The 71,454-nt window shown below is 45.9% G+C and overlaps 1 protein-coding gene and 1 pseudogene across 2 annotated transcripts; one reads left to right on the top strand and one right to left on the bottom strand.

Annotated features, from left to right (window-relative positions):
• The first annotated feature begins 28,404 nt into the window (after positions 1–28,404).
• Positions 28,405–28,753, top strand: LOC110223526 (small ribosomal subunit protein eS26 pseudogene; annotated as a pseudogene).
• Positions 28,754–35,154: 6,401 nt separating this feature from the next.
• Positions 35,155–69,727, bottom strand: MKNK2 (MAPK interacting serine/threonine kinase 2). 2 transcript variants are annotated; one of them, XM_021009130.2, is made up of 15 exons: positions 69,618–69,727; positions 68,724–68,788; positions 68,526–68,624; positions 60,492–60,579; positions 59,709–59,810; positions 59,381–59,478; positions 53,230–53,309; positions 52,780–52,853; positions 50,654–50,758; positions 50,283–50,338; positions 48,892–48,987; positions 44,297–44,491; positions 43,521–43,685; positions 39,579–39,622; positions 35,155–38,995 (listed from the first exon to the last, which is right to left on the bottom strand). In XM_021009130.2, the coding sequence occupies exons 2-15, from the start codon at positions 68,772–68,774 to the stop codon at positions 38,737–38,739; spliced, it is 1,512 nt and encodes a 503-aa protein (XP_020864789.1). In that variant the 5' UTR covers positions 68,775–68,788; positions 69,618–69,727; the 3' UTR covers positions 35,155–38,736. The 2 variants fall into 2 exon arrangements, with proteins under 2 accessions (XP_020864789.1, XP_020864790.1); XM_021009131.2 differs by lacking the exon at positions 68,526–68,624.
• Between the last annotated feature and the right edge of the window lie 1,727 nt (positions 69,728–71,454).

Genomic DNA, 71,454 nt, shown 5'->3' with positions numbered 1-71,454 from the left:
CTTCATCTCAGTATCACTCTCCCTCCTCTAGACAGCCATATAGTTTGTCTACCTCTCTCTCTCTCTCTCTTCTCTCTCTCTCTCTCTCTCTCTCTCTCTCTCTCTCTTTCTCCTCCAGTAAAAAAGTGCTTGGAGGAAAGAACTCTTTTACATTTGTTTTTCTATTCACTGGACCCAGTGTGGTGCTTTGTACATAATAAGCACTTAGTATTTCTCAATAATCCTTAATAAGTTAATAATATTTAATAAGTATTTCTGTGAGGCAGCTAGGTAGCTCAGTGGATAGAGTGCTGATCTAGTAGTCAGAAAAACGTGAGTTCAAACCCAGGCTTGAATTCACATTTAACCCCAGATATTTACAAGCTGTGTGACTCAGAGCAAGTCACTTAACCCCTGTTTCCTCAACTGTAAAATGGGGACAATACAGGCACCTCCCTCTCAGGATTTCTTTGAGGATCCAATGAGATATTTGTAAAGTACTTAGTACAGTGCCTGACACACAGTAGATGCTACGTCAATGCTTATTCCTTCCCTCTGTCTTTACTATACCATCTTAGCAAATAACTTTGCTTGAAAGCTAATGAAGTCTACTGGCTGATTGTTAATTGAAAGCACATTGGTTGGGGCTCAAGAGCTACAGTACTAAAGTACTACAACACCAGAAAAACAGCAGCTCAAAACTACTCCAAGGACCCTAAGGGGAGTAGCAAGCCAGTCTCTGAAGAGTAAGTGTAGGTTGGGGGAGTTGTCCTAGAAAGGATAATATATATTTCTTCGCATACATATATGTATATAAATATTGCTACATATGCATATATATAAACATATGAACATATATGTGGGGGTGTGCATGCGAGTGTGCACACGCACACACACACACACACACACACACACACATACACACATCTTACTAATTCAATAGCCCACCCATCCAACTTCATGTTAGGGAAGCAACAAGCCTGAGGACTTGGGCTCAAATCCAGCCTCTCATCCTAGCAGGATAACCTTCAGCAAGTCACATAACTTCTTACACCTCAGTTTCCTCACTTGTAAGATGAAGGGGCTGGCCAGAATGTCCTCTAAGGTCCCTTCCATCCCCAAATCTATCATCTTATGTGATTGTACGGGCCCTATGCAGTCGTCTTTTTACTCTTGGCTGTGTGTTAATTGTTAGGCCAGAGTCGAATCAGACTGTTGGCAGTTGTAAAATGTATTCAGAAAATCTCAGTTGTTTGGGAACCGTAGTGGGAGGCTGGCTGCTATAGTGGAGAGATTGCAGGCCTTAGAGCTGAAAGAGTGAGGTTTCTGATAATTACCAAATGTCTGACTATGAATAGTCACTTTCCCTTTCTGGGCCTCAGTTTCTCCATTTGTAAAATGAGGATAATAACTTTTGTACTATTTTCACAGGTTATTAGGAGGAAGGCATTTGCTAAATCTCAAAAGCACAGAGAGAGGCTTTCTTTTATAGCATTTTATGATTACATGGCTTCTCATGTATTCTCTCATTTGATTCTCACAACAAAGAAGGGACAGTAGGAACCACTGTGACTCCATTTTTTAATTTCTTTGATCTGCAAACTAGAATTTTAAAAATTATTTTAAAAAACATTTTTACTGATATCTTATTTTAACAAAATAAAAGTTGCTCAACTTTTACAAAATTATAACACCTTTCTCTGCACTCAGAGAACCATCCAAAATAACAACAATAAAAAAAATGTTTTTTGTTTTTATTTTTTTTTTAGGCAGTTGGGGGTTAGGTGACTTGCCCAGGGTCACACAGCTAGTAAGTGTCATGTAGTTTGGTCTGAGGTGAGATTTGAACTCAGGTCTTCCTGACTCCAGGGCTGGTGCTCTATCTACCGCGCCACCTAGCTGCCTTAAAAAAAATGTTAAAAAGAAAAATGAGAAGAGGGGGGAAATCAATAAAACTGATCAATATGTTGAAAAAAATTTGATGATATGTCCACACCCACATTTTGCTGAGTGTGAGGTGAAACTTCTGGTTTGCTTTGACTTGTATTTCTCTTATCAGTAGTGATTTGGAGCACATATATTCTACACCCGTGGCTCCCCTCACTTCTCACCATCTCTGAAAATAGTAAGAATAGGTGCCTTCTGTAATGTTTAAAAAGTTTGAGTGATATAGTTTCTGATAATTTGATCATTTTATTAATAATGCTAGCGTTGTAATGAAAGAGGGCAGGGGCACTCTGTAATGCCAAAGACCCCTCCCGGCAGCCAGCTTACAGTTCAGGCGTTTTGGTTTTTTTGAGGGTGGCAATCAATTCTGATTGGTTAACAATTAATGAATGTTACAATGAGAAGTGGGATCACCCAAATAAGGGGCTCAGAGTAATCCCGTCACTCTTTGACAGAGGTTATCTTTACACCCAGACCCCACCCTCCCCCCTTAAGCAGTCTAATCAAAGAATTTATCCCCACCCAAACCTGAGTAGAACATCATGGGCTTCCCCACCTTAGGTTAAATTCCAGATTAGGTTGGGTGGAGTCTGATCGAGATTGAGGAGAGTTCATTCAATCTCATAATCAGTAATGTCCTTTAGGAGACTGAACTTTGAAATGAGGACTATAGAAAAAGGGAGAACTTTGAGTCTCCTCAAATCATTGGTTATTAATAACCATTTCTCTTACTTCTCATATCTCTTTTTTGTAATTTTACAACATTCACTTTTTATTGTTTTGTGATTGGTTGTTGCAATTTTTATTTACATTGCTATTATTTTAAATCATTTCATGTAAGTTTTTCCATTTTTTTTGCATTCACCATATATGTTGTTCCTTATAGTACAGTAATAGAATGTTACATTCATGTATCACTTTTTTTTTAAACATTCCCCAACTGATGGGCATCTACTTTGTTTCCAGTTCTTTGATACAATAAAAAGTGATGTTACAAATATTTTGGTGTTTATGGAGACTTTCTTCTTATCAATGACTTCCTTAGGGTATATGCCTAGTAGTGGAATCCCTAAGTCAGTGGGTATAGACATTTTAGTCATTTTATCTGCATCATTTCAAATTGCTTTCCAAAACTGTTGTATTCATTCATAGCACCACAACAATGTACTACTACTATGACTATCTTCCAACAACCGCTCAGATATTGATTACTTTCACCTTTTGCCATCTTTACCATTTTGCTGACTGTGAGGTGAAACTTCTGGTTTGCTTTGACTTATATTTCTCTTATCAGTCGTGATTTGGAGCACTTTTCATGTGTTAAAAATTTGCAATTTTCATTTTGAGACCTGTTTGTTCTTACTCTTTGATCACTTATCTATTGGGGAATGGCTTTTGGTCTTACATATTTCTCTTAGTTCTCTATACATGTTGAATACCAAACCCTTCTCTAAGAAATCAGATACAAAGTGGTTTCCCCCATTCTACTGCTTCCCTTCTTATCCTAGCTGAATTAATTTGTTTGTGCAGAAGTTTTTCAATTTCATGTTACAAAAATAATCTATTTTATCTTTGTAATTGCCTCTAACGCTCTGATTAAGAATACATCTCCTACCCAAGGCTACGAAAGTAATATGATCTTTTTCTCTTCTTTTTTAAAAAATTTTATTAATTTATTTTGATTTATCAACAATTACTTCCATATGCTTTTGAGTTGAAAATTTTTCTCTCCCTTACTCCCCCCCACCCTCCCCAAGATGGTGCACAACTTGATATAGGCTTTACATTTACATTCCTATTAAACATATTTTCACATTAGTGAAGTTGTAAGTAAAAATTAAAACCAATAGGAGGAACCATCAGAAAGAGGAAACAAAACTCAACAGAAGGTAAAAATAAGTGGTAGTGATTCGACTTCCATAGTTCTTTCTTTGGATGTGGACAGCATTTTCCATCCCGAGGCCTCTGGAGATGTCTTAGATCCTTATAATGCTGAGAAGGGTTCAGTTTAACAATATTAGTCATTGTATAACATGGCTGTTATTGTGTACAAAGTCCTCTTGGTTCTGCTCATTTCACTCAGCATCAGACCATATAAGTCTTTCCAGGTTTTTCTGAAGTCAGCCTGTTCATTTCTTATAGCACCATAGTATTCCATTCCATTCATATACCACAACTTGTTCAGCCATTCTGCAATGGATGGGCATCCTCTCAATTTCCAATTCTTTGCCACCACAGAAAGGGCTGCTATGAATATTTTTGTACATGTGGGTTCTTTTCCCATTTGTTTGATCTCTTTGGGTGTTTCTCCTCTTTTTATGACATCATTAAGGTCATATATCTATTGAGTTTATTATGGAATGTTGGGTAAGATGTTGGTCTAAGTTTAATTTCTTCCAGATAGCTTTCCAGTTTTTCAGCAGTTCTTATTAGGTAGGGGTTTCTTTCTTACATAATTTATGTTTTGGGGTTTATCAAACATTCGGTTATTGAGTTCCATTATTTCTTATTTTTCCTTGTCTAGTCTATCCCACTGAATTTATTTATTTTTTTAATTTAAATTTTTTTACTTTTTCCATATGCTTTTGAGTTGAAAATTTTTCTACCTTTTCCTCCCCCCCCTCCTCCCCAAGACGGTGCACAATCTGATATAGGCTTTACATTTACATACCCATTAAACATATTTTTACATTAGTGAAATTGTAAGTAAAAATTAAAACCAATACGAGGAATCATCAGAAAGAGGAAAAAAAACTCAACAGAAGGTAAAAATAAGTGATAGCAATTCGACTTCCATAGCTCTTTCTTTGGATGTGAACAGCATTTTCCATCCCGAGGCCTCTGAAGATGTCTTAGATCCTCGTAATGCTGAGAAGGGTTCAGTTTAACAATCTTAGTCATTGCATAACATGGCTGTTATTGTGTACAAAGTCCTCTTGGTTCTGCTCACTTCACTCAGCATCAGACCATATAAGTCTTTCCAGGCTTTTCTGAAGTCTGCCTATTCATCATTTCTTATAGCACAATAGTATTCCATTCCATTCATATACCACAACTTGCTCAGCCATTTCCCAGTTGATGGGCATCCTCTCAATTTCCAATTCTTTGCCACCACAAAAAGAGCTGCTATGAATATTTTTGTACATGTGGGTTCTTTTCCCATTTGTTTGATCTCTTTGGGATATAGCCCTAGAAGTGCTATTGCTGGATCAAAGGGTATGCACATTTTTGTAGCCCTTTGGGCATAGTTCCAAATTGTTCTCCAAAATGGTTGGATCATTTCACAACTCCACCAACAATGTATTAGCGTTCCAATTTTCCCACATCCTCTCCAACATTTATCATTTTCCTGTTTTGTCATGTTGGCCAATCTGATGGGTGTGATGTGGTACCTCAGAGTTGTTTTGATTTGCGTTTCTCTGATCAATAACGATTTAGAGCATTTTTTCATATGACTATAGATGGCTTTAATTTCTTCATCTGAGAACTGTCTGTTCATATCCTTTGACCATTTATCAATTGGGGAATGGCTTGTGTTCTTACAAATTTGTCTTAATTCTCTACATATTTTAGAAATGAGGCCTTTATCAGAGAGACTGCTTGTAAAAATTCTTTCCCAATTTTCTACCTTTCTTCTAATCTTAGTTGCATTGGCTTTCTTTGTGCAAAAACTTTTCGATTTAATATAATCAAAATGATCCATTTTGCTTTTCATAATGTTCTCTATCTCCTGTTTGGTCATGAATTCTTCTGTTCTCCATAGATCTGATAGGTAAACTATTCCTTGTTCTCCCAGTTTACTATCCTGCTAAAAGGCACCATAGACAATGAAGTAATATCATTACTAAATATATATGCACCAAATGGTATAGCATCCAAATTCTTACAGGAGAAGTTCAGGGAGTTACAGGAAGAAATAGACAGCAAAAATATACTAGTGGGGGACCTGAATCTCCCCCTCTCAGCACTAGATAAGTCGAACCACAAAATAAACAAGAAAGAAGTTAAGGAGGTGAATAGAACATTTAGGTACGATAGACCTCTGGAGAAAACTGAATGGAGATAGAAAGGAACATACTTTTTTCTCGTCAGTACGTGGCACATACACAAAAATTGACCATGTACTAGGGCATAAAATCCTCACAATCCAATGCAGAAAGGCAGAAATATTAAATGCATCCTTTTCAGATCGTGATGCAAGAAAAATTATATGTAATAAAGGGCCATGGAAAGATAGACTAAAAAATAATTGGAAACTAAATAATCTAATCCTAAAAAATGATTGGGTCAAACAACAAATCATAGAAACAATCAATAATTTCATTCAAGAGAATGACAATAATGAGACAACATACCAAAACCTGTGGGATGCAGCGAAAGCAGTTCTTAGGGGAAGTTTTATATCTCTAAATGCTTACATAAATAAAATAGAAAAAGAGGAGATTAATGAATTGGGCATACAACTAAAAAAACTAGAAAAAGAACAAATTGAATTTATTTTTAAATGGTTGCTTTGTTTTACAGATACATAGGCATTACTTCTGGGAAACAGGCATCTTGTCAGGTAAAAGCATCATTTCCAGAGATTCCTCTCACTACAATTCAGTACAGATTCCTCAGTTGGTTTTTCCAGATGATAAAATTGAGGACCAAAGAAGGGAACTGATTAAGATAAGGATACTAACTAAAGTTTAGAACCCTGTGAAGTAACAAGTGAGAATATTATTTTCCCATCTTACAGATAAGATAATTTACCCTAATTTAATCTAACAAGGAAGGGAAGAGAATAAGCATTTATTATAATAATAAGCACCTACTATGTGCCATTGTGCTATGTGCTTTTACAAATATTATTTCATTTGATCCTCACAACAACCCTGGGAGGTGGGTGCTATTATTATTCCAATTTAACAGTTAACAAAATTGAGGCAAACTAAGATTAAGTGACTTGCCCAAGGTCACACAGTAAATGTCTGGGACCAAATTTTAATTCAAAATTTCCTGACTCCAGGCCTATCACTCTATCCACTGTGTCTCCTAGTGGTACAAAATATTCTCCCCAAAAGACTGGGGCACACTCTTCCATGTATACTCAGATCCATGGGAAGAGTGGGATTAAACTGAGTACCATGGTAATAAGGCCACACGTGTAGGATAAATCTGTGACAAAGGAGTAACTCACAACTTCTGGCACCTAGAAGTGACCTGGAAGCCTTTTCTTGAGTCAGTGGCTGGCATTCTTCTCTGGTGCAGAGTCATGCTTCTTGACGCTGCCTCCCTCCTTGGGTGATTATCTGTCCACATCTGTTTGTCCTTGATGTGGCCTTGTGCTACCAGCCAGATATGCTGTCTCCTGTCTCTGGATGCACTGTCTGTTACAGGTCCATTTGCTCTGATGACACGATCAGATAAAGAGAAAGACTCCCACCAGGAGTGATTTCCCCTTAAGAGTTGGGCTCCAATTCTCCACCTGGAACTCTTCTACCACCAGAAGACTGATTCAACAACTCAACTTACAGTTTTCATTCATGGGACTTAGTCTTCTCAACCAATTATGAGAGGTTTCCTATATGGCATCATCTGCCTTTCATCCAGTGGCCCAAATCCTCTATTCCCTTTGAAGGGATTAAGGAGACTATTAAAATTGTCTAAGCCTTTTATTATTACATTAACTGAGGCGAGGGTGGAGCTCTACCCTTACATATGTGTATGTAAATTAACAAGAATTTATTAAGTACCTACTATGAGCCAGATACGATGCTAGGCCCTGGAGATACAAAACCAAGAGCAAAATGGCCTCACGGTCACATGCACATGTGTATATGGAGACAATGCGGAGAACAGACACAAAATAAGTTGGAGGGAAGGTGCTAGCAGGTCATAGGCTATAGGGACCATGGCTGAGATATCTATCTCTCTATCTATCTGTCTATCCATCTATCTATCTTCCTTTCTATATTTCTTTATTCCTTCTTTCCTAAAGGATTCTTTTTCTTTTCTCCCTCTTTCCCTCCCTTTCTTCCTTCCTCCTTTTCTTTCTTCCTTCCTTTCTTTCTCTCTCCTTTCTTCCCTCCTTCTCTCCCTCCCTTACTTCCTTCCTTTCTTTCTTCCTTTCTCCCCTTTCTATCATTTTAGCCGCCTACCTACCTTTCTTGCTCTCATTTGATCTACCTTTCTTTCTTTCTTTCTTTCTTTCTTTCTTTCTTTCTTTCTTTCTTTCTTTCTTTCTTTCTTTCTTCCTTCCTTCCTTCCTTCCTTCCTTCCTTCCTTCCTTTCTTTCTTTCTTTCTCCCTTATTTCCTCCTTCCCTCTCTTTTTTTCTATCATTCTATCTATTCATCTATCTGTCCATCCTGTCTTAGACTTACCATGCAACTGGACAACTAGTAGAAAAGGAGGGGAGCAGGTTATGTTGCATTTGGAAAATTGCGTATCCCTTTCAACTATTCCAAACTGCTTCCTGACATAAAGCCCTATCTTTTGAATACCAATATCTTTCCAGTAGTATTAGATAGTGGTAAAGAATAAGACTTTGAAGACTGAAGATGGTAGGCAGCCCAAAGAGCTGACAGACCCAGGAGGGCGGTAGTGTGAGTAGATTGTATCTTATTTCCACACGCGACTCAAGAGGTTGTGTAAAAGATATCATCAAAGAAGTGCATGCTTGGGGAAAGAGGGAAGGGAACGGGCATTTATTAAATGTCTGCTGTATGCCAGGGGCCCAGTGCTCCAGCCACTGCTCCTCCTAGCTGCCAGGATTGTGAAGTGCCGTATGGAATCTATTAGAAACTTAAAAAAAATGCTATGAACTGGAGGTTCACAGTTTCCTCTTTTTTCTGTTTTGCTGTTTACACGGAAATTAACCCCTTTTTTTGGTGTTTAAGTTCAAAATTTAAAAAAAAAAGGGAGCTGGGGTAGTCATATAGCAAAAGGAATCATCATTCTTATCACCCAGGTTCTCACAACCTTGGGGTTATCTTTGACTCCTTATTTTCCCTCAACCCCCATAGCCAATCAGCTGCTAAATCTCACTGGTCCTATCCGTCTCATCTTTATTCACACAAGTACAATACAAGTTCAGGCTCCCTTCACCTCTCACCTAGACTCCTGCAAAAGCCTCCTGATTGGTTTCCCTGCTTTAAGTCTCCTTCCCCAGTCCATCCTCTACAGAGCTACCAAAATGATTTCCTGACTCACAGATCTGACCACATCACTTCTCTGCTCAACAGACTTCAATGGCTCCCTATCACCTCCAGGATCAAACACTTATTTGATCTCTTATTCTCTTTGATGTTGATTTTTCATGAAAATTTGATAATATATACAATTATTAGTATGGCAGTACATTTATATAATTTATAGATAAATATGCACATATTGGAGGTGCATGTTCAAAAGGAAAGAGGAAAGGAAGGGGATAAGCATTTATAGAGTACCTATTATGTGCCAAGCACTTTTAAAAATATTATTCCATTTAATCAAAAACATTTTACTAATAGGAATAAACAATAAAAAATTTTAGAGGCCATTGGTCCAGCCTGCCTTGGTCTTTTTGTATCCTGACTCTGTCATCCAGTGTTAGTTATCTCTACCTGCTTGTTTCATCTGCAAATTTGATAAATTTGTGCTCTCTCTCTCCCTCCCTCCCTTATATATATGTATTATGTCCATGTATGTGTACATATATATACATACATGTGTATATATACATATACATATATACACACATATATAATATATACACACATATATATCCAAGTCATTGATAAAAATGTTAAACATTATTGAGCTAAGCATAGATCCTTGGGGCACTCCACTGGAGACTTCCTAACCACATCGACACTGAATCATTAACAACCACTCTTTATAGTTAACATTAACAACGATAGCCATCCAACTAGTTCTGAATCCTTCTATCTCTCTGTCTTTTCCTTAAGAAGAGAGTATGAGAGATTTTTTCAAACATTTGCTAAGATCTAGGTAAACTTACCTACAGTTTTCCCTTGATCTACCAATCTAGTGATCCTGTTGAAAAAGAAAAAAAAATTAACCAAAATTAATTTGACATAACCTGTCCTTGATGAAGCCATGTTAGCTTCTCATGATCCTCACTTCTTTTTCTACATTTCCAATAACCATTCCTTTAATAAAAAGGTTTTGGGGCAGCTAGGTGGCGCAGTGGATAGAGCACCGGCCCTGAAGTCAGGAGGACCTGAGTTCAAATCTAGTCTCAGACCAAATACTTGACACTTATTAGCTGTGTGACCCTGGGCGAGTCATTTAACCCTAATTGCCTTTAAAAAAAAAATTCTTGAATTTCTTCAAGTATCAAAGTCAAGCACACTGACCCAAGGTCAATTTTTGTAAAGTTTTTATGCGTAGTTGAGAAATAGGCATATTCCTTTCTACTCCATTAAATAATAATTAGAGATCTATCATATCTAACTTTTCTAAAATTCAATTCAGGTCCTTAACTTCTTTCTTATTTTTTTTAGACCTTTATGTTTTCAAAAGGGGTACATTTTGGTCTCCCACTATTATAATTTTACTGTCTATTCCTTCTTATAACTTGTTTAGCTTTTCCTTTAAGTATTTAGATGCTACACCACTTTGGTTCATGTATGTTAAACACAGATATTAATTCATTGTCTATGGCACTTTTCAGCATAATGTAGTTTCCCTTTTTATCTTTTAACGGAATCCATTTCTACTGTTGTCTTGTATGAGATCATGACTGCTACTCCTGCTTTTTTTTAAAAATTCAGCTGAAAATCATAATAGGATTTTGCTTTAACCCTGTGTGAATCTTTTATGTTTCGAGTGTGTTAACTTGTAAACAACATATTGCTAGATTTTGTTTTCTAGTCTGTCCTGCTATCCTTTTCTGTTTTATGGTGAGTTTATCACATTCACAGTTATGCTTGTTAATTATGCACTTTCTTCCATCCTGTTCTCTTATACTTTTTCCTCCCTTTGCTTCTCACCCTCTCTTTTTAAAGGAGTGCGCTCAGCACCCAAGCCCTATACTTGAGTTGTCTGCTTCTGCTCCCATACCCTTCTTCTCTTTCTCTCTCTTGAGTCCAGAGCCCAGTCACAGGTTCTTACCTTCTCAGCCTCTCTTCATGACCCACACTCTGTGATTAGAGTTTGTTTTGCTTATGACTGATCCCTCCCTGAGTTTACTTTCCCACTTATCTCCCTCATTCCCACCTCCTCATTCCCTTTGTTTAGTGAAAATATATCTATTGAATCAAATATATCTCTGCACCTAGCATGTATATGTGTGTGTGTGTGTGCATTCTGCCCTCTTTCGAATGGTTCAGATAAACATGAGGTCTCAGTGTCACCTTTTCCCCCCATACCTTCCTCCTTTTTTTGGTAGTCTTCTACCTGTGTACCCCAATTATGTGGAAATAATGTCCCACATGCTACTTCTCCCTTTTTCCCTACTGTATGATTTTCCCCTCCCTTTCCTTTCTTCTTTTAAGATCTTCAAAACACAACAAAACCATTTCCAAACCTAGTCCCTCTATGACCCCTTGCATCACTTCTCTCTTAGACCCATCACTTCTTCTCTTGACTCCTGTGTTTGTATTTCAAAGTCTCTACTTAATGGTGATCTTTTTTTTTTAATTTTTATTTTTTAGCCTCATAGTATAAATTTATTTATTTTTAGTTTTCAACGTTTACTTCCATAAGATTTTGACTTCCAAATTTTCACCCCATCTCACCCCTCCCCCCCCAAGATGCATGCATTCTGAATACCTCCTTCCTGTCTAGTCGCCTCCCTTCTAATTCTCCCCCCACTTCTCTTTATCCCCTTCCCCTTCTATTTTCCTGTAGGGCAGGATAGATTTCTGTACCTCATTTCCTGTATTTCTTATTTCCCAGTTGCATGTGAAAACATTTTTTTTAAATATGTGTTTTTAAAACTTTGGGTTCCAAATTTTCTCCCTTTCTCCCACCCCACCCACTCTCATTGAAAAGGCAAGCAACTCAATACAGGCCATACTTGTGCAGTTATGCAAAACACTTCCTTAGTAGACATGTTGTGAAAAACTAACTCTATTTCCCTTAATCCTATCCTGCCCCCCTATTTATTCTATTCTTTCTTTTGACCCTGTCCCTCCTCAGAAGTACTTCCTTCTGATTACCCCTTTCCCAATCTGCCCTTCTCTCTATCATCCCCCTGCTCTCTTGTCCCTTCCTCCCCTATTTTCCTGTAGGGTAAGACAGATTTCCATACCCAATTGAGTGTGTATGTTATTCCCTCCTTAAGCCAAATCCTATGAGAATAAGATTCCCTCATTTCCTCTCACCTTCCCCTGTTTCCCCTCCACTGTAAGAACCTTTTCTTGTCTGTTTTATGTGAGATAATGTACCCCATTCTACCTCTTCCTTTCTCCTTCTCCTAGTATAATCCTCTCTCACCCCTGAATTGTATTCTCCAGATATCACCCCTTCATCTTCAACTCACCCTGTGCCATCTATCTATCTATCTATCTATCTATCTATCTATCTATCTATCTATCTATCTATCCATACATATAATTTTTCCCCTCCCACTACCCTAATACTGACAAAGGTCATGAGTTATAAATATCATCTTTCCATGCAGGAATGTAAACAGTTCAGCCTTAATAAGTCTCTTATGATTTCTCTTTCCTGTTTACCTCTTCATGTTCCACTTGAGTCTTGTATTTGAAAGTCAAATTTTCTATTCAGCTCTGGTCTTTTCATCAAGAATGCTTGAAAGTCCTCTATTTCACTGAATAGCCAATTTTTCCCTTGAAGGATTATACTCAGTTTTGCTGGGTAGGTGATCCTATCTCCTTTGCCCTCTGGAATATTATATCCCTTAATGTAGAAGCTTCTAAATCTTGTGTTATCCTGATTGTGTTTCCACAATACTTGAATTGTTTCTTTCTGGCTGCTTGCAATATTTTCTCCTTGACCTGGGAACTCTGGAATTTGGCTACAATATTCCTAGGAGTTTTCCTTTGGGGATCTCTTTCAGGAGGAGATCTGTGGATTCTTTCAATTTCTATTTTGCCCTCTGGTTCTAATATATCAGGGCAGTTTTCCTTGATAATTTCTTAAAAGATGATGTCTAGGCTCTTTTTTTGATCATGGCTTTCAGATAGTCCAATAATTTTAGAATTCTCTCTCCGGGATCTATTTTCCAGGTCAGTTGTTTTTCCAATGAGATATTTCACATTGTCTTCTATTTTTTCATTCTTTTGGATTTGTTTTACAGTGTCTTGATTTCTCATAACATCATTAGCTTCCAATTGTTCTATTCTAATTTTTAAGGAAGTATTTTCTTCAGTAATCTTTTGGACTTCCTTTTCCATTTGGCCAATTTTGGTTTTTTAGGGCATTCTTCTCCTCATTGGCTTTTTGGACCTCTTTTGCCACTTGGGTTAGGCTATTTTTTTCTTTTTGTTTTAGGCAATTGGGGTTAAGTGACCTGCCCATGGCCACACAGCTAGTAAGTGTCAAGTGTTTGGTCTGAGGCCAGATTTGAACTCAGGTCCTCCTGACTTCAGGGCTGGTGCTCTGTCCGCTGCGCCACCTAGCTGCCCCCTAGGCTATTTTTTAAGGTGTTATTTTCTTCAGTATTTTTTTTGGGGTCTCCTTTAGCAAGCTGTTGACTTGTTTTTCATGATTTCCTTGCATCACTTTCATTTCTCTTCCCAGTTTTTCCTCTACTTCTCTAACTTGATTCTCAAAATCCCTTTTGAGCTCTTCCAAGGCCTGGAACTGATTCATATTTTTCTTGGAGGCTTTGGATGTGGGAGCTTTGACTTTGTTGTCTTCTTCTGGTTGTGTGTTTTGATCTTCTTTTTCACCAGAGTAAGATTCTATGGTCTGACTCTTTTTGCAAGGTTTGCTCATGATCCCAGCCAACTACTTGAGTTTTAAACTCTTTGTTAAGGTAAGAGTCTGCTTCCAATGTGAAGAATGCACTGTCCCAAGCTTCGGGGGTTTGTATGGCTGTTTTCAGAGATACTTGTAGGGACTTGTAAATTTTCAGTTCTTCTGGGGTGGTATGATAAGGGGCTAGGTGTTTACTCTTTTCCTGGCCTGTGCTCTGGTCTATGAGTGACTGGCCACAAGCAGTCTTTTCTGTCTTGGAACTGTGAGGAGGGTTTTCTCTGCACTGCCACTACAAGCTCTAAATGGTGATCTTTTTAAAAATAAGTTTTTATTAATTTTTTTTATATCATCATAGTTATCCCAAGTATCCTTCTCCCTCCCAGAGAACTATCCCTTGTGATGAATAGTATTTTTCTAGATAGGAAAGAAAAATTAGCAGAACTGATTGATACAATGAAAGAGTTGGAAAACACATGGAGAGTGTACTGCCTGTGGCCTTCCTACCTCTTTGAAGGGGTAGGTTGGGAGGGGTGGTCCTCTGATATCTCTTCATTTGAGTTCTACTTGATCTTTATAATTTTGCTACATTTAACATTTTTGGTGTGTAGTTGTTATTTCCCTTTACATTGTTGTGGTTATTTCATTCTGCATCAGTTCATATAGATCTTTCCAGGCTTCTCTAGATTTATCACACACATTATTTCTTATAGCATAACAATATTCCATTATATTCATGTACCACAATTTGTTTAGCCATTCCCCAATTGATGAGCAACTACTTTGTTCCATTTCTTAGCTATCATGAAAAGTTCTGCTATAAATACTTGGAGTATATGAAGACTTCTTTTTTTTCTCTCTTTTTTAAAATTAATTTATTTTGATTTATCAACAATCACTTCCATATGCTTTTGAGTTGAAAATTTTTCTCCCCATTCCTCCCCCCCCCTCCTCCCCAAGACGGTGCACAATCTGATATAGGCTTTACATTTACATACCCATTAAACATATTTTTACATTAGTGAAATTGTAAGTAAAAATTAAAACCAATACGAGGAATCATCAGAAAGAGGAAAAAAAACTCAACAGAAGGTAAAAATAAGTGATAGCAATTCGACTTCCATAGCTCTTTCTTTGGATGTGAACAGCATTTTCCATCCCGAGGCCTCTGAAGATGTCTTAGATCCTCGTAATGCTGAGAAGGGTTCAGTTTAACAATCTTAGTCATTGCATAACATGGCTGTTATTGTGTACAAAGTCCTCTTGGTTCTGCTCACTTCACTCAGCATCAGACCATATAAGTCTTTCCAGGCTTTTCTGAAGTCTGCCTATTCATCATTTCTTATAGCACAATAGTATTCCATTCCATTCATATACCACAACTTGCTCAGCCATTTCCCAGTTGATGGGCATCCTCTCAATTTCCAATTCTTTGCCACCACAAAAAGAGCTGCTATGAATATTTTTGTACATGTGGGTTCTTTTCCCATTTGTTTGATCTCTTTGGGATATAGCCCTAGAAGTGCTATTGCTGGATCAAAGGGTATGCACATTTTTGTAGCCCTTTGGGCATAGTTCCAAATTGTTCTCCAAAATGGTTGGATCATTTCACAACTCCACCAACAATGTATTAGCGTTCCAATTTTCCCACATCCTCTCCAACATTTATCATTTTCCTGTTTTGTCATGTTGGCCAATCTGATGGGTGTGATGTGGTACCTCAGAGTTGTTTTGATTTGCGTTTCTCTGATCAATAACGATTTAGAGCATTTTTTCATATGACTATAGATGGCTTTAATTTCTTCATCTGAGAACTGTCTGTTCATATCCTTTGACCATTTATCAATTGGGGAATGGCTTGTGTTCTTATAAATTTATCTTAATTCTCTACATATTTTAGAAATGAGGCCTTTATCAGAGAGACTGCTTGTAAAAATTCTTTCCCAATTTTCTACCTTTCTTCTAATCTTAGTTGCATTGGCTTTCTTTGTGTAAAAACCTTTCAATTTAATATAATCAAAATGATCCATTTTGCTTTTCATAATGTTCTCTATCTCCTATTTGTTCATGAATTCTTCTGTTCTTCATAGATCTGATAGGTAAACTATTCCTTGTTCTCCCAGTTAACTTATGGTATCAGCCTTTATATCTAAGTCATGAACCCATTTTCACTTTATTTTGGTATATGGTGTGAGATTTGGGTCTGTGCCTAGTTTCTGCCATACTCTTTTCCAGTTTTCCCAGCAATTTTTTTCAAAGAGTGGGTTCTTATCCCCAGAAGCTGGGGTCTTTGGGTTTATCAAATAATAGATTACTATAGTCATTGACTACTGTGTCTTGCATATTTAACCTATTCCACTGATCCACCTCCCTATTTCTTAGCCAGTACCAAGCAATTTTGATGATTGCTGCTTTATAATACAATTTAAGATCTGGAATTGCTAGGCTACTTTCCCCTGCATTTCTTTTCATTAGTTCCTTTGATATTCTGGACCTTTTGTTTTTCCAAATGAATCTTGTTATTATTTTTTCTAACTCTATAAAATAATTTTTTGGTAGTTTGATTGGTATGGCACTGAATAAGTAAATTAGCTTAGGTAGGATTGTCATTTTTATTATATTAGCTCAGCCTACCCATGAGCAACTGATGTTTTTCCAATTATTTAGATCTTATTTTATTTGTGTGAAAAGTGTTTTGTAATTGTGTTCATAGAGTTCCTGGGTTTGTTTCGGGAGGTTGAAGACTTTCTTCTTATTGGTGGCTTCCTTGGGGCATAAGCCCAATAATGAAGTCTCTGGTTCAAAGGGTATAGACATTTTAGTCACTTCATTTGCATAATTACAAATGGTTTTTCAAAATGGTTGCATTACTTCACCAACAAAGTACTGGTGTGATTATCCTTCCACAATTACTCCAACTTTGACTTTTGCTATTTTTTCTCACATTTTCAGTTCTGGTCTTTTTGTAGTTTTTTGTTTTGTTTTTGCCTTTTTTTTCCCCTGGGTGTTGTTTTGTTTTGTTTTTTGTTTTTGGCTAGGCAGTAGGGTTAAGTGATTTGCCCAAGGTCACACAACTAGTAAGTATTATGTGTCTGAGGTCAGATTTGAACTCAGGTCCTCCTGACTCCAGGGCCGGTGCTCTATCTACTGAGCCACTTAGCTGCCCTGTTCTGGTCTTTTTGGTCAAGACTCTCAGATACTGTAGTGATTCTTAAATTCTCTTTCCTTGATCTGTTTTCCAGGTTATTTGTCTTTGCTATGAGATACCTTACATTTCTATCTATTATTTTAGTCTCTTGATTTTGTTTTAATATTTCTCATCTCACTAAGTTATTAACTTGTTTTGTCTATTATGATTTTTAATGAATTTATTGCTTGGATTTGGAACCATGCCCATAAATCTGTGCATACCCTTTGATCCAGCAATATCACTACCAGATCTGTATTCCATACAGATTTTTTTTAAAGAGAAAAGGACCTATTTGCACAAAAATATTTGTAGCAGCTCTTTTTGTGGTGGCAAAAATTAGAAACTGAGGGGATGTTCATCAATTGGGGCATGGCTAGACAAGTTGTGGTATGTGATAGTAATGGAATACTATTGTGCTCTAAAAAATGACAGGCAGAAGGCTTTCAGAAAACCTGGACAGACTTGCACGAACTGACATAGAATGAAATGAGTGAACAAGAACACTGAACATGGTAATAGCAATAATGTATGATGATCAACTGTGAATGACCTATCTGTCCGCAGCAATACAAAGATCCAAGACAATTCCGAAGGACTCATGATGAAAAATGCTATCCACCTCCAGAGAAAAAACTGATAGAGTCTGATGCAGATTGAAGTGCACTGTTTTTCACTTTGTGTATGTGTGTGTTTTTTTTATTTGATCTGTGTTTTCTTTCACAACATGGCTTATATAGAAATATGTTTTGTACGATTGCACATATATAACCTATGTCAAATTGCTTACCATCTCAGGGAGGGGGAAAGGGAGTGAGAGAGGGAGAGAATTTGGAACTCAAAATTTTTAACAAAGAATGTTAAAATTGTTTTTATGTTCAATTGGGAAATTTTAAATTCAATTGGGAAAAATAAAATATTACTAAAAATAGAAAATAAATGAATTTATTGCTTGGGTAAGGTTTTATACCTCTTGAACTAAGCTATTAATTCTTCCTCCAAGTCTTTCCCTCAAAAACTTTTATTTCCTTACTAGTTATTTTGTCTAACACTCTCATTCCACATATAACATCATTTTTTTAACTCTTAAAAACTTGTTTCATTTCTTTCAGAAATTTTAGTTGAACTTGTGTCAAAATCATGTTTTTTTTTCTTTGAATGTTTGCTTGTACATGTTTTAGAGTCATTCTTTTCTTTATGCTTTATGTCCAAGTCACCATAATAGCTTTTTATGGCAGGAGGGATTTTTGTTGTTTTCTCTTTTTTTTTTTCTAGCCATACTTCTACAATTAGGGAAATATTAGAGTCAGTCTGGAGAGACTGTCTGGGACTTGCTCAGTCCTGTTTTTATTCTCTGGGGTCCTGCTGCTGATTTTCCCAAGTATTGAGTGCTATATTCTTCAAGTATTTCAGGAGTGGCTCAGGCTAGGGATCTGCAAGCTTTCAGTATTCCCAAAGCAGTCTGATCTAGAGTGAAATCTGATTACTGCCCTTCTGGAATGAGTGGCACAAATTCCTGAGCCCCTTTTGGCTTTGGCCAACACAACTGTAGGTGTCCCCTTGTTGGAGCTCCAGTAGACTGCTGCTGGTCCCAGCCCCCTTCAGCTGGCTGGAAGCTTTCAAGGTTCAGAGCAACAGAACTTCAAGCTCCCTCTTGGCTTGAACTCCTTGCCCTTGTTATTCAGCTGCCTCAGAACAGGCTAGGGGGATGAATCCAACACTAGGCCAGGGTCAGAGCCACAAAGCTGCTTGCTTCTGCTCCAGCTCCTTGCCCAGGACTCAGGGCCGTGATCTGTCTCCTAAAGTCGCTTAACTCCTCCTCGTTGTCACTAGCCCTGGGACACAGCTCTGGGATGAGAGTGAGGGAGCTGCCGACTGGCCCCTGTTCCTGTGCCCTGCTCAGCAATCCTGCTGGATCCAGGAATGCTTATTACACAGCTGCAGACCACAGTCCCGTCCTCAGGGTTGGAAGGTTCTGTACATAGCACCTTCCTGGCTAGAGCCAGTCCCCAGCGTTTGCAAACTCACCATCTGTCTCTTTTTGCTGAACTGGAAAAATGACTCTCTGTGATTTTTTCTTATGTTTTCTGCCTACCATTCAGTCTATTGCTCTCTCTAGGTCTTTTGTCGAAGTCATTATCAGGGAGAGCAAGATTGTCCTACTTCTTGCTCCTCCCCCATCTTTGATAGTCTTCCAAAGATCATTTTCCTTGGAAGAAAAAAACAAAAGCAAAATAAGAATAAGCTCTCTCTTCTCCTTATGGTCCCATCTGGCATGAACAGATACAGGGCTGGCCTTGGAGAGAAAGACATGGGTTCAAATTCTGCTTCGACACAATTAACTGGGAGGGGGAGGTCCTCAGGCAAGTCCCTTAACCTCTGAGCTTTCATTCCTCAAATGCAAAATGAGAAGAATAATAGCTTACCTCACAGGGCTGTTGTGAAGCTCGAATAAAATAACATATATAAAGTGCTTTGCAAACTTTAAAGTATTTTTAAAATGCTTTCTATTATTGATCAGAAATCATTCATTAAGCACAGCTATATTGATCAATGGATAGAGTGCTGGGCCTGGAGTCAGGAAGCCCTGGGTTCAAATCTGTCCTCAGACACTCACCAGCTGTGTCGTCCCGGACAAGTCATTTCACTTCTGCCTGCCCCAGTTTCCTCATCTGTAAAATGGTATAATGATAGCACTTAAATCCCAGGGTTATGGTGAGGATCACGTGTTAGGTACTTCATAAACCTTAAAGCACCATGTAAATGCTATCTATTACTATTAGGAGGCAAGTCCTACAACAAGTCCTGTTGATGATACAAAGAAAACAAGTGAAACAATGCTTGCCCTCAAGAAGCTTACATTCCATCAGGGAAAACAATGTGTACACAGATCAGTCGATATAAACTCCACATAAATACAAAGTGATGGGGGTAGGTGGAGGAGCACGAGTAGCTGAGGAGACCCCAAAAACCTTCGTGTAGGATTAGATCTTGGACTGGACCTTGAAGGATGCTGGGGATTCTAAGATCTAGAGGTGAGGAGGGAAGGAATCCCACAAATGGAGCATAATTTGTGCAAATGCATGGCTATGAGATATAGGATGGAACATAACGTTTGTAAAAGGAAAGAATGTGTAATAAGTCTGCGAAGGTAGATCGGAGCCAAGCTGAGAAGGGCTTTAGATGCCAAAGGAAGTTATGATTCTGCTTCCTACTTCCTAGTAGAGCTAAAATAAATAAGAGGCAGCATGGTGTAGTAGATAAATGGATGGCCTTGGACCTGGGAAGATCCAGGTTCAAATCTTGCCTCTGACACACATCGGCTGTGTGATCCTAGACAAGTCACTTAATGTTCAGTGTTCTGAGCTAGCTCTCGAAAACTGTAAGTTATTGAGCAGCTGCCAACCTGCATCAGTAGAGAGAGTTTCCTCACTCAGGAGATCCTTCTACCAGTGAAATCGCCCATCTGGTCCCTGTTCCAATGTGATCCTTAGCTTTCTTGCTCATGTTACTCTGGATTTTACCTCTCCTATCACTATTTTGATGGAACCATGGCATCGTTTTTTATTCGTCCTCACTGGCCCTTGCTTCTGTCTTCCATACATGTCTGTATAAGATCTTCATCAGTCAATAAGTTCCTGTGAGACAACTTGTGTCTTGAGACAACTCTTCATCCCCAGCAGAATTGTTTTCTCTTGTGTCTTCTGAATTTCGTTCTTGAGAATTTCCCATCCTCCCCAGGCTAACCTCAGTCAGTCAGACAATCAACAAGCATTTATTAAGCTCCTACTGTGTGCCAGGCAGTGTATTAAACCCTGAGGAAGCAAAGAAAGCCCCCCCAAAAGTCCCTGCCCTCAAGAAGCTTACCTTCTTTTTCTTTTTTTTTTTAAGCTAGGCAATGGGGTTAAGTGACTTGCCCAGGGTCACACAGCTAGTAAGTGTTATGTATCTGAGGCTGGATTTGAACTCAGGTCCTCCTGAATCCAGGGCTGGGGCTCTATCCACTGAGCCACCTAGCTGCCCCAAGAAGCTTACTTTCTAATGGGGGAGACAATTTGCAAACAACTACGTATAAACAAGATGTACCCAAGGTAAGTTGTAGGTAATCTCAGAAGGAAAGTATCGGCAGTGGAAGGGAATGGAGGAAAGACCTCTGCAGATTTTTATATGATAGGATCCAACTGATCCTTCCTCTGAAGCCCCTGAAATCTGCTCTCCCCAATCCAGGCTGCATGTCTGACTAAGCCCAACTTGAACTGAGAGCCTGTGACCCTATAACCAAGTTCCTTTCTACCACTCCAGGCTCCCTCTCTTATTATCATGGTATAGGTGCCCTGAGCTTGGAGTCAGGAAACCTGGTTTAGGTCCAGGTGTGTGCTCCCATCATCACATTTTCAGTGTGAGCATTTCTACTCCGAGATCAGCAAACACCACAAATCAAGGCTCCAGTTATTATTTTATCGATTGTCTAGACTTAGGAAAGTGATGGAGAACATGTTAACAATAGAAATTAAACTTACAAGTGTGTCCTCTGGGACTTTTTCTTGAAGAACCAGTTGTTAACCATTTAAAAGTACACTCCTGCTTAGGTCTCTGTCCTGATTCTGACACGGAACATTTTGCTCTACAACAAGCAAGTGACTTTCTGTCTCTGAGACTCAGTTTATTCCTATTTACACCACTCTTCCACGTGGCTGTTGGGAGGAAGGAGCTTTGCAAGTCTTCAGAAGTGGTATATACTACTATTCTGTGATTCTGTTTTTTGTTTCTCCATGACAGACGGCAAGGCAATGAGGCTACTGTGAATTACTGTGAGTAAAATTTAAAGAACGACCATTAGAGGGAGCTCGGGCGCTACTCAGAACCTTATCTTCCAACCATTTACAATCTTATGAAAAACCATAGACTTCTCAGACCAAACACTTGACACTTACTAGCTGTGTGACCCTGGGCAAGTCACTTAACCCCAATTGCCTTAAAAAAAAAACCCCATAGACTTGTAGAAAACCAGAGTGGCTCTTTTTTTTTTTTAATCATCATTTTTTAAAATATCCTCTCTTACATGGAATATCTCCCTGGAAGGGGAAGAGAGAGGGATACAGATGGAAATTTGGGTGATATAAAAAGGAAAGACAGCAATAAAAATTAAACAGACCAAAAAAAAATCAGAGCTGGAAAAGGCTTTAGGAAATCTCCCAAAGCCATCCTTGGCTTTTTATGGATGGGGATGCTCTGGCCCAGAGAAGGGACAGGACTTTCTGGGACTCGTGCAGGGATCAGTCACAAAGCTGAGTCTGTGGGCTCTTGATTCCTAGAGCAGGCCTCCTTCAACTATCCGTTGTGAATAATAGATGATATACAGAAAGACAGACAGACAGAGAGACAGACAGTAGACAGGTAGGGAGTATATACATATGTATGTATATGGTAGGTATTAGATACATATATTAGATATGATATAGGTACGTATATATATTAGATATAAAGTTGACAGATTATAGGGAGATAGACGAATAGACAGACGGACAGATAGATGGGCAGATGGATAGATAGATACACAGATAATAGGCAAACAGGTAGGTAGACAGTAGACAGGAAGGAAATAGGTAGATATATATATATATATACACATATATATGTATACATATATTACATAATAAATAGATATAAAGTAAATAAATGATAGATGATAGATAGGTAGGTAGATAGACATGCAGACAGGTTGAGAGAAAGAGAGACAGGGGAGGGGGGAAGGGGCAGGGGGAAACAGTGTACTAAGCCCTGCGGTTTTAGATATAAGAAAACAAGACAGTTCGTACTCTCAGGAACTTGCATTCTGACAGAGGAAGACAAAAACCTGGAAATCGGGAGGGGCGAGGGGACAGGGTACCTGGACAAGGCAATTGGTGGGAAGAGGAAGAGTCCAGAGGGTGTGCTGAGCTCAGGTGAGCAGCACGGCAGAGGCTCCTCAAGAAATGCGCGACATGACCAGCAACATACACAGTGACTAAAACAAGGGAAATTCAAAGATCACTTAAAAGGAATCAGAATCCTGAGAAACTAAAAAACCAGTGAAGGTCTCAGAGAACATGGAGGCAACCGCAGATAGTACACTGAGCCCAGAGTTAGGAAGTTTCGAGTCCAAACACTGCCTCAGACACCAAAGAGCGGTAGGAGCCTGAATAAGTCACTTAACCTCAGTTTCTTCATCTACAAAAGGGGTATATAGTAGCATCTATAGTCCAGTGGTGTTAGGAGGATAAAATGAGATAATATTTATAAAATGCTTTGCAAAACTTAAAGCACTATACAAATGCTAGCTATCATTAACATTTCTGCCATCTTCTCAGCAGAGGCATGGGAGACTTGGAAGGCAGAATGTTGTACCCATTGTCCAAGGTAGTCATTGTAGGGATTATTTTTACTTACCCGTTTTCCTTTGTTATAGGGATGGGGAGAGGGGGGAAGTGAATGTTATAGGGGTGGGGCTTGGGGAATTACAGGGTTATAAAATGAGATAATATTTATAAAGTGCTTAGGACAGTGCCTGGCTCATTGTAGGTACCACACAAATGCTCACTCCCTTCTCCTTTTTCCCCTGACATAACAACAAAAGTCATCAATAAAACTTTTATTTTCAAGGAATGTCAGTTATTCCTATTAAGATGAAAAAGTAAGTCACCAGGTGCTTCAGCCACCCAGGTATATGAAAATAAGGCTGAAGCACCTGGAGGGAGAGGGGGAGAGATTTGCCCAAGGCTGCCCATGGGTGCCAATTCCAAAGAGCTCATGTTTATGTAGCGCGTTACATCCATTATCTCACTAGGACCCACAATGTCCCCTCCTTTAAAGATGGGGAGAGGTTAAATGACTTGTTTGATTGAGGGTCACCCACTCAAGAAGGGGCAAAGCGGGGGAACTGGACCAGGTCTTCTGACGTCAGGTCCAGCACAGCTCCCTTTGGAGGGGATGGGAAGGGAGCAGGAAATGTCAGAGCTGGGCTCTGATTCTATCCTTTTCTGCTCCCTGCCTCAGTTTCATGGAGTGTTTCTCTTCAGTCTCTGCTCTAACCTGCCTAAGGTTCATCAAACTCTTTACTCACCATGTTCCAGGGATGAAGGCAGGCAGTGAGCTCCCCTCAATTCACTGATAGGGAAACTGAGGACTGGAGAAGGCAGTTAGCTGCAGCATGAAACTGAGATGCCCCCATCCCTTGTCTGACTTTGGTATCCCCCCCCCCCAGCTATAGCTGGGTTTAATCAGAGAGCCTCAGATCTGGTGTTTCAGCTTCTTAGGCCTGTGTGGCCTCTCTAGCCCCTAGCTTCCCCGTCTATAATATTGGAAGGTTGGTCTAGATAATCTCCAAGGTCTTCTCTGGTGTATTACAAGAATCCCCTTAAGCTTCCGGAGAGGCTTGGGTCTCTCTAGCAATCGAGAGAGGAGAAACACACAGTCAGAGCAGCCAGGCCTGCCCCAAACTTACTTAGCCACCTCTAAGACTCATCCCTTTAACTGCTTCTGTACCTATGCTGAGTTCCCACCTATGAACTCAGGGGATAATTACTCTCTCCTGACTCCCTAGGCTGGGGCTTGGGCTTAATTAATGTTTGTAAGGTGCTTTGAGTTCCTCAGATGAAAGGAATAAAATGTCATTATGTGAATGGTGAGATAATTACTATTATTATCCACTGAGGGAGATTCCTTCACTCCCATGGAGCTTCCTGCTCTGGCCAGGCCCACAGGCTCACAGACACACCTGGTGGCTCTTTTGGCCTGTAAGGAGCCTTAGCAAATAAGATGGCCCCTGGGAGGCAGACAATAGTCTCTATATTCATGATGCACCAGCGTGGCGTGTGAGTGTTATCTCCATTGTTCAGATGGGGAAACTGAGGCAGGAAGCGATGAGGTGGTTTGCCCCCAGTCACACAGCTGTGGCAAATGTCAGAGCTGGAATTTGAACTCAAGACTATTGACAAGAGGTCAGTTCGAGGAAGGAGCCCGTGGTCAAAGCCTGTGGCCTCAAATAAGATAGATAGGTGGTGGAGCACTGGACCTGGAGCTGTTTGGGCCTGTGTTCAAATCCTACCTCAGCTGGGTGATGAGGGGCAAATCGCGTTCTCTCTCTGGGCCTCAGTTTCTTCATCTGCAAAATGGGGGCAATCATAACCCCAACCTTACAAGGTCATTGTGAGGCCCAAACAAAGTGATATATGTAATGTGCTTTATAAAAATAAGCTATTCTTATTACATCTGTGCACAAAATACAGGTAATAAGTAAGGTCAACTAGAGATCCTAATGGAAGGAAGTGAATTTGATCCACTAGGTATCACTGGCCTGGGATCTGGAACCGGAAGGTGGCTCTGGAGTGGGTTACTCTAGGGGTGGACTAGAGCCAGCTCCAACCTCTTGTGAGAGTCCTTCATTAAATTTTCACTATGAGACTGTCAAATGCTTTATACCTCAGAAATTGGCAATCCCTACAAACCAGGGCTTGATTTACTTGCTTCTGTAGGCTTAAGAAAGTATTAATAATGCAAATTAAACTTAAAAGTATGTGCATACGTTTTTCCTCCCCAGAGCCCAATTGTTAAACATTTACTATATTCTTATTTATTTCATTAAATATTTCCCAGTTACATTTAAAAAATGTTTAACATTCATTTTTAAAAATTTTGAGTTCCAAATTCTCTCCCTCCTTCCCACCCCCTCCCACCCCCTGAGAAGGCAAGCAATATGATATCAATTATACATGTGAAATTATGCAAAATATATTTCTATATTTTCCATATTGCAAAAGAAAACACAAAAAAACTCCAAGAAAAATAAAGTTTAAAAAGTATGCTTTAATCTACACTCAGAGTTCATCAGTCCTCTCTCGGGAGGTCGACAGCATTTTTCTTCATGGGTCTTTTGGAATAGTCTTGGATCACGGTCTTGATTGGAGTAGCTAAGTCTTTCATAGTTGGTTATCCTCATAATACTGCTGTTACTGTGTACAATGTTCTCCTGGTTCTGCTCACTTCACTTTGCATCAGTTCATATAAGTCTTCCCAGGTTTATCTGAAACCATCCTGCTTGCTATTTCTTATAGCACAATAGTATTCCATCACAATCATATACCACAGCTTGTCCAGCCATTCCCCAATTGGTAAGAATCCCCTCAATTTCCAATTCTTGGCCACCCCAAAAAGAGCTGCTATAAATATTTTTTGTACACATAGGTGCTTTTGCCTTTTCTTTGATCTCTTTGGGATACAGACCTAGTAGTAGCATTGCTAGTCACAGTTTTATAGCCCTTTGGGTATAATTCCAAATTGTTCTCCAGATCGTCGGACCAGTTTATGCTACCAACAGTGAATCCACTTCCCTATTTTTTCACATCCCATCTAGTATTTGTAATTTTCCTTTTCTGTCATGTTGGCCAATTTGATAGGTATGAGGTAGTACCTCAGAGTTGTTTTAATTTGCGTATCTCTAATCAAATAGTGATTTAGAGCATTTCTTCATGTGACTATTGATAGCTTTCTTCTAGAAAGCTTCCTTCTAGATGAATTTCTTCTTCTAAAAACTGCCTGTTCATATCCTTTGCCCAATTATCAACGGGGAAATGGCTCTTCTTTTTACAAATGTGGCTCAGTTCCCTATGTGTTTGAGAAATGAGGCCTTTATGGGAGAAATTTGTTGTAAAATCCCTCCCAGTTTTCTGCTTTCCTTTTAATTTTGCTTATCTTAATTTTGTTTGTGCAAAAGCTTTTTAATTTCATGTAATCAATATTATCCATTTTGTTCCCTATGATCCTCTCTGTGTTTTGTCTGGTTACAAACAATTTCCTTATTCATGGATCTGACGGGTAAATTCTTCCATGTTTCCCTAATTTACTTATATCACCTTTTATGTCTAAATCATTTTTTCATTTTGACCTTAGTTTGGTATAGTTCAGACAGCTAGATGGTACAGTGGAGAGAGCACTAAGCCTGGTGTCAAAAAGATCTGAATTCTTTTTTTTTTTTTTGCTTTTAGGCAACTGGAAGTGACTTGCCCAGGGTCACATAGCTAGTAAGTGTCGAGTATTTGGTCTGAGGTCGCATTTGAACTCAGGTCCTCCTGACTTCAGGGCCAGTGCTCTATCCACTACACCACCTAGCTGGCTCTAAGAACATCTGAATTCTAATTTGGCCTCAGACACTTACTAGCTGTGTGACCTTGGGTGAGTCACTTAACCCTGTTTGCCTCAATTTCCTCAGATGTCCAATGAGCTGGAAAATGGAACGGCAAACCACTCCAAAATCTTTATCAAGAAAACCCCAAATGGGGTCATGAAGAGTTGGACATGACTGAACAACAAAATTAGTATACAGTTGAGATATTGGTCCATACCTAGTTTCTACCAAACTTCATTCCAGTTTTCCTAGGAATTTTTGTCTGTTAAATATTTACTAGCACACCTCTGTGTTGCTTTATAAACATTGCTTGAGCGCGGCTGGAATGCAGTAGAATTCTGAGAGTAACAACACACATTTATGTAGTACTTTCACGTTTGCAAAGTGCTTGGCATCCATCTTCTCACTGGAGTCCCACAACACTCTTGGTCTACTCAAATACCCAGTGCCTCTATGATCCCATGGATGTGGGCATTCTGGCCAGTGATGCGCCCCTCCAGGCCAGTCCATTGGAAGAGACTTGTGTCCACTTTTTTTTCCTTTTTGGTGATGCAGTCAGGGTTAAGTGACTCACCCAAGGTCACACAGCTAGTAACTGTCAAGTGTCTGAAACTGGATTTAAATTCAGGTTCAACTGACTCCGAGGCTGCAGCTCTATCCACTGTGCCACCTAGCTGCCCCTGTGTCCATTTCTTCCTGTAAGTTTATCCCAGCCACTCCATCCAACGTGGAAAGGTTTTAACTACTGAGAACACCAAGAGATCACCTAAGCTAGTCATCCCCCACTCTTGCCACATGACACCAGCTCATCTTTTTTTGCTCATACATTTCTCTGATAGCATCTTTTACTCCTCCCTCATAAAGTAATGTATCACATCCTGCCGATGTCTACCATCCATTGTCCTTCCACCTATTTTCAATTTCACCTCTTGAGTATGGCTTGGTCATACCACAATGCTAGGAGGGTACTGGTGTTTAGATAGATAGATAAATAGATAGGTAATATGTGTAGGTATGAATGTATGTATATATACACATATACACACACACACATACATACATGCCTTTGTTTTGGAGAGAAGTAATTAGAATAACTTTGCAATTTCCCAAAGACTATCCAACCTGCAATCTTCTCGTCCAGTTCTGGGTTCCAGTCATTGTACATTGGGAGCATTTGTCCAGATAGAGTGCTTTGTACACAGTAAGTACCTAATAAACGCTTGTTGACCCTTTTTCGGTAACTGGCTTCCAAGATGACGAAGAAGAGGAGAAACGACAGATGCACCAAGAAGGGCCACGGCCAGGAGCAGCTCATCCCCGGCACCAACTGCGCTCGCTGCATACGCCCAAGGACGACGCCGTGGAGACGTTCGTCGTCCACAACATCATGGAAGCCGCGGCGTTCAGGGACGTCTCCGAGGCCAACGTCTTCGACTCCTACGTGCGGCCCAAACTGTATGTGAAACTGCATTACTGTGTGAACTGCGTGATCCACAGTAGGGTAATGAGGAATCGATCCACTGAGGTAGGAAAGGACCGGACACCCCCACCCGCTTCAGCCCTGCAGGTGCTGCCCCCAGACCCCCTCCAAAGCCCATGTAAAGAGCTATCTGCCCATCAACACTCCTGAACTGATCGGGGAAAAAAAAATAAAAATGATCTACCAAAAAACAAAACACAAAAAACCCGATACATGTTTGTTGACCGACTGATTGATTGATTGATGGTCATCCTGATGATAGACCTCTATAACCTACCCATTCAACTGTGCATCCCAGTCTGTACAACAGGCATTCCTTACTCACTTGGTTTGTCCTAAGTGGGTAGTCAGACCAAACTCCTCTTATATTTATTTGTTTGTTTATTTATTTATTCATTTATCTCTCTACCTATTTATTTATTTATTACAGATCTCATCTAAGAATTTCTGCCTTCTTTTCTAAGGGTATTCTTTATTTAAAAGAAACAGGATAGACAAAGGAATGTGTAGTGTGGGCCCAGAGTTGCTCTGTATACTAAGAAGATACAATCATGCAAGGAAATTCAAGATGCAGGGGTAGAAAGCTTCATGAAGAATATTTGAGTGAAGATAAACAAAAGTATAAGTAAAGGGATATTGTCACAGGTATATCACACAGACCACTTGCAAAGAAAGAGGAAATATGTGAGGAGACGGGGGAGGGAAGGTCACAAGTCTGGCACAGAAACATGATGTATTAATAATGGGGGACTTCAATTATTCAAATAATTGACTGGAGATCCCCCTCTGCCAAGAGAAGAGCATCTAATGAGTTTCTGACTTGCCTTTGTGATAATGTCATCATTCCAACAGTGGAACCCTTAATGAAGGGAGTTTTTATTTTAGAGTTGGTTTTTACAAATGAGGAGGAACTGGTTCATGGGAAATGGGGGAAATTTTGAGAAGCAGATGGTTCCATGTTAGAATATACAGTAGAGAATGAGAGAGAAGCATTGTGCAGCATTCACCTTTGATTTGGGGAGAGCAGATTTCAGAGGATTCCAGAAAAGAAAAGGTGGGATCCCATAAGCCAAAATTCTCCAGGGGAAGTCAGCCCAAGAAGGATAAGAAGCTGTCAAGAACGAAATTCCAATGACACAAAGAACAATTCCAGTGAGAAGAAAAAGAGTTGCCTAAATAGATTGATTAGATTTTAAAGATGCAGAGAGAAGTTAGGAGTAATGGCAGGTAACAGTGGGCCAACACAAAGCAGCAACTGATACTCACACAAGGTTTTTAAGGTTTGCAAAGCATTTCCCACACACTACCTAAGCTGTTCCTCCTAAAAACCGTGGAAGATAAATGTGCTATTCTCCCAAACACGTGGCGTGGTCCAATACCTTCTGGATCAAGAGTACTAAAACTCAGAATCAGTTGAGGCAGACAAGGAAAGAGGCTGGTGACAAAAAGCAGTGGTTTAAAAAAATGATGTTGGGGGGCAGCTAGGTGGCACAGTGGAAAGAGCTCTGGCCTCGGAGTCAGGAGGACCTGAGTTCAAATCCGACCTCAGACACTTCACACTTACTAGCTGTATGACCTTGGGCAAGTCATTTAACCCTAATTGCCTCACCCCCCCAAAAAAATGATATTGGGAGGAGGAGGAGAATCAAAGAAGGGATAAAATGACTGCTAGAGGTGGATGGGATCATGGTCATGGACAAGGGAGAACAGAAGAGGCATTCAGTTCTCATGCCACTTGTCCATCTTGTAGTCATCTTTGAGTTAGGGAGAACACAACAGAAACGGCTAATGGGGAGGGAATACCCAACGTAAGTAGGGGGACTATAGGACAGCACCTCACTGCCCTGGCTGAAGCCAGCCCATCAGGCCAGCTGAACTGTATCCCAGGGTGCTGAACTCATTGGCAGATGCATGGTCAGTGATTTCTAAAAGATGTGGAGAATAAAATGCTAAAAGAATAATGAGGGAATGATTTTTTTCTTTTATGGAAGAGATGAGGCTGTAAATTAGAAGCCAGTGAGCTTGACTTCAACTCCTGGGAAAATTCCAGACTGTGTTATTAAAAGGATGGTTAGTGAACCTGTAGAAAAGGCTATGTAATCACAGAGTCAACACGGTTCCAACAAGGACAAGTCATACCAGATGAACCTCATTTCCTTTTTTTTTTTGATGGAGTTACTAGACTGGTAGGTCAGGAGAATGTTATAGGTGTAATTTACCTAGGTTTTAGGAAAGCAGTTTACAAAGGTTCTCATGCTTTGCTTGTGTAAAAGAATGAGAGATGTGAGCGATAAGACTGCACAATTAGGAAATCTTAAAATCATCTGTTGACAGTTGGATGGAATAAGTGATCAATGAATGGTTTGACGTTAACTTGGAATGAGATCTCTAATGGAATGTCCCCAGGATCATAAGGCTAGAGCAGGAAGGGACCTTAGAGATTCTTTCTCCAACCTCCTCATTGTGCACACCAGAAAAATGAGAACCAAGGAAAGGGAAATGACTTGCCTAAGGTCACATAGGTGCTAAATATCAGAGCAGGGATTTGAATACAGGTCCCCTGACTCGAAATCCAGCATTCTTTCTGTTCTACATATGAATACACATATACATACATATAAAATACATATAATATATACAAACACATGTGAATACATAGAATATATATATAGAGAGAGAATACATACTTTTAGACCAGGGGTGGGGAGCTTGCAGCCTCAAGGCCACATGTGGCCTTCTAGGTCCTTGGGTGTGGCCTTTTGACTGACTCCAAGTTTCACAGAACAAATCCTTTTATTAAGGGGATTTGTTCTGTGAAGTTTGGATTCCGTCAAAGGGCTGCACTTGAGGACCTAGAGGGCCACATGTGACCTTGAGGCTGCAGGTTCCCCAACCCTGGTTTAGATTATGTGTATGTATGTATGTATGTATGTATGTATGTATGTATGTATATGTCAAGATATCACCCCAGGATGTCACTGGTCCTCTTCAAAAACAAAGGACAAACAACACCACATATATACATATAGATCACTAGATCTATCTATCTATCTATCTATCTATCTATCTATCTATCTATCTATCTATTTATCTATCTATCTGTCTGTCTGTCTGTCTGTCTGTCTCAGGAGCTCTGCCTAGCCATGGACTTTAACATTTCTACCAATGACTTTGAGAAAGTACAGTCATATGTTTATCAGATTTCTAGATGAGAAAAACATCTGAAGAGCTAGCCCATATGCCAGGTGAAAGCTCAGATCCATGAAGATCTTGGTGAGCTAGAAGGCCGGGCAGAATCTATAAAGGACACATTTTTAAAGGGACAAATGTAGTCTTATACTTGAGTTTAAAAAAAAAAAGGCTTTCCAAGTGCAATATGCAGATACTTTGGCCAGGCAGCAGTTTTTCTGAAAATTATCTGGGGGCAGGGGGTTAATGGGCATAAAAGACTAATATGAACGAACAGTGTCATATGACAGCCAAAAACCTAATTCAATATTAGGCTGCATTCAAAGGGGCAGGAGAGGCAGTGTTGCCTAATAAGTAGAGACCCAGAATCAGAGTCTGGGTAACTTGGGTTTAAATCCCAATACACTGGGCTATGTGACCCTGGACCAGTCACTTAACATCTTAATTTCCCAGGTAACCCTCTAAGACTACACTGTAGAGCAGCTGTTGGCCTGCACTGATAGAGCAGGGTGTCCACAGTGAAATCATACGCCCAAAGCAGAAGAGGCATGATATCCAGGACTAGGAAGGTGATAATCCCATGCCCACATCTCCTCCATACTCAAAAAACCCCCACTGGACTGGCTCATTCCCACTAGCTGTCACCCACATCTCCCCTCTCTTTTGTGGCTAAACTTCTTGAGGAATCTGTCTGCAATACATGCTTCCACTTTCTTTCCTCTCACCCTCTTCTTGACGCCCTGTCTTCTGACCTCGACATTCATCTGAGACCGTCCTCTCCAGAGAACAGACCAGGCAAATATGATGGGCTACTGGACCACAGGAACTCAGGGAAGAGACATTACCACCGTGGGCTGAGGTGGTCCACAAAGGCTGTCTGCAGGAGGAGAGATTTGAAGTGAAAGTATAATATGAAAGGAAGGGTCCCTTAGAACATCAGCTTAGAATCCCCAGCCCAGAGGTAAAAGGGTAAGAGCTACAGGAGGGGCAAGACTGAGAAGGTCTGTGTTATAATCCACAGGAGGGAGGGAAGGGGAAAAGAGAGGAACGAGGGATGAAAGAGCAGGAAGAGAGAATAAGGGAAGAGAGAGTGAAGGAAGAGACAGAAAGGGAGCCACCTTGGAAAAGAGGAGGAAGATGAAAAAAAGAGGCAGAGAGAAGTAGGGAAGAAAAGAGGAAGTGAAGAGAAATAGGGAAGAACTGAAGGAAGAATCAGAAGGAGAGGAAAAGAGAAAAAGGAAGGGGAAAACAATGGTTTGATTTTTGTCTTTGCATTCCCAGGATTTAGAATAGTGCCTGGCACATAGCAGGCATTGGACACATACATGTATATTGTTATCCCCAAAGCTGAACGCAAGATTATTCTTTTCCTTTTCAGTTTTTTTCTATGCTATCTGAATCACCCTGCCTTGTGCAGACACAGCCATCTACATGTTGTATTCCTTGGCTCTCATACCCCAGCCAGTAGAAGAGGCTCTCGTAGGAGTAGGGTGTGTTATATTTTATTTTTATATCTCAGTTCCTTGTACTTAGTAGGTACTTGTTAGTAATGGGGGGGGAGGGGAAGAATGATCTTAGAAGATGTAACCCAAGATTATTTTACAAGTGGGGAAAGAGATCCTAGGAATTGCCTCCCTTAACCTTCCTCCCCTCCACCTCCAAGAGACACACGGGTTGTCCTTCTTTCTGGAAGAGGACCGCAATGATATCACTATGTTGGGGTCAAGGTACAGTGTGGCTGATCACACCAATATGAGCTCAGAAGGCTCTACCAGTTTGGGCACAAATAATCCATATGGACATCTGGAGTGGAGATAACTCCAAATCTGAGCATCTCACCTTTCTTTGAACTACCACAATTCTTCTTTGCTCACAGAGCACAGTGCCTTCTTTGATGTGGGCATCCCATGATGGGCAGTCCTCTGCCAGTGTCTCCCATGTGTCATAATCGATTCCAAAGTTCTTCAGAGAGGCCTTGAGAACAGACGCCTACACCCAAGCAGAACTGGTCCTGAATCCTCAGAGCCTACTGCGACACCCCAATAAGTGCCCAAGTAGCTTTCACCTGAGTCTCTCCAGTAAGGTGGAACCTGCCTGACTCATCCACTTGTAGTACAAAATTAAAATGGCAGAACCACTCACAGCCAGATGGCCAGTTAAGAGGAGTCACTGCGCATATGTCTGTACCCTCCTTTGGGCTGCAGGGGGAATACATACAACAAAGGACACAATTTTGAGCATCGGGTCAGAGTTGCTTGGGTTCACAGTCATTTTTTCAGTCTCCAACTCTGTGACCCCACTTGGGATTTTCTTGGTAAAGATACTGGAGTGGTTTGCCATTTCCTTCTCCAGCTCTTGTCACAGATGAGGAAACTGAGGCAAACAGGGTCAAGTGACTTGTCCAGGGTCACATGGCTAGGCTGGATCTGAACTTTGGGCTTCTTAACCCCAGGTCCAGCATTCTATCCACTGCACCACCTAGCTGTCCCAAGAGTGTTTACACTAAAGGAAAGCTCCTCCCACTCCAACTCTACACATAGCTATGAGAAGTCTACAGGCCTGCATGAAAAGTTTGGATTTTTTTTTGCATACTAAGGTAAACATCTTGGTTTTCAAGTTGCCTACAATTGTCCTCGTAGGCAGTACAAAGCAAAGTTTTCACTAATGTCTCATGAGGAGCGACGACGGGGAGGCAAAGTATCAAACGTCTTCCACAGTTACTTAGGACCACTCATTTTTACGCTTAGTCTTACAGATCAAATTGGGATGGGGGTAATCTCAAATCCTTGGGTTTGCTCAGTTTACCCCAAAATAGAGACTAGCTCTAAAACAGTCACTCATGTCAGGAGAAATGTTAAGGCGCCATTTATTTTTATTTTTTGGCTTCCTCAAGATTTGTATCTCCAGTTAGTTTTACCTACTAGATTTGGTGCATTGCTCTGCCTCCACTAGGTCATATTGGGTCCTGTGTCCTCCAATGTTAGCTATCTTTCCTAGCTTTCTCCCCTACTCTTATGCCCCGTGACCCTAAGCCCATCATTTCTGTTCCCTATATAATGCAGATCGTGCATGCGCCACCTGCCTCCCAGTGCAAACCTTGAAGCGCTTGAAGCCTGGGGAGCCACCATCCCCTCTCCAGGCACTTATTCTGCCTTAGATCACTAACGTCACCCCTTATGTACCTGCTCCCCTGGTCTGCCCCACCCCTAGCTCCACGAGGGCAAAAGCCAATGTGATACTCATCTGTCTCCCAACTAACACCCAAGGAGTGGGGTCCTAACCAACGACCCGGGCAGAGCACCCCGTGGCAAAGACCACAATCTTCTACAACTGATAGGTTGCAATGCTTTTATTAAATTCTTACAAAACAGAATACAAAATTCTGGCATTTGATAGTTGTTATAAAGGAAAACTCTTGAGCTGTATCAGTTTACCTGGTACCCCATAGTTAAAGTGCTTTTTTTTTCCCTCCTTTTCTTTCTACTGGGTTGGTGTATATTTTGTTTTAGTTGTTGTTTTTTAGCAGTTTCTAAGCTGACATCCCCCTTCTCATGGGGCAGTCTTGGATACCAGCAGTGCAGTGTGTGACATCATCTCGGCCACGTTCAAGAACGGCCTACCCCGTGCTGGGGTGGGGACAGGGGGTGCATCTCTTTATGAGCCTTGAAAAAGTCAGGTTCACAGTAACATTTCTAACCAGTTCCAAGTTGAATTAAACGGCTGAAGGGGGGGAGAAGGGGAAGAGTTGGGCAGGAAGGAGAAAGTGAACCTAAATTTAAAAATCAAAAATAAAAGTCAGTCATCAGTATCAGCTAAGTTCTGATTAGTAGGGGGAAAATAGCAATTTGAGTCTCCAAGGCTTTTTTTTTGGGGGGGAGTTAAAAGAAAAAAAATTCCAGAAAACTCCCAGCTAGAAAGAACCACTGATTTTCCATTTACACCCCCATTCTACTCAAGAAACTTCAGATACTGCGGACAGTGTCTTTGGAAGTGAGTCAGAAGTCTGACCTGTGAAGGGGGCTGGAGTAAGGGGCAGGAGACTGGAAGGTGACCTCTCCATCTTCCTCCTCTGTCATGCCCCACCCCACAACACTCAATAGGTCAGTAGAGGAGGAAACTTCAATCCTCCAAGGCCCTGCCCTGGCCTGCCAGGTTATGTCCAAAGAAGATTTGGGGAGGATTGGAGGTCAAGGCATATGGAGGGGGGGAAACATTAGGAGGAGAGAGTTGCTTCTTTAAAAAAACAAAAAAACCCAAAAAACCTCTGCCCCCTCCTCCAGGTGTGACCAGGATTCCAGGTGTAGTGTGGGGATAGCCTGACCCCGACTTACACCATTCAAGTATTCTTAACGTAAGACAAATACCCGTTGGGTGGGGGTAGAGGGCAGGATGAAATGGACAAGTCAGAGTAAAAACAAATTGCTCCAAAAATCCCTAAAAACACACAACGTACAATCTAAAGACCTTGGACTCTGAAGAAGCAAGCCTATCATTTCCCCAGAATCCCCAGCTTCCACCAGTGGCTGTCTGAGCAGGCTTCACGGCTTCCCCGGGTGGCCATGGGACGAAACTCACACGTGTGACCCAGACTAGTCAAGGGAGTTCTGGCTGACGGCTGGAAGGGGTAGCAAGGGGACAAGAAAAATGCTATTTGAGGCTTAGGGGGGCTGACTATAAAGAAAACCTGAGCACTTCTCTCCAAACACGTCCCACCATCTTCACACCTCCCTGACTGGGAAAGAAAAAATTTTATATACACACACACACACACACACATACATACACACACACACATATATATATATATACACACACATACATATATACATACATATATATATATACATATATATGTGTGTGTATATATATATATATATATATGCATACATAAGACGGAGCTGGTATTGCATAGTTTGTCCCTGCCCAGAATACAGAGGCGGGGTGGGAGGAAAACCCCCACCCAAGGAGGAGCCCTCTCGGGAGGGCTTCTCTCCATGTGGGACGGCGCCGGAGAGGAGAAGGACCTGGAGGAGGCACAATGTCTCTCCACAGGATTTCCTGGTTGGAGCGTTCCATCGGACATCTAACTCGAGCCCTGATCCCCTCGGATCTGCCCGAGCCCCAAGATCCAAGGCCCCCAAAGTCCAAGCAGGAAACTACAAGCTTTTGTTCCTGAAAGTTGGCAAATGAAATTACTCCCCTTGGGCGCTGGGCTTTGTTTAAGCTTCGGGCTTCAGGGTGGGGAAGGGGAAGATGAGGGACTTCTCCCCATTCTATCTCCACTGACTGAAATTGCCCATTCTGGGCTTAACTCCAAACTTAGGGGAGCCCTGAAAATGGGTGTACATTAGGCCCTGGGGCCTGGGTGCCGATCTCTAGGCACCTGAGCATCCCGGTCCAGCCGACGAAGGTGAATAAGCTCCCCCCTTGTTCCTGCCCCGCCCCCACTCTCTGCTGTCCTACCAAAGGTTGGCACAAGTTTGACCAGGGTGTGGGGGGTGGGGTTGGGGCTGCCCCACCCAGGCACCATAGCAGCACCACCCCCACCTCAGGAGCTGCCAACAAGAACCCCAGGGAACATGGGGAAGCCAGCTCTCCTCCTTCCTCCCTGCCTGGGACATGGGAGTCACCCGTATTTTTATGGCCAGACCAGAGCCCAGGATCCCAGCACCTTCTGGCAGGCTCTCGTCCCCATCACTAGCAGTCAGGTACACTTGCTTCCCTCGGGGACACCAATATGTAACAGGGTCCCAGGGAAAGAAAATAAAAGGGAATTTGCAGAAGACCCAGATTGTCTGCCCCAGGAGATGGGGGAAAAGGAGGGAGGGGAGTTTTGCCTGTTGGGGATGAAAAAGGGAGAAAGCCAGCCACTACCCCACTCTTAGACTACATTCTGGCCAGTCAGTGATGGGGTAGGATCGGGGAGGGAGGAGGGAGAGAGCTAGGGGGAAAGGAAAGCCCCATAGGAGTGGCCCAGCTTGGGCGTGGGCTCTACCTCCCCTGTAGGACATCGCCCTCCTGGATCCTACTGCTCCAAGGCCAATGTGTCCAGGTGGGCTAAACTCATCCTCCAAGCAAGACCCCAAAAGGAGAGCTTGCGGCTGGGTGAGGGAAGAACAGGAGAAGGGAGGAAAGCTATTCTATCTGGAGTGAGTCAACACTTCACCTCGAGCTTAGGCATGGACTCCACTCCTTTCTCAACACTGTACACAGGCCAGGTGGGGAAAACCTCCTTAGAATACTGAGAATTTCCCATGGGGCTGGATGAATGCAAAATGAATTTTTATATATCATATATACATATGTATAAAATGCATATGTATATACATATATAGAAAAAATGCATATATGCAGTGGCAGGGGGCGGTGGGGAGGGGAGAACAGTCCTCCCTTCCCCCCCCCCCCCCCGACCAGGGGCCCATCACCTGCTCTGGAAGGCCTCTGGAGTCAGGAAAACAGGCCTTCCTCCTGAGCCGATTCTTTACACTCGATCTGGAAGGGGGGCAAGGGCAAGGTGAGGGTGGGTGACCGGGCAGGGGATGGAGAACTACGCGCCTCTTCACACAACTGACTGGCCGTCTTTCACAGTATGGGGTGAGCTGAGCTTCCTTTGGCATAGGAAGAGAGGGGACCCCCAACAACAAAAAAGGACCCACAAATGTCAGTGTGCTACACGCCCTTTGAGCGTGCCTGGGGTGTGTGCCACATTCTTGCTTTGTTGGTAAATACCATTAGACCATTTAAAAATATTTATAAAAAAAAAATTACTCCCAAGGTCAGCTGAACTCCCTGGAAACCAGCCAGAGGAGGGAGTGATCGCCGGCTGGCAACAGCTTAAAAAAACCCAACCCAACCCCGGCGAACCTCGTCAGGATGAACGTACAGCAGGGGCTGGAGGGGGACCCGGCTGGGGCCATTACATGTGGTCGCTGACCAGGACCAAGGGGCTGACCAGGTGCTGGGGGGCTGGCGGGGCCTTGGACAGGCTGGCCTTCTGCCGCCGCTGGGCCAGCTTCGACTTGGATGGTGGCGACAGCTGCATGGAACATGAGGTAGCTTTGATGACGATTGGTCGATTCTCTTCCTCCTCCTCGTCTTCTTCACGCTGCGCCAGCTGGCGGTTCACGGCAATGGCCTCTGCCGCAAAGGAGGTGAGTTCTTTGGCACTGCTGTTTCTTGGGGATGAAAGGAAGGGAGGAAAGAGTCAAGGTCAACTCAACAATCCCTGCCACCTCCCATTACCAGCCCTCCACGGCTAGAATTGTGGGGTTTTACTGGGGGGCAGGGAAGGATGCAATTCTAGGAGGAATGATGGCTTCTGGGTAGGTATGGCAGGGAGTACTCCTGCCTACATTTCCTCAAAACCCAGATGACATATCAAAAAAGGAGCTGGGACTGGGGTCCGGGTGTGAGGCCAGAAAAAGTTGAAAGTCACAATCCCAGGCACTTAAGACCATTGTGTCAGGGTGATAACCACTGGGCTAAGCTGGCCGACAGGAATATTGAACTGCTGCCTCAGAAGGCTCAAAGCCTCTAATTTAGGAATGAGCTCCTCAATTCTAACCAGGACAAAGCCTCTTTAAGATCGGCACCGGACGAGCTGGCATCTTCTGTCGCCAAACCTCTGGGGAGGACAGGTCTTCCAGTGAAGGCCAACTAAGGATGACCTCCTTCCCTTGCCAGGCCTAGAACCATAAGCCCCTCTCTAGAGCAAGACTGAAAGATGGGGGGGGGCGGAGGGGTAGAGGGTTGCCTCACCTCTGCAGGATTATTGGAGTGGGAAAGGTGTTATCCGGAGCACACTGCAATGAGAACACAGGACTTTCATTAGTCACAGGCGACGCTGGTGGCGAGCTTAGGGCCTCGGTCACTCCTGAGGCCCTGCTTTAATCGGTTATGGTGACAGGGTGGGTCTGCATCCTCAGCCATGAGAAGGCGGCTGGGACCTGATGCCCAACTTGGACTTGTAGTCCAAAGACCCAGAGGTCCTTCAATGCTGAGCTAGGGAAGGGGCATTTTCCTTAGGAAGTAATGGAGAACCCCTAGAAACTGCTGAGAACAAGTTCTAAGCCTGACCCTGCCATTTAGCAGTTCTGTTACCGTGGACAGACAGACTCCTTCCCTTCACTCTCTCATTTGCCCCATAGAGTTGGGCTAGGAGAAGCAAACAGAGATAGCTACAAAGCACTCTGTGAATCACAAAGGAGTGTGCATATAAAGGTTATGATTATGACCTTTGCCACCAATATGCCTGTGACCTTGGCCCAGGCCCTCCACTTCTCTGGGGGTCAGTCCCTTCTCACCTGGGAAGTGGAGACCCCGAGACTTCACCACCCACCTCCCTTACAAGGGTAATAGAAATACAATGAGAAAATGCATTGGAAAGCAATTTAGAAAAAAGCCAAGTTAATGTGCACATGTACAGGATTAACGCCATCAGATCCCAGGGAAACAAAGGCATTCCCCTCAGTGGCAGCACTTCCTAACATTTCCAGAGCCCCAGGGATGCTTTAGATTCATAGAATTTTGGACCCAGGAGGGATCTTAAGAGATCACCAAGTTCAATCTTCCCATTAAAGAAAAGAACAAACAGATGAGGAAACCAAGGCCCGGAGACTAAGCAACCAAATGTAAATGACATATGTAATAAATGTAAACAACGTGTTGTAAATACTGTAAATGTAAATAATCAATTTACATGACAGATGAAGACGCTGAGGCTACTTCCCTAGGTCAGACTCCACCAGCTTGCAATGGTCAAAGAGATGGACAGAGTGGGGACTGGAAGCAAGCTTCCCAAGGTATAACAAGGTCCAAAAAAACAACTGAAATCGGAATGAGGACGTGTAATGGGGTGAAGAATAACTTCATTTCCAGGACATCTCAGTGTTGGTTGAACATGCTCCCAAATTCGGGTGGTGGAGATGTGCAATAGATTTTTTCACATATATGTTCACTTTTCTTCTTTTTTTAAAGATCTCCTATTAGGAAGGCAGCCTCCATTCTGACCAATAATTATAACACATATTCTATACCTCTGTGACTTCAGGCAAATCAGCTGAGCCTCTGTTTCCTTCTTTGTACTCCTAAGGTACTTTCTAGCTCGATATAGGGAGGATACACTTGAATTCAGCAAGATCTAAATTTGAATGCTACCTTAGACATTCAGTTGTCTGACCCAGGGGACATCATTTAACCACTCTGGGCCTCAGTTTCCTCATATGTAAAATGAGGGAGGTGAATTCAATGAGCACTAAGGAAATTCCCAGCTCTGAATCTCTGATGTATGGATCATTCTCATTCAGACCTTTTGACAGCTTCAGGGTCTTCTCATCTATTCCCACCTCATCTATCTAATCTCTCCTTCAACAAGTAGTTTTTAAAGAGACATGCAAGCCTTGCACACCACCACCATTCTAGACCAGCCTGGCACTTCATCGTCATGGAAAGCCACAAAATCTGAGTGAGATCGCTAGCTGGGCCATCCCTTCTCCCTTTCTCCTTTCCATACTGTGCTCGGACCCCAAGGTCTAGCCCAAGTCCAACAAACCTTCTGGGATCACCTCAGCCAACCTTCACCACTCCCCAGTTTCCCAACCCCACGAATTTCTCCAGAGCTATCTATGCACCCCACTCATTCAGCCCTGAGCAAACATGGCCTAGGATTATTACTTCTTTTCCTATACTTATTTGCCTTATCTCCCCCAAACAGACGTTTATCTGCAGGGACTGAGCCATCTCCTTCTTCATGGCCCCTGGCACAGGGCTGGACATATAGTAGGTCCTAAGCTAAACATGTTTAGTGGAATGAAGAAGCATTGCTAGCCAAGAGTGTGAGCCTACTGTTCAAAGGCAGCCCAGGACAGTGGGCCTCTCTGGCCTCTGGAAGCCAGGAGACCTTCCTTATGTTATGTTCTCTCTCTCCCTCCTTCTGGACAACTCTCTCTACTTCAGAGACATTACCGTTAACTGTTTCTCTCCTCTGACATCTCTAACTACTCAGCATGGTGAAGTAGGCCGAATATTGGCCTAGGCTTAGACCCAAATCCCAACTGACACTTAATTATCTGTGTGATCCTGGGCAAGTCATTTGACCTGAGTCTCTGTTTCTTCCTCTGTAACATGGCGGGACTGGACTAGCACTATGTCAAGATCGAAAGAGGCCCTAGAGGCAAGGAGTCAAACAAACCTGAATGGAAAAACAAACGATAATCTTTACGTCGATATAACTGGTTTCCTTCATAATCTTATTATTTCATTTTACATATTAAAGAACATTATTCTGAGAGAGGTCCACAAGATTTTCCAGATTGCTAAATGGGTCCAGGACAAAAACAAGGTTAAGAACCCCAGGACTACGAGGGTGCCCAGTCCTTGATACGTGGTCTGGCCATCTGTCACATTACTGTGCAGTTGGTGAATGCACTAGCTTTGGGGGCTGCCTTTCTTCCAGCGTCTGGAGGAGAGCGAGGAGGTGGGGGGGAGAAAACGCCAAGAGACAGATCTAAGCTTAATTAAGCTTGGGCAGTCTCCTCTCATGAGAAGCCATCAGGCAAGGTCTGCAGGATTACTCATTACAGAAGAAATTCTTGACCAGGTATGAGCTAGACTGGATATCTTGAGGTCCCTTCCCACCCAGATGCTCACTTACATCTGTGAAAAACCTTCCAAGAAATCCTCCTCATGCTCTGCCCACACCCCAGGCCCCAGCAGCTGGTGGTGACCTCCACCCCATCTTACTCTGTGGTACTTTGTGTGCGTCTCAGTCTTAGAGATCTAACTTCAACACACAATAATCTGCTTCATGGCACCATTGTCTCTCCGCCTCCTGTAGCCCCAACAGAGGCCAAATTCAGGTCCACTAGCTAGCATTTAGTAAGCACTTCCTCTGTGCCAGGCACCCTGCTAAGCACCAGATGTAACAGGCTTCCCTGCTCCCAAGGAGCTCACCCTCTAACGCGAGAGACAAGTGCGAACCACCACGTACAAATTCCATGACAATGGAGACTCTGGTAGAACCTCCCCTCCCCTCACCAAGCCAATCACTGTGTGCTGAATTAAACTGAGCAACGGCCATCTATCTGCTCCCTGGAAGGCTCCAGCCAGGTCGCTTCAATGGACCTCAGTTTCCTAATCTATAAAGTAAGAGGGACAGGAGATGAACTTTCTAAGGTCCCTTCCTCCTTTAAAGTTTCAGAGTTGGCACAGAATCATGGGAAAAGTACCGGGCTTGGCGTCAGGCAGCACGTGTGGAAGTTTCATCCTGACTTCTCAATAGCTTTAGGACCACAAAATATGAGTCACAATTTTCCTCATCTGTAAAATGGGGACACTCATACTACCTACTTCACAAGGCTACTGTAAACCTCAGAATACTGTAGAAATGTGAGGAATTATTATTACCCATTACTAAGTCAGACCAGCTCATGGTTTCCCATTATTCTGATTTTCCCAGTTTTATCATCAGTCACTACCTCTCAGGGGCTCCGTTCTCTTCATCTGAAAAGGTGCCTTCCTGGTCTCACATTCTGTAATTTTTTGACACCTGGAGTAAAACCCAGGGTTGAGGAACCCCCACCTTTGTCCCCTTAAGGATTCAGAGGGTAGTGACCCTTCCCTCTCCTTCTCCAAGTTCAAACACATCACCACCTAGAACCTAAGGAGAAGACTTGGATACCTCCCAGACCCAGTGACACTTACCCCTTGCACCCAGGGGTGCTGCAGGACCTGGGCCGCGCTTAGCCGCTTCTTGGCATCCCGGACAAGCAGCTTGGAGATGAGGTCTTTGGCTCCAAAGGAGATATGGGCCCAGTCCTTGTCGGGAAACTCGTACTTGCCTGCCTGGATGCTCTCAAAAAGCATGTTCTGGGGGGAGGGCCAGACGAGGTTAGCTGAGGAATGATTAACTTTAAGAACCCTAGTCCCCGACTCGCACCCCTGCTGTGGACCCCACAAGAGGTCTGGACACCGTATGTGTCACTGGGGATAGTTGAGGGAGCTTGGGAAGAAGTAGCGGACATGATCCCTCTCTCTCTCGCCCCGAGTATGCATGTATGTAAGTGTGCGTCTCCGTCTCTGTCTCTGGTCCCCATACTGGTGGGAGGCATCCTGTAATTGAAGGAGCCTGGGATTTCAATCCCAGCTCGGGAGCCGTGTGTGACTGGCCAACTCTCTCGGTCCCAGGGTCCTTCTGTGTCAAATGAAAGGTGGGATGAGAATAGCTACACAGGACCTTTCTAGTACCAGCAGTCTGTGAAATAGCATTTCCAGGGCCAAGAGAACAGATCTCTGCTCAGTACCAGAGGACAAAACTTGGAAAATGTCAGCGGGATGGGAAAAGTCACAGAGAATCAATTCTGGCTCCCCTGAATTTCTTAACCATAAAAATCCATGATGATCAGAGGGAGAAACGAAGGGTAAACCCAGCAAGCACCAAAGAAATGCCAGGGCGGGCACGGCCATCCCTGGGCCCTCACCTGGCAGGTGTGACAAGCTTCGCCCCGGTCCCAACCGCAGTCACTGCCACAGTGGCCCACAAAGGGTGGGTAGCCGCTGAGCAGGATGTAGAGGATGACGCCAAGGCTCCAGAGGTCACATCGCTTGTCGTAGATGGAGGCCTCCTCGTTGAAAGCTTCTACCACCTCGGGGGCCATGTACTCTGCAGAGCCACACTAGGAGGGAGAAGGGAGGGGGGAGGGTTAGAGTTGGCCGCTGGGAGAGCAGCAGACACTGCATGAAGACCTGTGGAGTGCATGGCACAGGGGACACGGACGGGCGCTCAGAACTTGGCACCAGGGAGGGGTCCGTAGTGGCAATCAGGTCCAACCCTTTCATTTTCAGCGGACAGAGGTAGGACTCACTCAGGCTAACACCGATGGCAGGCAGTCAACGTGGGGTCTGAACCCTCCTGAATGTGCTGACTTTGGGTTCCCTAGACCACCCTGCAGGGACAAGCCCCACAAGGCTCATCCTGCACAAGTCCGCATTCTAGTTGGAGAGAAAAGGACAAATGGAGAAAGAGGGGACCCATGATCTCAGTCCAGGGCCCTGGCACAGCCTGTGGCATCAGGAGCCATGGGGTAGTCAGGGAGGACTTCTCAGAGGGGACAGCAACTAAAAATAATTAAGATAAACACAGAGAAAAAGGGGAGGAGGAGCAGACTGAGAAAAGGCAGCACATGTACCCAGAAGACAATTAACTGGAAGGCTGATCCGGCTATACTGGATGGTCAAGTCCAGACTGGTCAAAGCCTCAAATGCCAGGCCAAGGAGTTGTGGGGTGAGAAGGCTGAAGGGTCCCACGGAGAGAGTGCTGGTGTGGAAGCAAGAGGACCTGGGTGCAAATTCTCCTGGGTGACTGTTGGGTATATCATTTTTCCTCTCAGGACCTCAGTTTCCTCGTCTGGGAAGACCTTGGAAATAATCTCTGATCCAACCTCCTAAATTTTATGATCACAATTATGACAACAGCATCTGGCATGTACATAATACTTTGTCTACACAACAACTTTATGCACATTATCTTCTTTTATGATGATGACAATCCTAGGAGTGAGATGCTGTTATGATCCCCATTTTACAGAAGAGGAAATTAAGGCAGAGGTTAAATGGTTTGCCCAGGGTCACTCAGCTATTAAGTGGCATGGTTTGAAACCAGGTCTCTGAACTTACTGAATGTTTGTAGACTGACTCATTGATTGATTGGGCCTCAGTTTCCTCAATCTATGAAATGAGGATAACACCTGTACCCAGCTCAGAGGACGGCTGTGAGGCTCAAATAAATGAGTTAACAAATGCATGTGGACCACTTTGTCTGCTTTAAAGTATTACAGCAAAGCCTGTTTTCTTCCTCTGTCTAACAGGAGGGATCGGATGCCACTGCCCCCGAGGTCCCTTCCACCTCTCCATCCTGTGATCTTCTGTCTCTCATATCTACTTTCATCTGAACCCCAGCCACGCCAGCCACCCCGCCAGATCTGCTCAGTCTGCCCAGAGTCAGGACTCTTACCTGGGGGCGCACGCCTCCCTTCCAAAATGGAAGAAGAGGCCGTGGTTCCACAGGAGTGTGGCTATGGCTCTCTCTCTCTCTCTCTCTCTCTCTCTCTCTCTCTCTCTCTCTCTCTCTCTCTCTCTCTGTAAATGGGCTGCCTGTCAAGGATTTGCCTAACCCCATTCCACATAGTCAGGGTGACTCCCCCAGCCAAGATGCCCCATCCCTGGGGCACCAAACTTACATATGACCCTGCATAGAGCCCCATGTCCTCCTGTGGGGCTGCAAGAGGCCTAGACTTGGGAGTACGAGGACCCGGGTTTGAATCTCGCTTCTATTCCTTGTTACCCCTGGCCCTTGGGTATGCCCCTTCACTGCTTGGGAGGACAACAGTACAGGGACCTCTTAACTGCCTTCTGTGTGCCAGGCCCTGTTTCAAGCACTGGGGATCCCAAGGAAGGCAAAAGCCCCGCCACGGAATGCTCACAGACCGTCTAACCATGGGGTGCTCCGACCTCCCCTTCGACGCTTCTCAAGACCGTTCCGAGACTGTGCTTGGGATCACAGGAGCCAAAAGGGACATCAGAGAGGGAGGCCTAGCCCAGCCTCCTTCCCTCTTCCCCAGGACCAGCCAAAGACACAAAAGTCTTTTGCTCCACCTCTTTCTTCCTTGCCCTTGAAGTCCCGTCTCCCCCTCCCTTTCACCCACTAGGCTCACAAACGGACCAGGGCATCAAGAGCCTGCAAGCTGGCACATGGCTTTTGCCTTGCCCTTACCATGAGGCAGGAGAACTGGGAGAGCAGGAAGCCTGGGGGAAGTGGGGAAAGAAGAGGTCAGTCCCTGCTACTTTTCTAAGGCCCAGCAGAAGCCTCTAGAGATGAAGGCCAGGGACAGGGCAAGGGTACAGATACCCTTCCAACAGGCCCTGGAGGAGCAGCTAGGTGGCTCAGTAGATAGAGTGCCAGCCTTAGAGTCAAGAAGACCCGAGTTCAAATCTGACCTTAGACACTTACCAGCTGTGTGACCCTGGGCAAGTCACTTAACCCCAATCGCCTCCAAAACAAAACAAATAAACAGGTCCTGCCTTTCGGCGTGCCACTCACAGGCATCTGTCATGGGGGACTCAAAGACGGGACCCTGCACCACAAAGATCACTGACTTGGGAGTCAGGAGATTAAATTAGATACCACCTGTAAAGGTCTTTGCTGGCCTTAAAATGCTATGTCAATGCTAGCTACTATGACTGTGATCATCCGTGCTTCTCGACCACTCCAGCATCACCGCTTATTTTTGGCGTGAGCCTAGCTAGCCGGCTTTGTCCTATAACCTCCCTGGGGTTTAAGTCTTCACTAAAGCAGCCCTGACTCAGGGCATTTTCTCTATGTCCCCCATTCCCTCCTCATCTCAGCCTAATGGCTTCCTTCGAGGTCCAGGTATGACCCCAACCCCCCCCACTTCTACAGGAAGCCTTTTCAGCCCCTTCTGCGTGCTGGTGCCCTCCCTCTGTGGATGATCTCCCATTTCTCCCGCTTGTCGCTTGCTGGTACGTAGACTGGGAACTTCCTGAAGGCAGGGGGATGATCTTTTGCCTTTCTTTGTACCCCCAGCACTCTGCACGGTGCCTGGTGCTTACTAGGGGCTTAATCAATGTTTACTGCCTGACTTAGGATGGAATTATTCTGGAGAGCAGAGCTGGAACGGACCCAAGACACCATCAAATCTAACTGCCCACCCCCTCATTTTACAGATAAAGAAACCAGAGCCCAGAAAGGTGAGTGACTTGCCAGCAAGGGTCTGATATTGAAGGTCCCTTTCGCTGGCAGCCACCAGGTGCAGAAGGGGTTAAGGCAGAGAGACAGTGCTAGCTAGCCAGCCACGGGGACTTTCCAGCCTCCCCAGAGCCGTGGGGGGAGGGGAAGAGGGAGGCCCTCTGTGCACGAGAGACAGGAAGCTTGATGGGGAGAAGAGGGGGGCTGGGCAGCTCTCCCCTACTTCTACACCCAGACAGCCCCCGCTCTGCGAGACAAAGCATAACTCTGTGCCGGAGAGGGGAAGGTTGTCTGAGATGCCAGGCCCAGCTGCATGGGGGGATGGAGGGCTGCCCCTAGTTCCAGCCGGGAGCCTCACCTTCCCCACCCAGCAGGACTGGGTTGCATCAGCTCCTTCCCCACCCAGACTGGGCTTCTAGCCAAGGATTCCGCCTTGGGGAGGGGTGGGAAGGGCCAGGCAGGAGGGGCTTGATATGGGAAGGTTAGCTCCCTCCTTGGCCTCTGCACACCCTGCAGGAGAGTAAGGCTGTCCCCTTCTCAAGAAAAGACTCTGGCCAGGGGTTACCTTCCTCTTGGAATTGCCCCTTGGCCTCAATTTATCCACCTGAGAATTAGCACCAGAAGGTGCACCCAACAAATCTTTTGTGAAACTGTGTGCCTGCCCTGCCCCAATTGGTAAGGCACGGCCAGGGAGCTCTCTACTTTTGTCGTCTCCAGGAAGGCCAGGGTAAGAGGTCAGGTCAGAGGCGACTGGCGCTGGGGGGGCAAAGCAGGGACAACCCCCAAACTCTGGCTTTCACCAAAGAGTGGGACGGGATGGGACCGATGGGGTGCCAAGTGGGCGGTAGGCAGGGATTTCATGGGACCAAAGGGTTAGGAGACACACAGCCAACCACAGTCTGCATCCTCCCTCGGAAGTCCCGCCCATCTCTGGTTTTCAACACCACCCCACCCCAAACACACATATGTGCACCCGGGGGTGCCCCAGTGCCTCGAAGCCCCTCCTCTCTTCCTTTGCCCAAGCCGTGTCTGACCCATTTCTGGGTGCCCTGAGCGTCAGGCCCCACCCTCCCACCCAATCAGAGTGGCTGTTGCTAAGGCGAGCCCTAAGCTCTCTCCCTCTGGCTCCTCCCATGCTGCTGGGCTCCGCTCCAGGCCAACCAGGAACGGGGGTGTTATGTAACTCTGGGGCCCGTGGGGGCAGGGAGAATTACGCCCCCAGAGAAAAAAGGAGGAGGGCAATGCCTTGCTCAGTATCCCACCAGGACGGCCTATGAGGAGCCGGCAGGGTCGGTGGTGAGTGAGACTTACCGGTGTGAGCAGCTCTGGGGTGGAGATGGGAGAGCAGTCACCATTGAGCTTAATGCCACTGCCGAGGTCAAAGTCGCAGATCTTGACTGGAGAAACCTAGCACAAGGAGTGGGAAGTGGGAGACAGGCAGGTGCATGAAGTACAGAAAGCCCAGCCCACGGTGAATACCCTCCTCTTCTAAGCACACTCATCAGACCTTCAAGGACTTTCCCCACATCCATCTCGGGAAGGGAGGGCATGCAGGGATGGTCATTCCTATGTTACAAGTGGGGAAACCAAGGCTCGGAAAGGTCAAGGGATTTGCTCAGGGCTACCCAGCTAGTGAGTGTCAGAGGTGGGATCTGACGCCAGATCTCAAGTCTGTCATTTTTTCCTGCTAAATCACTGCCCTTCCCTATCCCAGACCCTGTGCAGTTACAGCCGGCTGGCCTCTGACACCATCCTAGTGAGAGGCGAGGCCAGGCCCAGAGAGCCAAGAAATAGAGGAGATGGTGTCCTCCTGGCCAGGGCAGCTCCACAAAGTGGGGCAGGCCCGAGGCCACAGGCAAGCTTGCTCCATAGCCCTGACAGCATGACTGAGGATACTTTTTTCCTATTAGTTCCTGCCTGCCTGCACTTCTCTGCCTCACTCTCCTTTCCGTGAGTACCTCAACCCGGCTCAGAACTCCTTGGAGTAGAAGAGTACTTTTATACAGTGTCCTCAGAGGGTTCTGACAGAGGGCATCACACACACCCCATTTTACAGATGAAGAAACAAAGACCTGATGGAAAGTAGCACCCTAGCACTCATACTGTGAGTCAGCTACAGGAACAGAATGTTAGAATGGAAAGAGCACGGAACGGGGAGTCCTAAGCCCTACTATGTTCAAGCCTCCTCACTGCTCTGAGCTCTAGCTTTCACCTGTGTAAAATAAGGGGGGGCTGGACCACATTAAGGACACTTACACGATGATCCACAGAACCCCCCAAGGGGACCATCATGAGATTCCAGAGGGTCTGTGAACTTGTATTTTAAATATCTTTATTTTGAATATCTTTTAAAATTTGTTAAGTTCATCTTCAATATCTTTATAAGTGCATTTCAATATCACCCGTAATCCTTTGGTTTTTATTTTATGCATAAAAAAAGGGGGATTCTGAGATGGGGTCCATTGCGAGGCCTCCCCAGGCCTGCTGCCAAAAGGTTCCCGGACCCAAAGAAGGCCCTTGGACCAGGTAATTGTTAAGGGCCTTCCCACCTCTGAGGCTCTCAGCAGCAGAGTCGGGGACTTGGGTCTCTGAACTTACCCCCAAAAGCCCCTGCTCTAAAGTCTGCACCCCAAGGGGCCCGCTGCTCCCCTCCCCCCAGGTCCCAAGCTTCTAGGCCGCTCCTCTCAGGAGCCTCTCCTCACCTGGTCAGGATTTTCACAGAGGATGTTTTCAGGTTTAAGATCCCTATGTGCAATCCCTGGGAGAAAGCCAGACAGCAGAGGCAACGTCAAGAGGATGGGGGGAGGGCACTGGAGTCAGGGGAGGGAGGACAGGGCCAGTGGACCCCAGGTTTTCTCAGAAGGCCCAATGTATTGAGGTTCCCTTGCTTTAGAGGGTGGGAAGGGGGTCCTGTGTAAAGCTTCTCAGCAGGAGGCAGAGAGCCATGTAGCTGGTGCAGGGAGAGGGTAGGGTGGGAGAGAGGGGAGGAGAGAGAGGGAGGGGGCCCAGGCTTCTGGCCTAACACTCCTCTTCTCTCCCAAGTCCCTTCCCCTTGTACCCTGACATTGCCCACCTTTATTGTGCAAGAAGTCAAGGGCGCTGGCAATGTCCTGGACCACCATGCTGGCCTCAAGCTCGTTGAAATGACGTCGTTGATGGATATGAGAGAGGATGGAGCCTGCCGGGGGGCCAGAGGGGAAGAGGGGGGTAAGGCACAGGTCACGGGGGAGGGCCAGCCTCATCCCCACCCCACACAGAACCTTGGAAAGGGATGACCCCGGTGATGCCACCTTTATGCGGCTCTGTTGGGATGTGTCCAACATGTTTCTATTGGCTTTCCTCACAGCCACCCAAGGAGGCAGACAGTGCAGAGGAGAGAACCAAGGCTCAGAGCACCGACTTGCCTAGCAGTGACCTAGCTAACAAGGAGCCAGGTCCCCTCTGACACCGAGTCAGTGCTCTTCCCACTCAAACACGCTGTGTCTAGAGATGCTGCTGAGAGGTGACCAAGCCTGCCTCCTGCACTTCTGGCTCTTGGGGCAGAAGACGTTTACCACCATGGGGACAACGCCTCACATCCACAGGACTTCACAGCTCACCGCCCCACCCACCTGCCTCCCAACCCTACTGGCATGGAGGGCAGGGGGCACCCCTGCCCTCTCTCTTTTATAAGACAAGCAGTGACTTGTCTGGGGTCACAGAGTCCATTGGCAGCTCTGAGACTCAAATCTGGGTGTCCGATCCCAACTTCAGACACCTTTCTCCCACACCTGGCTTGCCTCTCCCCTCACATGCACCAGGAAAAAGGGGCAAAGGGGTCAATTTAGGCTTGACCTCAGCAAGAACTTCCTGACCAGAGAACTCTGCTGCTCTGACAGGTAGTAAGTTCCTCCCCTCCCTGGAAGTCTCCAAGTAAAGGCTAGGTAACCATGCTTGGGTATACCAAAAAAAGGGATTTTCAGGGAATCCAGGGCCAGGGACTCGTTGGTCTATTTCCTTCCAAACTCAGTTCAAATGCCATGCCCCAACATACACACTCTTCAGGAAACCTTTCCTGACCCACTGACCTCTCTGGAGAAGATACAATCATTTACATGTCATGTCTCCCATTAGTATATAAGCTCCCTCAGACCAGAGACTGATTTTTTTTTTATCCCCATCACTTAGCCCGATGCCCAGCACACAGAGAGTACTTCACAAATGCCTGTTGGCTTGACTTTGTCTAGATGCCCATAAGGTCCCTTCCAAATCAAAGATTCTGTACCTTTGAATCTGGAATCCCTCAAAAAAAAAAAATACAACACCCTTAGCGACTTTTTTATGGGTCTATCATATGGGAATTTCTTTGAACCCTGCCTGAACTAGCTCCTATTTCCAGCCTGTCCCACCTCGTAGGAGACCCGACTGCCTGCCAAGGCAAAACCACTTTGCTCAGTCGGACGATTCCCTGAGACGCCAAGAAGGTGCCGCTACCTGTGTCGTTCTGGGGAATTCCCTCATTCAGGAGTTTCTTAGGTCAGGAGCATCAAACTCAAATAGGAAGAGGGGCCACCATGTCACTAAGTAGAGAAGGATCCCTGTGGGCCACATGTCTCATCACCTCTATTTCATTGCATTCCTGCTGATTTTGGTAACTATTTCCAAATGGTATTTTACCCTGGTTTGGGCCTCATTCTGAAGCATTGGGGGCTGAGTGTGTGATACTCCTGCCCCACAACAGCTGTTCTCAATATGGGAGATGCTTTCAGAGGATCCATCAAATTTAAATGATTTTCATAATAATGCTAAGATATAACCCACTGAAACAAAAGCTCTTGGTGGGGAGGGGAAGGCAGAGGGGGTCCTTGATCATCTTCAAGAGAGTGAAGGGCTCCTGAGATCAAAAAGCTTGAGAGCTGCTATCCCAGACTAACGCGATCTCAGGTCCAGCCCCAATCTCTTTCTTCATATCCCTTCTGAGTATCTAAGGCGATCCACTCCTAGTCTGATGCCAAAGGGAACCCTCTCAAGAATCCCCAGTCTCCTTGAATTTCATGGATTTTTTTGGATTTCATTAAAATCCATATTTCATGGGATTGTGTCAGGAGTTAGGGGGTGGGAGAGATGAGAGGAAAGAATGGGGTGCTAATGCCCTACGGGAGTCGGGGGAAAACCCAGGACATGCACCTGCAGCCTCTGATAGAATGCCCTCATACTTACCACCCCGCATCTTCTCAAACACCAAGTAGAATCTCTCTTCTTCTTCAAAGAACTCTATCAGTTCAAGGACATTTCTGGGGGAAAAGAGGAAGGGAGGGGGCAGGAGAAGGTGCTTCAGTTACCAATCCCCCCATTCCAACCTCTCATGGGCAGCCCCTTGGCCCTGAAGGAGGATCTGAATTCCCTCCCACTTTAGAGGAAGGAGCTATGCAGTAGAGGCCAGCCTCCCTGGGTTGGGGCTGGGGACATGGGAGGGAGGAGAAGTGGACCTTACTAGACTTATCTGCCCATCAAAATGACCTCCATCAGAGCACCGAAGGCCTTTCTCCACAGGGAAGCTTAGAAATGCAGTATGGACATGGGACAGGACAGTAGGAGGAAGCTAAAAGCTGAGACTCCCAAGGCAGAGAGATGGGGGTGAGGGGGCAGGGGGATGGAAGGATTCATTACCTATGTCCCTGGCACTGGTACAACATCTCTACCTCCCGAAACACACGACTCCGTATGTGGCCCAGGCGCTTCTCAATGATCTGAAAAAGAGCAAGGCTGGTGGAGTTACTAAAGAGGGGTAGGGTGAGCAGGGAGGTTCAGAGGCAGAAGGTTCCTCAGACCTGGCTCTCACCACCAGGCAGGAAATGCAAATGTTCTTTATCTCTTTGTAGCTAAATGTTTAGAGTTCTCTATTAAAATGTAAATCTGGAGGTCTCAGTTCCTGCCCCCTTAGGATAAGTTGGGCCTCTGGACACCTGGATAAGCGGGAAAGGGACAAGGACAGGCCTAAACATGGGAAGGCAAACACCAAACTGTCTGCTTTTCCCCAGAGCCAACCCAGTTCCATCCTTTCCAAACCTGGGGATAGAACGCGATCTGTAAATGCTAGCTAGTATTATTTATTATCATCATCATCATCATCATCATCGTGACTGTGATTATTCCTGCTGGCCAGTGGAAGGACGAAGAAGCCCCAGATGTCACTCGTTTGGCTACAGGACCCACATCAGGTTCCTGGATAGGCGCTGGGGCATAAATGCAAACAGCACTTATGACTTGGGGGGCAGAAGGCCCAGGCAGTTGGGGGAATTTAGCCCTGGCCCAGGCATCAGCAAGTTCTGAGCTCAAATCCAGTGTCAGACACTAGCTATGTGACCCTGGGCAAGTTACTTAACCTCTCTTGGCCTCAGTTTCTTCATCCGTAAAATGGGGAAGATAAAAGCACCAACCTCCCAGGGTGGTTCCCAGGACCCAGAGAGATAATATCTTGTAAAGTGCTTAGCTCAATGTCTGGCACTTCGTAGGTACTTTATCAATGTCAGCTATTGTTACTAAGCTTTAATCCTGGCCCTGGGCGTTATTTAAGTGGATTATAAACTCCTTGAGGGGAAGGACTGTTTTGTTTCTGTCTTTCTTTCCCCAAAGCCTAGAACAGAGCTGGACTCAACAGTAAAAACTTGTTGAATTGAATTTCACCACTGAAGCTCAGTTTTCTGATCAGTAAAATAAGCTGACACACACTCCCTGCTTCACCGGGCTGCTATGAAGAAAATGTTTCAGAGATGGGAGTTTTGACTATGACCAAATAACTGAATGCTTATCTCACATTATATAATCCTTTTAAGGCTTACAAAGCATTTCTGTCAAAACAATCCCAGGAACTAAAGACCATGTGATTATACCCACCATCTCTGCAGTCCTTCTGGATTCTAACTGCCATGACCCCATGTTACTGGTGAGGAAACCGAGGCATTAAAAGATAATCAAGAAGAAGCCAGGGGAAAGTTCTGGCAGGGTCTCAGAATGAAGTGTGGACTCCAACCTTGTAATCAGGCAGAAAACATCCATTTTAGTCCTGTTTCTGTTGCTGTCTGTGTGACCTTGAACAATCACTGATTTCAGGACCTCCAAGTTCCCCACTCTACCCCACCCCCACCCCCGACATACACCTAGCAGTGCCACGAGGATGCCTTGTTAAGTATAAAGTATCCGACAGCTGTGCTTGGCAGAACAAAAACCCCCTAATGGCAAGGGTCTCCCAAAGCCATACACAGAATAAAACAGCAGGACTCCCCTAACCTCTGCAGGAGTTAATCAGTCCCAGGACCTGTGCTGACCTCTCCTCCCCCATCTCCAGAAGACTACAGGCAGATAATTATCGCTCCCCCCACCCCCATCCTTCCACCTCCCCGAACAAAGTACAAACCAGCACCGGCCTAGACAGAGCCACTCACTGGTCAATGGCCGGGCCTTGACAGATCCAGCCCAGATCCTCACCCTTCCCATGGAGATTCCCCATAAAGAAATGTGAGAATGTGTGCGTGTATTTGCCTGGGGGGTGAGGGAAAAATGTGTGCAGTGTTTCTGTCCAGCCTCTCTAATGGTGGTCCGCTCTAGGCCTCTCATCAAGGGGAGGGAAAGCCTTGTACTCCCTAAACTCCCCTCTTCCCCAAAAGAACTCTCTACACCACCCTCCTCAACACTGGGCCATCCATCTTGAAACAGATTGGGGGGGGGGGTGTTGGGGAATAAGAGAGAGAGAGAGAGAGAGAAATCTCACCATGATGGGGACTTGGCAAAAGGCAGCTTTGTTCCTTTCATAGCACAGTCTGCCGGGTAAAGAAAGCTCCCCGGGGAGCGCTAACCCCGCAGCTGCCATCCTCCAGCTGTCCCGTCCCCCCTCCCCACCATAAGTCAAGCTCTTCGACCAATAGAGAGTAGGTGGGGGTGGGCAGCCTGGCCTCTACCCCTCGGCCAGCTCCTATGACAGAGAAAGCCACTTAAAGGGATAGAGCCTCCATGGAACATCCTCTTCTCTACTCAGCACCCACCCTCTGGCCCACTGCTTCTGGAAAGGGAGCCAGGAGCTAGGCTGAGCAGTAGGAGAAACCCTGCGCTAGAGACTTGGGTGGGGTCCGATCCTGGTTATAAGAAGGTGGGCGAACTGCTTGATGACCTCAGCAAAAAAAGAAAAGAAAAGAAAAAGTATGTGGGGGGGCGGGGCTGGGTGTTCTAACATCTCTCCTCTCCCTTCAGGGATATGAGAATAGACGGAAAGATGTTTTCCTATACCTAGCTTAGAAAGACCCAACAGCTGTGGGGCTTCTGTATCTTTCTCCTCCCTCTGTGTGTGTTTTTGAAGGAGGGGCACAAAACCACCCATACTCCCCCACCCATGAAGAGGGTGATGGTGGCTTCATGCCCGGGCTTGGTAAAGAGGGGTGGAAGGGAGGGAGAGGGAGGCAGACACTAGGTCGAACTGAAGGGAAGAGTTCAAATAATGTAAGACTCTTTAAGGGACAGCTGCTTCGGCCAGTTTTCCACTCTGCCCCATACAATTTCACAGCCAGAGACCAAAAGGCCTTATGGCTCATTTTAAAACACAGTGAGTCTAGGTAGGTGTCAGAAGAGGCCTCAGTGCTGGCTAAGAAGGAAAGGAGGGCAAGGTAGGGTCTGAGCCAGGGATGGGAACCTGTGGCCTTGGGGCCACATGCTGACCTCTAGGTCCTCAAGTGCAGCCCTTTGACTGAATCTAAACTTAACAGAACATTTACCTTTAATAAGAGGACTTGTTCTGTAAAACTTGGACTCAATCAAAAAGCCACACTCAAGGACCCAGAAGGCGACATGTGGCCTCAAGGCCCCAGGTTCCCCAACCTCTGGGCAGACTGTGTGTGTGTGTGTGTGTATGTGTCTCCCTGAAAATCCTCCCCTCCCCCTCCCTACAGGAGCCCAGCCAATCAATTAAGCATTCATTAGGCCCTTGCCATGTGCTAGGCACCAGCCCTTCCAGCTGCCAGTCAGGAGGGGACAGGACAGAGACAGGCTGGGTCCTTCTACAGGGAGGTCCATTCCCAAAGTATCAGGACCTCAGTGATCCAGAAGGTTCCCCAGAGGTTCTCACTCAGAGCCCTCTCTTGGCATTCACAACCCATTCAATGGTAGTGCTTAGCCGGCCAACTGCTACACATACAGATTCAAAACAAATTCCCTATTACCTCAGGGGCTAGAGAAGGTGATAGAGGTTTGGGGCCTGGCCAAACTGGCAAGCCTCTACGCACTCAGCTTTTGCCTTCCTCAGTTTACCCACTCTGCCTGCATCACTGTCCAAGCAAGACTCAAACCAGTCAATTTGCAGCTACTCAGCCGCTCTAGTGAGAGGTGTGCCTATTTCTAGCACCCAGAGAAAACCTATTCTTCAGACCGGGTATTCCCCAGATCTGAACGGAGGACCTGACCTTCAATGCCCCAGCTTTCTGTTGCTACAGAGAGGTGAAGGAAACTCAAGTCTGAAGAGCTGGGTTCAGTGCATGACTCTGCTGCTCACTTCCTCTCCAAGCCTCTCCAGACCTCAGTTTCCCTATCTGTACAACACCCAAGAAGCCTGTATAATGCCTTTGCATTTGGCTCTCAGAAAATGTTGCCTCCCCTTTTCTGGGACCCATGGATCCCAGATTTATTATATTATCTAATAATAATGACAGCCAACATTATATAGTGCTTACTCTGTGCTAGGCACTGCATTAAGTACTTTAAAACTGTAGTCTCATTTGAGCTTCACAACAAACTTGGAAGGTGGGCGCTATTATTATCTCCATTTTACAGTTGAAGAAACTGAGGCTGAGGGGTTAAGTGACTTGACCAGGGTCACATAGCTATTAAATGAGGCAGGATTTGAAGTCAGGCCTTCCTGAGACCAGGCCTAGTACTCTAACCACTATACCACCTAACTGCCCCTTATGGTCAATGGATGGGGGACCCTTCAGGTTATTTGTCCACTGCAGACCATGGCTCCTTACTCCAGCCAAAGGCCTCACAATCTACTCCTCTTGTTCATGAGATGGGAGATGGGTAGAGAGAGATGGAGAAGAAAAAAAAATGCCAGGGGGTGGGGGGAAGAGGAGGTATCAAAACATAAAAGAGAGAAGTAGAGAGAAAGAGAGAGAGAGGAGAAAGAGAAAGAAAGAGGAGACAGAGAAAGAAAGAGAGAGAGAGAGAGAGAGAGACAGGAGGGGAGAGAGAAAGAAAAAGAGAGAGGGAGAGGGAGAGACAGGAGACAGAGAGAAAGGAGGGGAGAGAGACAGACAGGAGGGGAGAGAGAAAGAAAAAGGGAGAGGGAGAGAGACAGAGAGAAAGGAGGGGAGAGAGAGAGAAAAAAAAAGAGAGAGGGAGAGAGAGACAGGAGACAGAGAGAAAGAAGGGGAGAAGAGAGAGAGAGAGAGAAAGGAGGGGAGAGAGGGAGAGAGAGAGAAGAGACAGAGAGAAAGGAGGGGAGAGAGGGAGGGGGGAGAAAGAGAAAGAAAGAAAGAAAGAAAGAGAGAGAGAGGAGACAGAGAAAGGAGAGGAGAGAGAAAGAAAAAGAGAGAGAGAGAGAAAGGAGGGGAGAAAGGGAGAGACAGACAGAGAGAAAGAAAGAGAGAGAGACAGGAGGGGAGAAAAAGGAAGAGAGAGAGAGGAGGGAAGAGAGAAAGAAAAAGAGAGAGACAAAGGAGACAGAGACAGAGAGAAAGGAGGGGGGAGAAAGAGAGAGACAGAGACAGAGAGAGATGAGGGGAGAGAGAAAGAAAAAGAGAGAGGGAGAGAGAGAGGAGACAGAGAGAGACAGAGAGAAAGGAGGGGGGAGAAAGAAGGAGAGACAGAGACAGAGAGATGAGGGGAGAGAGAAAGAAAAAGAAGGGGGGAGGAGGGGAAACAGAGACAGAGAGAAAGGAAGAAAGAGGTAGAGAAAGAAGGAAAAGAGGGAGTTGGGTGAGGATAAGTGAGGAGATGAAGAGAGAGAGTAAAGAGGTAAAGAAAGAGAAAGGAGATGGGGAAGGCTAGGAGGAACAGAGAAAAGGAAGGGCAAGCTGGACAGTGAGGGCTCCCCCAGGGCTGCCCATGCCTGCGCCCATGCCCATCCCCATCCGAGCTGCTGAGCCCAAGCCTGTGGAGAGAGCCTCAGGGTTCCAATCAGAAGCTGGTCAGTTATTATTAGTGCAGGGCTTGAGCAGTTCAGTAAATAGCCCTTAGTAATGAAGGTCTGTGCAGTGACCTGGATTCCCAGAAGAGGGGTCTGAGCCAAGGAGGCCCCGTCACGGGATGGACAGGAGCGGACAGCTCAGAGAGCAGGCCCCTGCTGTTTTCTGACTAAGCATCACACAGGGCAGCGGCAGCAGCTCTCAGACACGGGGCTTCCCTTCCTCTCGCTCCAGGATTTTACTTCTACTTTTTCCTGTTTGGATCAAACCTGGGCCTCTCCCCAACCTCTCCAAATCCGCAATCACTCTAAGAAACTGCCTCTGCAGTGCACATTCCACCAAAGATGCTGGCCACAGAGCGTGGCCATATCTGGTCTCCAAAGAGAGATCTTGCCTCAAACACACCAAATCTAAAAGGGTCCTTTAATACTTACTCCAACCTTACTTCAAAAATGGGAAACTGAGTCCCAGGGAGAAGACATTACCCACCCAAGGTCATCCTACTGGGTCTCAAGACTGAGACTACACCTCCCAAGCCCCAACTCTCCTGGGCCTTGAACCAGGGCTTTCCTGGAGTGACCTCCAGGATGGACCTCAGGCTTCCTGCCTGCAGCCTCCTTCCTGTCAGGACTCTGACCGTTTCTGCCCCGTACCTTCACAGCATACTCTTTGTTCGTAATGAGGTTGATGCACGTCTGGACTCGGGCGTGGGCTCCTTCTCCCAGCACTTCATCCTGCAACTGGTAAACATCTGGGGGAGAGAGAAAGGACTTTGGTACCCCGGGACAGGCCCCACTGCCCCGGAGGACAGGTACCACAGACACTGCTGGCAAGACCTCCTTAAAATTCTCCTCTCTTCCTTTCTCAGGGAGCCCCGAAGGCGAGTCTCTGTCCCTCCCCTTCCCTCCCACCACCGGCTCAGAATTCTTGGCCCCAACAGACATCCATCCACTCTGCCCTGCCGGGACTGACTTGCCTCACCTTCAAACCTCCCAGAGAAGCTATCTGTGGCCCGGCAGCGTTTCTTCTTCTTGCTTCTTTTCTTAGCATCAGGGATGTCGATGGGCTGGCTTGAGGGCATATCTGGGGCACACAACACCCCCAACCGCAGGAGGGGGGCACAGAGGTAAACTGCAGGCTCTTCTTGGTCAGGACTCACCCTTCCCACCCCAGACCTCCCCCTCTAGCCTTGGGGTAAGGGAATTGAGGGCTCCAGGCCCTATTTAAAGGACTCCATCTCAGGCATCTCTCTGTATCTGGAGGTTTCCCCAGCTTGCCCCAGGGACAAGGGCCACAAGAGCTCAGGACCCTAGGACTCACCAGCTATTTTTAGGAAAGGGTGGGGCAAAGCGGGGACTGAGGGACTGAGTCAAAGGAAGGCCCTCCGCAAGAGGACAGGAAAGGTAGGAAGAGAGGCTAATACCCACTCTCCTAACTAAGCTTCAGAGCTAAGGATCCTTTCCTCTAGGACTCTCCCCTCTGACTCCCCAGTCAGAACTATATATATATCAATCAATGGGAAACATGGGACAGGTGTTTCTCCAGCCACACTGACCTCCAGCTTCTCCCCCTCCATCCCCACTGGTGCTCTTAGCACCAGATTCCCTGGCCCTGATACTTCTGACCATCCCTATGCGTCCCTGGCTGTGCCTAACACATCCCCGGGCCCTGATACTCCCCTCCCAGTCCCCTCATCCCTCTAATTGTCTCTGTTCTCCCTGGTCACATGCCCATTGGACAGAAGGCCAGTCTGTTAGGGCTTACCAGGGCGGGTAGGGCACTCAAAATTGAAGACAGATTCTAGGTGGTTGGACTGGTTGACGGCAAAGGCCAGCTCGAAAGGATTCTGTCCCTATAAGGTGAGGAAGGGGGGAGGAGTCCAGGTCATGAGAAGAGCCTCTTAGAATTTCCCCTTCCCCCCAAACATTGTTTTCAGAAAGGAGACCCCATACCACGTGCCCCTTACAGCTTGGGGGTTTTCTGATCTCTATCTATAATCAATAGTGGTAAAACCACATCCTCATACTTAATTCTAGGCTGCTCAAAGTACTTGCCGGCTCAATGACTCTCACAATGATGGGGCAGGAGCCTGGCAGGACCTGACCCCAGAGGGATGAACCTCAGAGACCACGCCCTTTGATTTCCATATATCCCCAAAGGACAGAATTAAAGCCCTAAGAAATTCAAGGTGAATTAGGCTAAAATCTGGACAAGCTGGGTTCTTTCTGCAGTACTACAGAACCTTTCTCCTCCCAGTCAAAGGGCGTCCAGGCCTGAAGATTGGGGGATCAGAGGGTCAAGGTATGAGTGGGGTCATAGCCTGGGGTGCAGCTGTCTGAACGGGGTGCTGAGCACCTGGGAAAGGGGATAGAGCGAAAGGTGGACACATGAAGAGCCTGAGACCAGAGGATACAGCACCTCGCCCCCCCCAAACAGCTTACCCCAGCTGATAGGCACAAAGAGGTTAACAATAACAGGAATGTTTTTATCTTTACACAAAGGGGATGTCCCAGCCTTACTGTCTATAGGCCATGTGCTATGAGTGGGGGATGGGCTGCACCAAGCCCTCCCCACGATTTTGCCAGGTCTCCTGGATAACCAACATGGCCTAGATTAGGGGTGTCGTCTATAGCACCTGTGGAGAAGTGAACTAACATGTCCCAGGCTGCCAGATACCCGAAGAGCCTAGGGTGTGGGTGAAGAGGAGCTGGGTTCAAATGCCAGCTTCACTACTCACTAGAGCTAGAACCCACGTAAGTTATTTCCCCTTTCCGGATCTGCTTCCCCCTCCGTAACCTGGAGAGAGTATACTCAATGACTTCCACAGCACCTTCCAGTTCTAGCTCCTAAGACCCATGCCGGGCCCCGATCCAGAAGGCAGTCCAGAACCCTGAGTTCTTTTTTCCAGCAATGCCAAAGACTTTTATGTAACATGGCCGTTCTTGCACCCTCCCCGGACCTCAGTTTCTAGACTAGATCTGTAAAGTCCCTAAATGTTATGATCCACTGGAGATACTATTTAGCCCTTTTTTCTTAAAACTGTCCTTCCTTCCCTCTAAAAGCAAAATAGAGGGAAAAGCGGACTATTCCAACCCCACCTTGACAACCTGGCCTGGTCTCACCGCGGTGCCTGAGGGATCTCCAGCCTGATCCCCTTACCTGGCACCCTAGTGGTCACTGTTTCTTAGCGCTTCCCGTGTCAGAAGGAAGGGCTTCCCCTCTTTGGCCTCAAATCACTCATCCGTTAGAACAATAATAGTAGCTAGTATTTAGGTAGCACTTTTAAGTTTTGCAAACCACTGTACAAATATTATCTCCATTGGCTCTCACAACAACCCTGGGAGGTAGGGGCTATTGTTATACCCATTTCACAGATGAGGAAATTGAGGCAGACAAAGGTTAAGTACCTTGTCTGGGGTGACAGAACTAAACGGTAAAGCCACATCTGAACTCAGGTCTCCGGGCCCAGGACTCTATCCTCTGTACCATCTATCTTGCCCATGCAGGTTATCAGACCAGATGACCCGGGAGGTCCTCGGTTAGCTCTCAGTCCTTCAAAAGGGCAGCCTGGTTTGTACTTCCCCATCCCCCAAATATCTCCAAAGGAAAATCCCTGGAGTTCTCCCCCCCTCACTAGGTATCCTCAAGCTGAGGGCACTGGGGTCCAATGACCTCATGAACTCAAAAACCCTTTTTTTCGGGGTGAGGGGCCTTTTTTTTTGATGAGGCAACAGGGGTTAAGTGACTTGCCCAGGGTCACACAGCTAGTAAGTGTCATGTGCCTGAGGTTGATCTGAACTCAGGTCCTCCTGATTCCAAGGCCAGAGCTCTATCCACTGCGTCACCTAGCTGCCCCTCAAAAACTCTTAATAAGAATTGAGTAAATGGCAAGCCCAGACTGGCCGTAACCATCTCTTCCATTAGCAGGAATTTTCTATCAAGTCTGTCAAGTTCAGAGATCTGGAAAAAAAAAAGGTTCCTTTTTCTTCAGCCCTTTACCATCTGTAAAGCCCCTTCCTCACAACACCCACTGGAGACAATATATTGAAGTATTATTAATCCCATTTTGCACAACTGCATTTGTGCAAATGATTCTCAGGTTTATATTTCCAGGTCTAGCCTATCTCCCGACCTCCAGCCTTGCATGCCTGCCTATTGGACATCTCGAATCTTAAGCCCAACACATCCAAAATTAAACTCGCCATCTTTGCCTCCTAAGCCCTCCTCTCTGCTTCCCTATTTCTGTCAAGCGCACCACCACCCTTCCACTCATCCAGGCTCAAAAACTAGGAATCATCCTGACTCATCCTTCTCAGCCCCCACATCCAATCAGAGGCAGCAGTTCTGTGATTTCCATCTTTATAACATCTTTCTGTCTACCACTTTCTCTCCTCTGACACTGCCGCCACCCAGACAGCCCCCCATCCATTCATGCCCACCGGTTCTTCTCCCTGCCTCAAGTCTCTCCCCACCCCAATCCAAGCTCCATTCGGCTGATCCTCCTAGGTCTGACCATGTCACTCCTCTCCACCGCACCCCACTTAATCAACTTCAGCAGCTCTCCAAATAGAACATCACCTGGCAGTTAAAAACCTCCATATCCTGGCCCTTTTCTACCTGCACAGTCATCTTCTACCTTCCCACTGTCCTGGTTCCTCTTCCATCCAGTGACACCAGGCTCTTTCCTATTCCCTGAACAAGGTACTCCTGATTCTAAGCATTTGCACTGGCTGTCTCCCACGTCTGGAATAAGGAACGGTCTACCTCCTCCTCTCTGCTTTCTGGTTTTCTTCAAGTCTCAGCCCAAATCCCACCTTTTACAGGAAGCCTTTTCCAAATCCCCCTTAATGCCAATGCCCTGGCTCCAATTCACCTTTTGTAAATATCTTGGTTGCATGTTATCTCCCCCATCAAACTGTAAGCTCCCAGAGGGCAGGAACTAGCAATCTACCGCCTTTCTTCGTATTCCCAACACTTAGCACACAGTAGGCACTGAATAAATGTTATCTGACTGACCCATATGGATCCCCAATTTAGAACTAGAAATCTAGTCCAACCACCTCTTTTACAGATGAAGAAACTGAGGCCCAGAGATAAAGTGATTTGCCCACACAAAGAGCAAACGCAAACTCTGGGATTCAAACTGAGGTACTCGCTGAATCTAGCATCCTTTCACCGTACTAAAGAAAACGGAGGCTCCGTGTCAAGTGCCTGGCCTATGGTCATGCAAGCTAATAGCAAAGAGTCCGGCCTTCAATCTGCGGTGAAAGGCTTAAGTTTACTTTCTCCTCATTGACTTCTTAGCAAATAAGAACACGGCAGAGTTCCTGCAAGGCATGACCCGCAGGAATTCCACAGCAAGGCTGGAGACAATACTGGGAAGCCGGCTAACCTCAGCAGAGACAAGGGCCAAGGCCTGGCTTGGACCCTCTTCTAAGCCTAGGGACACAGGTAAGTCTTCTCAAGCCCTGGAGAGCCAGTTTTTCAACTGCAAAATGGATCACTGATATGCAGGCAGAAAGAAACTTTAAGTCCAGCCAATCCAACCTCTTCCTTTTACAGACCGGGAAGAGGCCTAGAGAGAAGAAATTTGCCCAAGATCCTTACAATAAGCAGCCCAACCCAACTACTCTTTTTACAACCCCAGATTCTTATTTACTTGTCTCTCCCACCCTGCCACGATCTGTGGTAGAGTGTAAGGGAATAAGAAAGAGGTGCAGAAATCAGCATCATTCTTCAGGACATTCTCAGTCTTAGCCAGTCTTCTATTACCCCATCACTTGGTACACAAGAGTAGAAAAGCCTGAGGGTCCAGAGAGCCAAGCCTGGGAGCCAAGCCTGGTCCGGTCTTTCTGAGACTCCCTAGACCTATTTTCCTTTCTATAAAATGGGAATACTGTCCTTCAGCCACTCAATTTTTTTTTAAGGCAACTGAGGTTAAGTGACTTGCCCAGGGGTCACACAGCTAGTAAGTGTCAAGTATCTGGTCAGGTCCTCCTGACTTCAGGGCCGGTGCTCTATTCACCCACCCAATTTTAAAGGGGCTGAGGAGGGATTTGGGGAGAATCTGTAGGATGCAATGTAATAGTTTTAAATTCTTAAAAAATTCAAAGTACTTTTTTTTTCTATTTCTAATCTGACCACCAAGGGAGAAAAGTTTTGGGAGATGTGAGGCTCACACTACTGTCCTCTTCCAAAACTAATTCAGCATCTCTCTCTCTCTCTCTCTCTCTCTCTCTGTCTCTCTCTCTCTCTCTCTCCCTCCCTCCCTCCTTCCAAGGAAGGGACCTAGCCAGATGTTGACAGCTGCCCATCACAGACTCCACAGCTGAGGAATCCGGCAGAGGTCAAACCCTGGGGCTGGAAGGGAGGGGTGGAAAACAAGTGTTGCTTAAGAGCCTTCTCCCCTCCCCCACCCCCCCAAGGGGCAAAGATTGTTGCTAGGAGCCAGGCCTGGGAGCAGTGGGGGAGGAAGAGAATGAGAGGAGGTTCCAGACTAAACCAGCTTGGGGCAGGTAGTGTCAAAACCTGGAATCATCCTACCCCCAACCCAACAACATCCCCTTCTTAACCTCTCTCTTCTATGGAGGGAGTGGGCAGGTCACTGAAAGGAGCCAAGGCAGAACAGGCCGGAGCAAAGGGGTAAATGTATTGTCTAGTCTTTCCTAAACACGGACCTGTACATGGGCACGGACGGACAGACGGGGACACACACACACACACACACACACACACACACACACACACAGACTTCTCAGTTTCCTCATCTAATGGGATCACACCATTCTCACAGGCTTGTCGTGAGGAAAGCAGGGGGTCAGGCGTCAAGCATTTATTCTTCGCTTACCATGCCAGGGCACCTTGCTGGGGATACAGAGAAACGCAAAGTGAAAATCAGGGCACTGCTTGATGACTTCTGATGGGGGCCATTATTACTAGCTTCTCAGGCCCAGTTCCCTCATTTACTAACTAAGGACCATCCTATCTTGAAGTTTTCTTCTAAAAAAGCAACTAAGACACTCGGTGGAACTAGAAGCAAGGTCTCCCGATTCCAAACCAGTGCGCTACACCAGGCCCACCAATCTAGAAAAGGCCAAGCAGGCCCATGGCGGCCTGCTCCCCCCAACCCCCAAGTTATCCAAGAGACCTACAATTCACTTCCACACTTACTAGCCCTTCCGTGTCACAACCCTGAGCTTCTTGGACTTTAAAAAACAAACAAACAAACAAGCATATTAAATGTCTCAGAAAAACAGGAGGGGAAGGAGCAGTCTCTCCCCTCCCCCAACTCTAACACTTGAGAAGGGGGCAGAGAGTTGCTTTCCCCTGTCTGGTCTGGTCCCAAAGGCCAACACCCCTCAGACTTCAGCTTGGCAGGGAAGCAGAGTCAGCAGGCCTTGGCAAGAGGCTGGAACCATGGAGAAATTTGTGTTTATTCTGGCTTAGGACTGAAGTGGGGCTTATTCTGCTAAGCTGGCCCAGGCAAGCCTCCCCTCCACCACACAGGGGGAGCTGCAGAACCAGGGAGTGGGGGGGGGGGTTGGGGGGGTGCAACACCCCTCCTCCCCCAAAAAAGTCTAAAACTGAAAGACTGTTTGGAAAGATCAGGCAAGTCTCTAGCGTTCAAAGGGGAAAACGGGCTCTGACTGAAACAGGAGAAAAAAGGTTAGACAACAGAAAGAACATACTTGTCTACCTTGAGCTCCACCAGCCCATCTCACAGGAACCCAAGGTGAAGAGTGAGGATAAATTACAAAGGGCTTACAAAGGGAGGGTTTCCCATGGGAACAACCATCTCTACCAGAGGAGGAAACTAGCAGAGGTAGTGGGCCTTGCTCCGAGCCACAAAGCTAGGAAGTGTCGAAGGCCAGGATCTCCCAAGGCTCTTTTTGCTAGATGCCACCGATAGCACTAACAGCAGAGTCAGGTTTTTCAGAGAGAAACACACGAGCGAATGGATTCTGACCTTGCAGCGCACGCTTCAGATGCAGTCATCTGGTCAAGCAACCTCTCTCAAACCCCTTCAAGAGCTGAGACTCTAGGCCCGTGCCTCCCAGTCCTCTGGAGGAATTTGAGGAGAGCTGCCAGAACCTTTTACGGGTCTGATCTGATTCCCACTGGAAGATGGCAAGAAAGCAGGCACCCCGCTACCCAGAGGCCGGCCAGGCACTCTGGGATGAATCTAAAGGAAATTAATGTTTGTGTGCAAAAGGGACGAAGGAAGAGACAAAAAGGTACAGGATCCGCAGGAACTCTCTCTGTAACTCCCTCCATTTACCCCTCCCACCCAGATTAACCAGTCACCCAACCTACAGGTTTGCAGCAGCACCTCCAATGCCTCAAACAGGGTGCATGCATGCAGACACACACACACACACACACACACACACACACACACACACACACAGCATCCCTGCCTATCTTACCCAGCAACAGGTTATTTTCAAATGAGGCCATTACATAAGCTCAAATGCTGACATCATTCTGTCCTGGGAAAAAGGAGGTAGAGACGGATGGGGACAGGGAGCCTGCCTCCTCTTCCCACAACAGACCTTTCTCACTCCCCAGCCTCTTTATTCCTCCCCCTCCACCCCTTGCCTCCTCCCCCCCAAAAATAATTCAACGTTAATTTGAGATATTGTATCAGAGCCCCAAAGCTTCCTGGCAAGACAGGAAATGGTTTTTAAGCTGAGGATTCAAAATGAAGGCCAGGCAGATAATGACTACAGCGGGCATTTATACTGTGCCTTAAGGTTTGCAGTACATTCTGGATATAGTCACTTAATCTGAACCTGAAGCACAGAGAGGCTGAGTGACTTGGCCAAGGTAACATAGCTGTAAGTGTCTGAGCTCGGGTCTTCCTGATACCTAAACTCTCTTGGGAGCTGTAAGGTCAGGCTCAGAACTTGGAGCTTCCCAATAGGACGCCTCCAAAAGACATGGAAGAAGGAGGTCGGCAGAGCCCAGATTCTATAGCTATGGCTGCCAGTGTGATTTTGGACAGGCCCTTCCCTCCAGGAGCCTCAGTTTCCCCATCTATAAAATGAGGGAGGGGGCTGGACTAACTTATCTCCAAGGTCTCTCTCCAACTCTATGATTTTATGATCTCCCTGAAGGAAGGAACTGAGGCTATGAATTCGAAGAGTTGTGCACTCTATGAGTCAAGAGGGGAGGGTCAGCAGGTCCAGAACAAGTTCCAAATCCTCCCCCCCATTCTACACTGGCCTTTCCTTATGCCTTCCTACCACCCTGCTGCTATAGATCAGTGCTTCCCCAGCAGTAAAAAGGGCTCTTTCAATCAGCTCCCAGAAAACACAGTATCCCAGACCAGGAAATCCCTGAAAGGGAGAGGGAGACCAGGGAGAGAAGGAATGTCAGGAGGGAAGAGAGAAAGGCAATCAGGCCTCGAGGAAAGCAGTCATCCACATACACACCCTCTCTTACTAGCAAAGGCCAGGACTCCCCTGGGCAGGGCAAGGAGGCTGTAACCAGGGGCTTACTCTTTCGAGGGAAGAGCTCTCTTCTCAAGGCAACTGGGAAAGAAATCTCACTGGGACACAGGGGAAAGAGAAACAGGGGGTGCTTAGCACAACTGATTGGGGGGGCAGGCCCAGTCTGGATCGTTGTTAGTCAACCCCCTCTCCCTGCCGGATGAAACTCCTCCAGATGGGCTTGGCCAAGCTTCTAGCTTATTCCCAGGTCTTCCTGACATTCTCCCCCCCCCCCCCGCAAAGAAAAATCGACCCTCGAGAAGAATCTCAAAACTCAGTTGATTGAGGACATTGAGCAAGCCCCTACCTCTCTCTGAGGCTGTTTCTCTCTTCCACAAAAAAGGAAGGATTGGACCAGATGATCTCTCAGAAGCCTCCCAGCTCTTACATTACAGGAAAACTTCACCTCCCAATGCAAAGAGACCCATGAAAACATCAAAGAGGGCCCAAGAGCCTGCCTGCCCCTCCCCACCGGCCCAGGAGCAATGCAAGCAGCCCCAGGTACCTTGAACGAACGATGGAAACCCTCAAGTTCAGCCGCTTTCTTCTGCACCATTTTTTGTCCGGGATCTTGCCAGGAGCCAGAAAATTCAAGTAGAGAAAAGAGTATTTGTGTAAGGGAAGGAGGAGAAGCAGAGGAAGGGGCAAAGGGAACCTAATCGCTAGTCCTACCCCGCTGGATGGAGACAGGCGAGAGGAAAGGAGACGAGGGGACGGACAAAGGAAAGGGATGCCTAGTGAGACCTGCAGCTATCGGGTGTTTCTCTCCCCACCTCCAGTGTGTAGGTGTGGGTATCTCCCTCCCTCCCCTGGGTCCTCAGTCCCTCCTCCTCTCCTGGTGTCCCGACCTCCATGCCCCGCCCCCTGTCTCTCTCCGCCAGTGTCACAAGGAACATCTGGGACCCCACCCCCTCTCACTCACACACAGTCCCAGGGTTAAAGCAGAAGCAACTTCTTCCCTCCCCCTCCGCCAGCTGGGCCCCAAACAAAAGCTGCTGCTGCCGCCGCCGCCTCCGCCGCCCCAGCCTTCGGACTGGGGCTCGGGGCTCAGGGCTCAGGGCTCCGGGCAGCACGGGAGGGCACTCGAAGCTCAACCCACCGCCTGGTCTCCCCTCAAGCTGGGTCCCCCCCCGTCCCCTCCGGGCGGAGCTGCGGGTCCCAGGAGGTGGAGGTGGTGGTCACTAGTGCTCGGACACACGCGCACACACACCCCTCCTCCCCAAATGAGCAGCAGCGGCCACGGTGCAGACCATCCGCATGGGTGGTGGTAGCAGCAGCAGCAGCAAGTAGCAGGTTCACTCGCTCGGCCCCGCTTTGGGCACAGGGAAGGAGAGGGGAAGGCGGGGAATGAGACTGGAGAGGGGAGCCCGGCCGGACTGGCCAGTCCTCGGGCACTCACCAGGACCGAGGCCGGGGGCTCCCCAGTGCTGCTGCAGCCGCTGCCGATGGAATCACAGCCCGGACCTGAGGGCGCAGCGCCGCCGCCGCCGAGAGGAGCCTGGCAGTCCCCGCGGCCCCAGCTTTTATAGGCTCCCTGGCCCCGCCCCGGGCCACCCCCTTCCCTGGCCCCGCCCCCGAGCCCAGCAACTGACCGCTGGAGGTGGGGGGAAGAGGAGGTGGTGCGCGTCTGTGTGTGTGAGTGTGAGTGTGTGTGTGTGTGTTTGGGGAGGAAGAGAAGCGGTGCGCTGGCCTGTAAACGAGCGGTGTTTGTGACAGGCAGAGGAGAGTGTCTGTGCAGTGAGTGTGTCTGCAGTGTGTGTCTGCACTTTTTTGGAAAGAGAAAGAAATGTGTGTGTCTGTCGTGTGTGAAAGAGTATTGTGTCTGTCTTCTGGGTGAGGAAGGGAAGGAGTGTGCGTGCGTGCGTGGAGCATGTTTTGTATAGGGGAAGTGTGGGTCTAGGCGCAGTGTCGGGGGTGGGAGGAAAGGGGCTGCGGGCAGCGCATGTGCCCAGGGGTGCTGGGAGTGTGCGCGAGCGAGCTAGCGAGCAAGTGATCGAGCTCCCTCCCGGCCGCAGTGGGCCGAGGGGAGGAGGGAGCTGTGCCTGCAGTGTGACAGTGTGTGTGTGTGTGTGTGTGTGTGTGTGTGTGTGTGTGTGCTGCTAGCTTGAGCAAGGATCCTTGAGTTGGTGTTTGGAGGAGGGAGAGCTGAGTGCGAGAGGGAAAGGGCGGTGCGAGTGTGTGTGTATATGGGAGGGTGTATGTGCTTGGGCAGGCGGGGTTCCAAGGCCTAACCAGTTTGTACCACTCCCAGCTGTAGCAGCTGGAGGTCCCCTCCAGTCTGACCTCGGCTGCAGGGAAAGCCCCGCCCCGTCCCCCGGGAGGCTACTTCAACCCCTGAGCCAGATGCCTTGGGTGGGCCCCACAGAGCCCCGCCCTCATGGCCTGGCCAGACAGCTGGCCCTGTGTGGGGAGGGGCTACAGTCTAGACTGACCCCTTCCCAGGACTGAAAGGCCAGGGGTTTTCCCGCAGGTCTAGGAAGAAGATGCGCTCCCCACGGCTCCTGTCCCCCGTGCCCTCCCATTCTCCACAAAAAGATCTCATACATGATATACTGCAACTCCCCCACCAAACGAACCCCCTCTGTACACAGACCCACGCAATAGTATGGCAGTGTGGTAGAGTGGGGAGAGTCCTACCTCACATTCCGTCTATGGTGTTTACTTCCTTCGTACCCTCAGGCAAGCTTCTTCACTGTTCTGCGCCTCAGTTTCCCCATCTGTAAAATGAAGGGTTGAGCTAAATGGCTTCGCAGAGCTCTTCCAGCTCTGTGACTTATAATAACAGCTCCTCCTCTGTAAAAGGAGGAGGTTGGCCTGAACGATCTCTAGGATCTCTTTCAGCTCCCAATGGCGTGCTCCCCACTTTACCGATGAGACCTAGGCAGCTTTAGAGAGGCTAGGTAGCTCATTCATGGCCCCAGGGCTAGTACACAGGACTGCAACCCTTACTCAGCATGCGCGCGCACACACGCCACTCCATAGAGGCACAACACATGTGCACACGTATACAACATTCTGTACAACATTCTGCATACACAGTCACAAATGTTATAAGGGACCTCAGAGATCAGCTAGCCAACCACCCCTTCATCGTACAGAAATGGAAACAGGGGCCCGGGGAAGTGAATTGTCTTTGTCTAAGGTCCACTACTTGTAAATAGCAGTGCTGGAATTTGAACCTAAGCATTCACTCCCAAGTCCATAATCAATCTCTCTCTCTCTTTCTCTCTCTCTCT

The sequence above is a fragment of the Phascolarctos cinereus genome, unplaced genomic scaffold (assembly GCF_003287225.1).
Source record: "Phascolarctos cinereus isolate Bilbo 61053 unplaced genomic scaffold, phaCin_HiC Scaffold_4;HRSCAF=312, whole genome shotgun sequence".
NCBI classification, from domain to species: Eukaryota; Metazoa; Chordata; class Mammalia; order Diprotodontia; family Phascolarctidae; genus Phascolarctos; species Phascolarctos cinereus.
Note: the sequence above shows the minus strand (reverse complement) of the source record. Positions and strands in the feature narration are given on the sequence as shown.

What these genes read in the sequence shown, in the direction of transcription:
- MKNK2 (XM_021009130.2), bottom strand. Translation starts at nt 68,774, where the DNA reads ATGGTGCAGAAGAAAGCGGCTGAACTTGAGGGTTTCCATCGTTCGTTC. An exon ending in GTTTCCATCGTTCGTTCAAG is followed by an intron (nt 68,625 to 68,723) that starts GTACCTGGGGCT and finishes TTGCATTGGGAG; the next exon opens with GTGAAGTTTTCCTGTAATGT. An exon ending in AGCACCCCTGGGTGCAAGGG is followed by an intron (nt 39,623 to 43,520) that starts GTAAGTGTCACT and finishes TTCTCATTGCAG; the next exon opens with TGTGCTCCGGATAACACCTT.